Source organism: Labeo rohita, unplaced genomic scaffold (assembly GCF_022985175.1).
Source record: "Labeo rohita strain BAU-BD-2019 unplaced genomic scaffold, IGBB_LRoh.1.0 scaffold_90, whole genome shotgun sequence".
Lineage (NCBI taxonomy): Eukaryota > Metazoa > Chordata > Actinopteri > Cypriniformes > Cyprinidae > Labeo > Labeo rohita.
In genome coordinates this window covers 431,480-503,568 of record NW_026129854.1, presented here as the reverse complement: position 1 = coordinate 503,568, position 72,089 = coordinate 431,480, and the positions used below count along the sequence as shown (strand labels likewise).

The following is a 72,089-nucleotide window of genomic DNA, read 5'->3' as shown; positions in this document are numbered from 1 at the left end:
CACATCACATCAATTAATAAACTGTCTCGTTTCACATGAACTTCTGAATAGACAGTTTATTTTAATGTTAAATATTACTGAACGTCAAAATGTGTAAATAAAGCTCTTTAAAATGCTACTTTCTGTACAACTGTATGTGTCCAAAGTAATCACAGTAATGAAAAGTTCTACACAGGTCTGCTGTTTATTTGACCACTTTGTCCAAATGTCATGTAAGCAAATGTGTCACGTACAAAAGTATCGTTATTGGGAGAAGCCAGGCCTCATACGTTAACATTTTTTTAATCATTTGTTATATTTTCGTCATTACATTAGTTGTATTCGTTGTACAAAAATATTTACATATTATCCACACACTGTAAGGCAAACAACGCAAATAAGACCAACAATAACATAAATAACATAATAAACTGTTAATACTGCTGTTTGAAAATGATTAGGCCTACTATTTGTGCAAGCGTCCTATGAAGCATATAGTTTCCGTGAAGTAGCACGTAAGTCACAATCAGCTCGTGTTTGATCAAACTGTGAAGTGTTTGAGTTCGTCTGAGGTCTGTTTAGACGGAAATGCGCCGTATTAATATTGCAGTTTTGAAATGTTTTAACAAACTTACCGTAACCTGCGAAGACATTTTTATCTTGTATCTTCTAAAATGGCTTCCAGTCGACGTTGCTTTCAGTTTCACTGTAGACCGGTAAGTTCCGCGTCCGCGTGAACGTGGTGACGTAGAACTCTGGCTATCGACTACACACTGCACCGGAGCAGCATCTGCAGTGACACTTAAAATAAAATTAAGGAAACGGTTACTTTAAATAAACATGTAAATGAATGCATCAGTTTTTAAACTGGCAGACAAACTGATGTATATTAGAAAAATGTGGGACACATGAGTGCTAATGTGCCTATATTTCATTTTGAGCCTTACAGTATATTGTTGTTGTTGTTGTTGTTGCTATTATTATTATTATTATTATTATTACAATGTCTGTTGTCTCAGTTTTGGTCACTCTCATTAGAATCATAGCCTCTCTTTTATTATCACCAGAATAATCAACTTCATATCATCATCATCATCCCACTGGTCCTCTCATTGAACATTTATACTTATTTTCTTATTATTTTCATCTGTTATTGTATGTTTTTTCCCCTGTTTGATAATTCTGCATTCCTGTAGAGCTTGATACTAACAAAACATAAACATTTACATACAGCATACATAACTAATTACATGGATCTACCTGGATCAGAGAAACTATATCTAGATGGAGTTTGTGATTACAGCTCCCCTTTTAACACCATCGTCCCCTCATACCTCTTCGTAAGGTCAGACACATCCAGAAGGTCAGAAAGGTTGATTATTGCATTGGAGAAAGCTACTCTCCTGAATGTCACAAAAAAAGGAGATGTTCAAAACACACAGCTTGGTGATAAGGGCCCATCAGCATCTGACACCTGTCAGGATCAAGGTCTCTCACAGAGTGCTGAGGACTTTCTACACTGGGGTTTTGGAGAGTTTGCGCACAGGATTCAGTAGCACCATGGCTCAGAATTAAAAGGCCCCGTCCACAGTGATGAGCACTGCTGAGGTCATCAACCTTTTCACCAACATGGACACAAACACTTCTCAGTGCTCCCACCATCAACACTGATTATAATGAGAAATTTTTCTTGAGCATCAAATCAACATATTAGAATGATTTCTGAAGTATCATATGACACTGAAGACTGGAGTAATGATGCTGGAAAATCACAGGCATCACAGGAATAAAGTACATTTAAAAATAAATATTAAATTCTCTCTCTCTCTCTCTCTCTCTCTCTCTCTATATATATACAACTAATTACTAAATGTTGTATGAACTTGTAATTAAAATGTGTATTTCACAATTTCACAGTTTTTGCTGTATTTGTAGAGATTTCCAAAAACATTTAAAAAGTCCAAACTTTTGACCAGTGTCAGGCTTTGCCTCGCTGTTGGGCAGCTTGTCGTTTTGTCTGTGCCTTACGGTTGCTGTCTGTTTGTCTTAGACCTATAGGTGGAGCTGTAACCTTGCTGGGCGGGTTAATTGATGACCTGTTAAAAAGAGGCCTTCCTGTTGGCTCGGTGGGCTCTTTCTCCTGTTCGGGCCGTCTGTCTGTGCTGCAGGCTGCAGCCTGCAGTCTCGCTCCTCGCTCCTCGCTCCTCGCTCCTCGCTCCTCGCTCCTCGCTCTTACCTCCGCTCACCACACGTTTCATTTTACTGATGAACACTACACTTTTGGTTAACCATTACATTTACTGATACCTTTTTGTTTAGTTAATAAACATTCTTTGTTCAGTGTAGTAATCGGTGTGGTCTCCCTTTTATGTTACGATCACTGTACGAGCTAAGTGGTCTTAACACCAGTAGTGTAAGTCTTATTACATTCTCATGCCTTATGTATTTATTCAAGACAAGTGATTTTTTTTTTTCTTTTGGTAATATTAATTGACATTTTTCAAATGTACCAGCCAATTGTCTGATGAAAACATGTTCAGTACTCAAATTAACTTAGATAACTTAGCCTGATCACAGTATATCTCTGATGTGCAAAATGCCACTGATGCAAGTTCAACCAATTTTGCTGCATTAGATAAGATACTTAGGATTATTTATGTTGTTATGGCAATGGGGGAAACCCACTGAAAGCAAAAATCTGCTATATAATATTGTGTATTGCCAGCTTTTAACTGGTGTAAAAGTGTTAGGGCTGATGAATTTAATTTAATTTAATTTAATTTAATTCACCATACTTTGGTTTTGCAACCGTCATGAAACACCACAAGAAGAAGAAAAAGATGAGAAATCCGAAATACATATCCATATTAATTCCATATCGACAGTGGATTTCAGCAATGTACGTGCTGTAAATGTCGCAGTTGTAGTGCCTGCTGTAAATCTGTGATCTGACATTCACAACGATAAATGATGTGACGGATACAGGTGTCCAAACAAGGGTTACTCCAGGTAACGATTTAAATCTATATGATATAGTATTTAAAAGAAAGATGTTTATTAAAGAAGAGGGTAAAGACACGAGTTGTCCCAATGAAAGCACAGCGAAAAATGAAGATGCTGATGAACAAACAGGTTTGTCTTCATTTTTTATTCCTGTTTGTCTAAAATGTCTATAATATAATATAATATAATATAATTGTCTATAATGTTTAAACTCTAATATTTACATGATGTGTTTTGTCATCTGAAACTACAGGAGTTCCTCTCTTGAGTTGTATTTGTTCAGTAGTAAGAGCAAGACAGCTTTACCACATGAAAAATCAGGAAGCATTTGTTTTTTTTCCCCCTTTCATTTCATATTCCTCTCATATGATAAAGATGACAGAAGAAAGTGAAGAACTGAATGAAGTAGAGGAGAAACGCCTCATCATTTCATAATTACAGAAAGATCTTTCAGTGACTCACAGACTAAAAAGAAAAAGTCACGGAAAAGGACTCAGAGAACCTTCACCTGCCCTCGATGTGTGAAGACTTTCACATGTAAAGGAAACCTGTTGATTCACATTAGAATTCATGATGGAGAGAGTCCTTTCTCATGTCTCCAGTGTGGAAAGGGTTTCACTCTTTCGGATCTCTGAAAGCACATGAGAGAGTTCATACTGGAAACCATTTCAATGCCATTCCTGTGGGAAAAATTTCACCCAACCAGGATCTCTAAAGACTCATCAGAGAAAGCACTGCCCAGAGTTCTTTATTCAGACTGTGATTATTTCAGATGTTATTTAATTTCAGCACGAACAGATCAGTTACTGTGATTGCCAGCTGAATCGGAAATATCTGTGTGTGTTTTTTTTCCATATACCTGGAGGAAATTCCAGGCCGTGTCTTCAGACCTGTTGTTTTTTTCAGGGTCATGCGGTAATTTTCCTGTTCGATCTCTTTGAGTGAACAAGATAGAACTGTCAGAAAAAAATAAACCTCTAATGGTACAATGAACATTTGTGCACTTTCAGTGAAATGAAGGCTTGTATTTGAGAAATATACTGCTTTAAAGATTAGTTCACTTCTAAAAAAAAAACCTGATAATTTATTCACCCCCATGTCATCAAGATGTTCATGTCTTTCTTTCTTCACTCAAATAGAAATTAAGGTTTTTGAGGAAAACATTCCAGGATTTTTCTCCATATATTGGACTTTAGTAGCCACTGGGTTAAAGTTCCAAATTGCAGTTTCAATGCAGCTTCAAAGGGTGATCCCAGGTGAGGAATGATGGTCTTACCTAGCGAAACATTCACTCATTTTCTAAAAAATTTAAATTAATATATACTTTTTACCCACAAATGCTCATCTTGCACTAGACTGACCTCATGCATTACATTCTCCTGTTGGAAAGGTCACACGTGATGTAGGCGGAAGTACCGACCCAGTGTTTACAAAGCGAGCATGAAAACAAAGCTTTTTTACAAAAAAAAGTAAAACAATGATGTTGGACGATTTTGAAGTTGGAGGAGAAAATGAGATGGAGTTTTTCACCGTACCATACCTTTCTTAAACAAAGTACACAGACAAAGAACTAGCTACGTGTGACTTTTCCAATGTGATTACGCAATTTTTTATTTATTTTTTTTTTTTTTTTTTTTTTTAGAAACGACTGATCGTTTTTCTAGATAAGACCCTTATTCCCTTATGAGGGGGGTCATGGGTTTAATAATAGAGGAGCTTTACAGATTTCCTTTCATGGGCGGTTTGACTGGCTTACTACTTCACATTACCTGTAGTGATGATTTTTGAGTTTTTAACAACTTTAACATTGTGTATTATTGCTGTGAAATAACACAGCTTTTCTAGATGTTTTTCTTTTATGTTTGTGAGAAATATGTCTATTATTTTGTTCATGGCATTTTAAATTTTCTTAGTTCATCTATTGAAAGGTGATGCATGGAGAGCTAAAAAAAAAATTTCTTCCACAGAAATTAAGTGACTACTTTTTTATGAGGAGAGTGAATACAATGTGGTGTTTAACCATTAAAAATGCAGTGAAAATACTTGTAATAAGGTATTGTAGTGTACAGTAACCTGAATGTATGTGAAATTACTGGAAAAAAGTGGAGTAAAACCTTGTCCTGGATGTTTTATTGAGCAGAGAACAAGTTAAACTAGTTTTAATTAAATGAAGTCAAATCAGTCCTTGTGTGGATTACTAAAATTTCTGGATTTAATTGTTGACAATTCAACTCAAAACCCTGGTTTGTTCATTCTTTGAAGCTCATATTGGAGTTACTGTTGTAATAACAAAAAATGCCAGGAGCTATGCTGGCCCATCAAAACCGGCATCACATATATCACATATAACACCCCAGTATATCACAAATTGTATATTACATTCGCCTACTGCATTATTTCATCATTTAATTTATTAATTTTCACCATACTGTTTTGTCCTACTATTGAGTAGGAAGCAATTGTGCCGTAAATAATAATAATAATAATTAATAAATAAATACGAATAATAATAAATAAATAAATAAATGAAATATGTGGAATGTTTAGGTGGTCAAAGATTTTAAAAACCTGGGTTCATGTGGAAAACGGATGTTCAGCTAACTTATAATGGCATCAATATTAAGTTAATATTATAATTCTCCAAACGTAACTATTAATGCTGCTTTGTGTACGTATCCAATTGTACAGCTTTGCATGTTTATACACAATTTGTCAATATGAAAAACAATTTTTAATGTTACATTTGAGTATATTTTTAAACACGTTTTTTATTTATGTGTACATACGACAAGTGATTTATTACATTTTTTTAATTAATATATTAATTCATTCATTTAATTTATAAATGACACTCCCTGTCCTACACAAATTTTTACACAAATGGTACGCATTAAAATCATAATAGGCCTATGTGTCTTTTTTAGATGCTGCTTCCATCTGTAAAGGGCCAGTTATTATTCATTTGAGTATGAGTACTGCTGTTCATGGAGTTATGTCAGTTCTTTAGCTTGTGTCAGTATTTTTCAGCGTGGTAAGCCGTTTTCTGTGAATGTGCAAGACTTCCGGTTCATTAGCTGCTGTAGGGAAATAATGTGAAGAAGTGCTGTGAACAGTAAAACTGTTTGCAAACAAGTGTGAAAAAATACCTTGAAAGCGGATGAAATGGCTTCGTCCACACTTAGGTGGATATTCTGATATAATGCTGTCCAGATAGAGTACTGTACATGTTCTAATAGGATTTATTCTGGGTGAAAGCATATAGACAAACAGTAGGTGGCGGTGTGTGTCTGTGACGCTCCACCAGTAACTCCAAGACGAAGAAGAACATCCTACAGGAGTATCCAACATTCGAATGGAGCTTCAGTCCCAAAAATGCCGGGAGTATTTTCATCATTGTAACATGACAAAGTTCCGCTTTCAAACGAGCATGAATACGTCCATGTGAAGCGACTGAAATCTGTGCAAGATACTGCTGTAAAGATGGATTTTATTAAAGAGGAGAGTGAAGATATAGGTTATGAAGACGCATGCAGCATGAGCTGTCCAGATCAATGTACAACGAAAGCTGAAGATAATGAGGAACAAATAGGTTGGTGTTATTGACTGCTTAAAAAATGTAAAAAAATGTAAAACAAAGAAAAAAAAAAAAAAAAAAAAAAATATATATATATATATATATATATATATATTTTAATGTCACAAAACGTCAAGCTTTTAATCGTTTTATTTAGTGGCTGAAGTTATACAATCACAGGGACAGTATAATAACCATGGAACTAAATTATTAGTCATAAGAATAAATTATGTTTGGCCTACTTTTTCCACATTTCTTAATTGAAGTTGATGCATTTTTTAAATAATCTTAGATTGATTAAAACAAGAAAAGTGACAGATACTTTAAATATTATGCTGTATTTTTTAAATACTACTGATGCATAAGATTTTCTGTGATTATAATATTATTTTTCTCCTTTTATATTTATTTGTGTTTTATTTATTTATTTTTATTTAGTTTTGTTTGTGAAAATTTACATACAGATTTGAATGTAATTTTATTCCTGTTGAGGTTCTATATGACCTGTCTTTTCTATGTTTATTGTTTGATGCATAATATTAATAATAATAATAAACCTGAGCAGTGCTGGGGAGTAATTAGTTACATGTAACTGTGTCACGTAATTTATTTTCAAAATAAATGTAATCCATTATCATTACTGCTACTTAACAAAGGGGTTACTTTTACATCTGAAAATCTCTTGTACATTTACTATTTCTTGTTATATTTTTAAATCTGTATTTAACTTCAGAATGATCTCAAAGTAAAAAAAGATGTGCTTAAGTCTGTTTCTTTAAAATTCAGTTATTGTAATCTTAATTCAATTGATGAAGTATTTTGAAAGTGTTGAGTACTACTGTAGGGTTAACCCTGTGTGGTGGAAATATTTCAAAATGTGACCATGGACTACAAAACTAGTGTTATAGGTTAAATTGAGAGTTATACATAATTTGAAAGCTGAATGAATAAGCTTTCCGTTGATATATGGTTTGTTAGTACAACATTTGGCGAGATAAAGCCTTTTGAAAATCTGGAATCAGGGTGAAGAAAAAATCAAAATATTGAGAAAATCACCTTTAAGGTTGTCCAGATGAAGTTCTTAGCAATGCATATTACTAATCATGCAAATTACTAAGTTTTGATATATTTACGGTAGACAATTTACAAAATATCTTCATAAGAACATGATCTTTACTTAATGTCCTAATGATTTTTGACATAAAAGAAAATTTGATAATTTTGACCCACAATGTATTTTTGGTTATTGCTACAAACATACCCATGCTACTAAAGACTGGTTTTGTGGTCCAGGGTCACAAATGATTAACAGTTGAAAACATCTGTTAGAATTTTAGAAAAGCAATAAAAAAGTGTAATAAGTTACATTTATAAAGTAATTGAAATATTTACCCTACTGATTACATTTTAATTAGGGTAACTTGTAATCTGTTACCCATTACATTTACAAAGTAACCTTCCCAAGACTAAAATATAAATCATATAAACATATTTAGTCCCTGGTTTTTACTGTAAAAAAGAGAAAATTTTCTTTTGTTTCCACATAGTCCCTTTTAATATGAAATGATCTCAATTCTGTTCATTTTAGACCTGAAAGTGGTGAAAGTAGAAAGTGAGGAGCTGAATGAAGTGGAGAAGAAAGATCAGCATCAGACGCCTCATCTTTTCATACCTAGAGAACGATCTTTTAGTGACTTCCACACCGGAAATGATTCCTCACAAAACAAACCTCAAGCCAAAAAATCCTTCACCTTTCCTCAGGCTGGACAGAGTTTCACTCTTAACGGAAGCCTTTTGTGTCACATTAAAATTCCCACGAAGAAAAACCCTTTTACGTGTCACAACTGCGGAAAGAGTTTCACGCACAAAGGAAACTTTCTGAGCCACTTGAGAATTTACGATACAGAGCGACCGTTCACGTGTCCTCAATGTGGGAAGAGTTTCAGACACAAAGGAACCCTTTTGGGTCACATGAGAACTCACAACGGAGAGAGTCCTTACACGTGTCCTCAGTGTGGGAAGACATTCAAACAGCAAGGAAACCTGAAGAGACACATACGAATCCACACCGGAGAGAAACCCTTCACCTGCCTTCAGTGTGGAAAGACTTTCACGTGCAAAGGAGACCTCGGCGTGCACATGCGGATTCACACTGGAGAGAAGCCGTACGTGTGTGATCGCTGTGAGAAGAGTTTCAGGCATCTCGTTACTCTCAAACATCACCAGTCCTCTCACTCTGACGAAATCTTGTTTACCTGTGATCAGTGTGGTAAAAATTTTGCTTCAGCTCCAATCCTAAAAAGACACCTGAAATTTTCACACCAGCAAAGCAAGGCTGGTGCGAGATCTAAAGTGTGATTTGAGTGTGGGAAAGGCATTTTTAACACCAGCGACCTGGCACGCCACCTAACAATCCACAGAGGAGAAAAACCTTACAGAAACGTATGGTGTGGAAAAGGTTTCAATTGGCAAAAGACTTTGAAAGTACATGAGAGACTGCATACTTATGCATACTTAAAGGTTCATGAAACAGTATGTGACGTGTCAATGGACTATAGTACATCGATGACACGTTGGTGTCTTAGAATTATTCATGAGGCTGTGCGTTCTTATCCTATGAGAAGACGCTTCGCCTAATTATTCACGTGTGTTGATTTGCTATGACAGACGCTTCGCACTGTGAGATTGTGTACAATAACTGAGAGAAACGTTAATGGATCGAAGGAGACTGTTCGTTTTTGTTTACTTTGTAAGTAGAGCTCGGCACAAACACGATTCATTCATACTAGTATATATAACTGCAGACCGGAGATGTCCAAAATGGGGCGGGAACTCCAAAAGTGGGCAGAACCTCCAAAATGGGGCGGGGTCTCGTCACGCAAAGACTTTCCCCATTGGCTCTGGCTTCAGCCTATTGTTATTGACTTACATTTCAAAACTAAACTTTATAAATTAAACATTGTTTGTAGTTGATCTGCTATAGAAATATAATAGCTATGCTATATAAATAAATATGCTCAGTGAGAGAGCTTGTGGCCAGTGGTTAATGATATAAACGGGAATCACCCACGAGCTCTCCCGCAAGCCGCCCCAGTCAAGCGCAGGGGACAGGCTTTACTCTATCGCTTCGTTTTAAGCAACGGGGCGTCCCAGGGCTTGAAATTCGCAGGGTAGGAGGGGGTAGTGATGCTGGATGTAACTAAAAAGTTCAGATTTTCCGGTGAGGTCTGGTTGGCGAGTTACAGAATGGCCTGACGATCTTACATCGCATAATCTTATTAACTGTTTATCTGCCACGCTATTCAGCGCCAATCCCAACGTGCAGTCAAATTCACTGGTTAAGGTTAGGGTAAGGTGTGGGGTAGGTTTAGGGGTTCGCATTTGTTGTGATTGACAACCAATAAAACCTTTAGAATTAGCTGTGGGGCGGAGTTTACGTTTAAGTGGATTGGGGGAAATTGCGCATGCGTGTCATGTGCCTGTCTGTCAAAAGGAGGAAGCCACGCCCTATTTTGGAGTGCCCACCCTGTTTTGGAGTTCCTGCCCCCATTTGGAGATCTCCAGGCTAAAGTTATACACCCCTCCATTCACAGAGTGAGTGTAATAGTGGTTTTTACAGCTCCTTAAGGTAAGCAATCAAAAGGATTATAAATGCCACAAAAAAAGCCTTAAAAGTTAATAGAGATGCAATAGTGCATTCATATATATGTTTTCGATGCAGAGTGTAAATGCCTGTGCATTTATTTGTGTTGTTAACTCAATGGGAGCGAAATGAAACTGAACCCAAAGTTGACTCTCTCCCCTCTTGCCCCTCTGCTCCGCGCACCACGCCCACTTTTGCAGCATTTTTCAAAAGTGTGGTGAGAACTAATCAGTGCTGAAACAGGGGGTTTCATGACCCTTTAAGTGCATATTTATGCACTTCATGTGGGAAGAGTTTCACTCATTCAAGTGGCCTAAAGACTCACAGGAAAAAAACATTGTCCGGAGGTGTTGCAATGAGGGAAATGTGTGTAATTAACAATGCAAATGGTATGTCATTTGTGTATCTATTGGATATACAGTCAAAAGTTTACATAAACCTTTCAGAATATGCAAAATGTTAATTATTTTACCAAAATATCATACAAAATGCATGTTGTTTTTAGTACTGACCTGAATAAGACATTTCACATAAAAGATGTTTACATATAGTCCACAAGAAAAATAATAGTATAAAAGTTTACACACACTTGATTCTTAATACTGTGTTGTTATCTGAATGATCCACAGTGTTTTGTTTGTTTGTTCTTCAGAAAAATCCTTCAGGGCCCAAAAATTATTTTCATTTGCATTTTTATGTATTTTGAACCCTTTCCAACAATGACTGTATGACCAGTGTTGGGGGTAACGCATTACAAGTAACGCGAGTTCCGTAATATTATTACTTTTTCCAAGTAACTAGTAAAGTAATGCAAAAAAGTAACCCCAGTTACTTTCCCCCCCATTTATTGATTTAAAGCTCTCCTTTCTCCATGTTGAGAGAAATCGGGAGTAAGATGTTAATTCTAGAATAAATGTGAACATGCATTAATTCATCTCCCTCACAAAAAACATTCAGAAATTCAACTTCAAATATGTTAAATAATACAAATATCCTTTATGCATTTAATCCCATTTTATTAACCAATGTCTTTGCTGCTGACCTTCGATGATCCAATTCAGCCATACTAATAAGCAAAAATTTCTCAAGATAATCTAACATTTGTTTTCCTTTTTTTTGTATTGCTGAGGAGTTTTTTCTTCTGCGGTCTAATGTACAGACGTGAATTTACTTTTCTCAAAGCCTGAGGCTTTTGGTGCGAAAAGGCTTTTACATTTGCCAAAATAGAACTTTTTATATTAAAAACAAACAAGCAAGCCCTGCCCACATTTAAAAAGTAACACAAAAGTAAAGTACCACATTACTTTCCATAAAAAGTAATTAACATGGTTAGTTACTTTCTTAGGGAGTAACTCAATATTGTAATGCATTACTTTTAAAAGTAACTTTCCCACTTTCCCAAAGTCATTGTGTATGACTTTGAGATTCATCTTTTCACACCGAGTACAAATGAGGGACTCATGCAACTAAACCCGCCTGGCTCTTAATGCATCATTTTTCCTTCTGGAGCATCACTGAGTGTTTAAACCTTCTGTAATAGTTGCATATGAGTCCCTCAGTTGTCCTCAGTGTGAAACGATGGATCTCAAAGTCATACAGTCATTGCTGGAAAGGGTTTAAATACACAAATATGCTGAAAAAACCTAAGAATTTGTGGGACCTGGAGGATTTTTCTGAAGAACAGTGGGACAAATAAGGGACTCATGAACAACTAAAATCACTTATCACTAAAAAAAAAAAAATAAATAAATAAATAAAAATAAAATAATAATAAAAAATAATAATAATATTATAAATTAAACTATTATTTTTGATTGTGGGCTATATGTAAATGTCTTCTATGTGAAATATCTTATTCAGGTCAGTACAAAAAAACAAAACATGCATTTTGTATGATCCCTCTTATTTTGGTAAAATTAACATTTTGCAGATTCTGCAAGGTCTATGTAAACTTTTGACCTCAAGTGTATATCCTGATATTTTTCCACTCTCAAGTGGCCTAAATGAGTGATTAGACTTTACTAAAGGCATTTTGTCTTTTTGTCCACAATTTCCAAAAGGTCACCACAACTTCACTGATCTTGTTGTGTTTTTTTATATGAAAATATAAAATGTTACATTTTAGGCTGTTCTGCTTCAGTGGTCAAACAGTGTGAATTCCATCGTGAAGCTTCTGATTTAAGTGCAAGGTAAGATATAGGCTAGCTAAACATTTTATATAAGCACATAAACTGTTTTACAATAAATAAATAAATGAATAAATGACTTTTTTCCAGTTGGAACCAAGCGGGAGCATATTGCTATTCAATGTTGGGGTTAACGCATTTGCAAGTTATGAATTCAATTACTTTTTTTAAGTAACTGGTAGAGTGACACATTACTTATAAATTTCCAAGAAAATATCTGAGTTATTTATTGTCCCCATGTTAAGAGAAATCAGAAATAAATGTGAATTGTGTGGACGGTGTAAACATGATGTTTACTATAGTTTTAGACTAAATGTGATGATTTACTCATTTCACTTGTACAAAAACAGATTCAGTATTCCTTAAAATGAATAAAAACTGCAATGCAAACTCAGAAAATGGCACACACCTGCAAAAATTAAATATTAATGCAAATATCCTTGTATTTTATCCCATTTTATTCAAGTGTCTTCGATGATCTAATTCAACCATACTAATAAGCAAAAATTACTTTTGATGATGAGATTGAAGATTTATTTGTTGACTTTCCTCCTGTGTTCTGCTGTACATGTGTGAATTTACATTTCCTTTAGCCTGAAGCATAATCAGTTTACTTTTGGTGTGAAAGGGCTTTTACATTTTCCAAAAATAGTACTTTTTTTATATTAAAAAGCAAGCAAGCAAGCCTTACCCAGATTCAGGAAGTAATGCAAAGGTAACATCAAAGTAATGTAACGCATTACTTTCCATAGAAAGTAACTGAGTAACAGTTATTTTTTTTAGGAAGTAACACAGTATTGTAATGCATTACTTTTAAAAGTGACTTTCCACAACACTGTCTATATTAGTCTAAAATCTTACTTTTGTGTGAAACAGATACATCGTCACATTTTCTATATATAGGGGGAAAAAGAAAGCCTTAAAACAAGCTTTTCACAAAAATCACAACTTTATTGCACCAGTATATCTATATTTATGTATTTGCAATACTGAATGACTTCTCTTTTTCAGAAAAGGCATTAGGTACAGAACCATCAATTCAAATATGACAAAGACACTCGTGTGTTCTTTAGCTTTCAGGCTCTTTGAAAATAAGCTATCTCAAAGTTTCTAAGAGAATACAGACATCCTACAGAACGCATAGTGTCTGGGTCCTGAACAAGACTTCGGAGCAGTCTTCCAAACACACATCTATTGGTTAATAAAATTTCCCATGTACAATTCCACAAACCTTAAATACATTAGGCTTCCATTTAGCAATGTGCATTTTAACATGTTTTTAATAAGTATAATTTGCAATATGTTCTATTCATTTTTAAAAATTAAACCAAGGCAACTTTTCTAAAACCCAAGGATTCATGAAGAGATGGTCTTTTAACAACAAGAATGACTGGAGGGGGGCACAGAGAGCACAAGGTAGACTGTACAATGTCCTAAATAGGAAAGCTTCAACATTGGTTTACTCCTATGACGGCTCTTGAGTGGATAAGCATGTACATCATTTTGACCCGATGCATAATAGCACTGCTAACAGACATGGAACAGGGTGTTTACACCTCACAAAGATGAAGTTTGGACCAGCTTTTGTCGAGTTTTTCCCCGGACCGACCCCTTCGCAGGGCACCCGTGGGATTGCTGTAGTTGCATAGAGAGTAGAAAAGAGATACAGGATGCGACACGCTAAATCAAAGACAAGGGGATACTCCAATTATTAAATAATTCAGCCCTCCTGGCAAAAACACAGTGGTTTGTGTTAAGGCCTGTGTTTTTTTTTTACGTTTTAGCTCACATGGATGAAATGTATTGCATTGTTATATGCAGCGCCGTGCATAAAAGACCACGCCCTCTGACTGGAAATGGTGCCGTTTTAGGAAATACCCTTATAGAAACTGTCACAAGAATAATTTCCCTTTAAAAAATGAATGCATTTCCTATGTGACATAATCAAACTCTGCTAAGTTGCGTTGGAAGTGGAGGATGGGCTAGTATTCGAGCAGGCAAGACATGAAAATATACAATCACAAGCAGTAAATGTATTGCAATGTAAGACAGCAGGGCTGTGTGTCTGTGGCAAACTAAAAGGCAACACTACTTCCTCCAGCAGATGATCCTTTCAGGCAAATAACTGCCTAATAATATGAAAAACAAAAACAATTTAGCAAACAAAAGTTCCATAAAGGGAACAATGATATTTGTTGAGTCATTGGAGGGAGGGGCTTCATTTTCCCATTTTCTGCTCAATAAAAAGCCCCAGATCAGGTAGTATTCATCATTGGCCATTACAGCCCGAATGCTCGCCATACTGTGTAGTCTTGCCTAAATAAAACCGGCCCTGGTAAACAATTGTTCTTATTACGATAAGAATAATTCCAATCATTAAGGATTAACAGGGTGCAAACTCAACAGTTTGTCCTATTGATTATGATCCTAAGATCACAACGGCACCATCAGTGGTGTATATTTTGGATTTCAGATGGTGACTAAAGCCTCAGGAGATGAGCTCAGCCTCATCGCTTTATTTTCACAGTACTGCTGCGCTCTGGTGGACTTATGCTCTTCAGAAGAATCTCAGATCCGACTGCTGCTGATCCAATAAGGCAACTGGTCTGGTCAGGACACACCACTGGGATCCACATTCCAAAACTGCAATAAGACAGTGAAACATCTGGTTAGAAAAAGTCTCAATACTATAAAAAAGTCTGCTTATCGGTAAAGAATGTTTTAAACTTGGAAGTGTAAGATAAAATGAAATTATGGATGCGCTAATTCACTTTAACCTGATGGATACTTTTCTTCAAAAAAAGATACTTTGTGTTCACTACTCATATTTGAAAAGATGTTTGAATTATAAACCAGCTAAACCTGCACATTATTTTACTGATGGAGACTTTGAGCACAAATCTTTTCTTAACCTCTAAAACTGGTGTGATGACATCAAAGTGATGCACAAGACTTAACCGGTCACCAAAACATGATTGGCCAAGTTGAGAGGCCACTGGTTGAGCCATATTTTAAAGCGCAGATCATATGGGTTTTCAAAAAATATATTTTTTTCAGATTGTAACGTAGCTATACTTCAAATGTAAACAATCTGCAAAGGTGTCAATCAAAAAAGTGCATGATAAATAAAGATACTGTCTATCTAAAGAAAGAGTCAACTCTGAACTGCCTTAATGAGTCGTCATATTTTTTTATCTTTCTGCCTATTACCAAAATATGTCACTAAGTAACATTAGCACAACCCCTGTCCGCCCGCAAAACACTCTGACCTGCCCACAAACACTTCCGCTAGTTAGTATGTTTACATCATGTCAAGACGACACTGTGTTCTGCGCGGTGAAAGCAAGTTTGTTTTGTTTTCATTGCCGAAAGATGATGACGGCAATCCTATTTGTACTTTTGTAATTTGTTCATTTTCTTTACCTATTCAGTGGTTAATTTTTTCCCCATGATACCACTGCAATACAATTCGAACCTTTTGTTTTGTGCTCATCATTTTACTGAGGACTGCTTTTCTAATCTTGACGAGTTCAATGCAGGATTCGCTAAATCTTGCCCATGAAAGATAAGTCTGTACCTCCTTTATTTGGACCAACTGGCATCTCCGAACCACAACCGGTAATGTACATTTTCAATCAAGTGCTTAAAATGTCAAGGTTTTTGTGCTAATGTGTGATGTGCAGCTTAGTGCAGCTTTAGGTTTTCAGGTAAAGCACAATACTACTGTCTTACTGCAATAGTTCTGATAATTTGCTGTGGACCCACTTTTTCCTAAGAATGTGTCGATCTAGACCAGGGGTCACGAGATCCGGTCCTGGAGGGCCGGTGTCCCTGCAGAGTAGGGCTGTCAAAAGGTACCAGGTTCGGTACTTTCGGTACTGAAATTTTAAAAACGTCCATTTCCCGCTTACATTTGAGCGCTGTTGAGACGATTTTTAAACATCGCTGACTGGCCATAGTGTTCACACGCTCAACAGACATGACTGTGATTGGCCACATTGATAAGCGCTTCACACTCCTCACCGAGCGCTCACACATAAGCACGACGGGAGCGTTTGAAAGCCGCGTCTGTCAGCGGATCTGTCTATATGCAGATGTATTAGGGATCCGCTGACACACGTGGCTTTCAAACGCTCCCGTCGTTCTTGTGTGTTTAAGTGGCCAATCAGCGATGTTTAAAAATCGGCTCAACAGCGCTCAAATGTGGACGTTTTTAAAATTTTATTACCGAAAGTACCGAACCCGGTACCTTTTGACAACCCTACTGCAGAGTTTAGCTCCAACCCTAATCAAACACACCTGAACCTGCTAATGAAGGTCTTATTAGGTATACTTGAAACTTTACAGTTTCAGCTCAGAAGTTTACAGACCTTCAGCTCAGAACAGCTTAGAACAAATCGTTTCGATATCATTGCAAAATGATTTTAATATTAAATGTATATTCTGAGAAAATGACAATGTTTTCTGACCTTAGATGCATTTAAAACTCTTGTAGGGGATGCAAACACCATATTAGGACACTTTAAAATACCACATGACCTGCTCTTTAACTAAGCGTATTGCAAATGTTTATTAGAAAAAAATACAGTTAAAAAAAAACATTTAAAAAAAGGTCAATTTAAGTGGAATATGTGTCAAATTTTAGTCTGATTTTAACATAACACATAATTGTTTAGTACTTCTGTAACCTGGTGTAGAAAAAAAAAATTCTTGTTTGATTGTGGTTAAAAAAAAAAAAAAAAAAGGTGTGCCTAAATACCTTTCAATGACGAAACCCCAGACTGCTCCTCCTGCCTCCTGGCGTGACTGACCACATGTTACGATGCTCTTGGATCTTTTGGAAGACATTTCCATTTCTCCTCTTCTCCTTTTTGTATTTTTTCATTTTCTTTACCTATGCAAGAGGAAAGAAATTAAATTACTTGGTATATAACATTACAATACTCATGATATATAGTAGCCAACATTTGAAATGGACCAAAACTTTTCAAAGTTGCCCTAAAACCTAAACAATATCCATTCTTGTCTTACAACAACTTTCGTTAACTTTCTTGATCCACTTCAAATTTTGACTACTGTATATTAAGAAATCAGTAGAAAAAGAAAACACAGCTGATATTACTTTATTCTAGTGCTGGCAAAATTAGCGAATTTTCAGTTTAATGCAGTTAACACAGGGGTGGCGCTACAGTGGGCCACCCACTCTCAAATGCAGCTTCTGTCTCTTTTTTTTCCTTAAGTGCATTTGTTCAGTCACAGAATGTCTTTACAACCACATCAAATGGGAGACTTTTCAGACACAAACTACAAACTTCACTTAAGCGCCAACCCTAGCGCTAGAAAGGTACAGGTGACGAGAGAGCTTCAGCAGTCAGATGAGATTTTGTCAGGCCATATGCCTTTTGTTTTCCTGTCCTGTCAGCCATTATGCTGTGCTCATAGTGCGCACAAATGTTTATTATTTTAGCATGCAAGCATGCATGCATGTCAGATCCACGTCACTTTCAGCAGTGGCAGCTCTTAAAGTAATAGCAGCCAAATAAGCTAATAACCCAGCTGCTGTGATGTCTGTTTATCAAAGAAAAAAGAGGAAATCAATAACTTTTGTAGCTTTAAGAATTCATCTATATTTAATTTTAGTGTCTGATAACGTTATTTAATTTCTGTATATTTCCTACTTCCTAAAGGGCACAGGTATATTTTAAATTGAGATGTATACATCAGCTGGATAAATAAGCTTTCCATTGATGTATGGTTTGTTAGGATAGGACAATATTTGGCCGAGATACAACTATTTGAAAATTTGTAATCTCAGGGTGCAAAATATTGAAATATTATATAAAAATCACCTTTAAAGTTGTCCAAATGAAGTTCTTAGCAATGCATATTACTGATTAAAAATCAGAAGTTGAAGTTTTTACATATTTATGGTAGGAAATTTATAAAAAATCTTCACAGAACATGATCTTTACTTAATATCCTAATGATATTAATAAATTACAGTTGTTATTATTTTTTTTTTAAGTCTAATAAATGTTAAAATGTATAGCTCTCACTTATACTGTAATGTTGAATGGCTATAGTCAATGGTTAAATAATAATGGAAAAAAAAAAAAATCCTAGAAACATCAGTAATTATTAGTGATACTCACCTTCAGTCATGAAAAATATTTAACAAATATTAAAAATCTACCGTCTTGATGTTGTTTCTACATTAATTTGAAGACTGAATGTGAAATTATTGCAACATAAAAGTATATTTAAAAACTTTGATGTCAGGTGGGACTAATTGCACAACTAATTTTTATTTTTTTTAATCGATTGACAGCACTACTTTATTCATAAATACAGTATCACAGGCAGTGTGCTGTGCACATACTGCAGTATAGCACAAACAGCACACCATTTTGAATTACTAGTAGACTAAATAGCAACCACAGTAATATTCAGAAAGTATTGCCTGAAAAATATAGACAAGTCAAAGTTATAGTCCTCACTTTTCCACTGTCAAAATCCCTGTCCCACTCGTCAATGACAGTCTCGTTTTTGGCATAGCGTGCATCCTCTATGGCATCTCTGCTAATGGCCGACGGATCTCCTTCCCAACTGAGGACTGTTGAAGGAAATTGAAACACTTAATATTTCAGGTCACGGTAAGATTTCAATCATTTGTGTGGTTGAGAATTTCTAGAGCTTTTGAAGTCATTTGGTTAATCTTAATTCACTTTTCCTCTGATTCACAAACAAAGTAACTGTAAAATTTTAGATGTAAGAATTCAACTACCAATTGTTTTCTGTTTTTCCTTCAATCATTTTTCCCCAGTATCGTTCTGAACACAAGAAATGCCATTTAAATGAATCACAACAGAAATGTAATTTGTCTATTTTAATTTGAAAACCCTATAGAAATTACTTCTAACTTCATTTTCATTTCTGTAATTCTCAGGAAAACTGAGAGGTTTTGTACACAAGGTACGGTTGACTTAACAACTCACTCTCAGTTCCATAAGCTTTATCTGAGGAGTTCTTGAGGAGCTCCTCGACTATGTCACAGCTTTTCTTGCCGTCCCAGCCCATAGGAGCAGAGCAAGTTCCTTTCCTCGATGCACCTCCTGCTTCTTGATGGTTCTGGCCACGCTTGAAGCCATCCTGAACCTGGCTGTCCCAAACGATCAATGCAGCTGTAACAGAAGATCCCAGACGTTAACACACTGAGAATCCACCTGGAAAAACGTGTTATGGTTTGTAGCTCATTTGAAGTCTAGTATGGTTTACAATTGATATGAACAAGTGAGCAGCTGATAAAAACGTCAAACTCACAAATATAAACCCATCAAGGGAAAAACGCCTAACTTTTAGATACCTATCAAAACTAATTGCTTAATCAGTATGTACTAGCGGCGAAGTTCAAATTTTTTTCAATACTAAACCTTTGAAAAAAAACTGTGTACCTGTGCTTGATTTACTAGGTTTCTGCTTGCCCGTATCGACTCCATTGGTCTCTTGAAGCTCCACATGAAGTTTTTCCTTATCCCTCGGTCTCTCCTCTTCTTCTCTGAAGGCTTTGTGTTTTTTCTTTTTCTTTTTCTTCTTGGTCTCTGCTAGGTATTCTGTCTTTGCATTTTCAACCTCTTTTACACCAGCACTAGAAGACAAGAATAAGCCATTTCCAGTATGTTGAAGTGAATGAAGTTGCACAGTAACATTATGCATTTAAAGGAGAAGTTCACTCCGGGAATGAAAATTTCCTCATGATTTCCTCACCCCAATCTCATTCAATTCATGTCTTTCTTTCTTCAGTCGAAAAAAGAAATGAAGGTTTTTGAGGAAAACATTCCAGGATTTTTCTCCATATAGTGGACTTCAATGGTGGCCAATGGGTTGAAGGTCTAAATTGCAGTTTCAATGCAGCTTCAAAGGGCTCTACATGATCCAAGCCGAGAAATAATGGTCATATCTAGCAAAATGATCTGCCATTTTCTAAGAAAACCTAAAAATTTAGACACTTTAACCACAAATGCAACCCTCAACTGGGATCGTGTAGAGCCCTTTAAAGCTGCTTTGAAACTGCATTTTGGACCTTCAGCCCGTTAGCCACCATTGAAGTCCACTATGTGGAGAAAAATCTTGAAATGTTTTGAAACTTAATTTCTTTGTGACCGAATCTTGGATGACATTGGGGCGAGTAAATTATCAGGAAATTTGAATTCTGGAAGAATTACTCCACCCCAAAATGAAAATTTTGTCATTAATCACTTACCCCCATGTCGTTCCAAATCCATAAACGCTTTGTTCGTCTTTGGAACACAATTTAAGATATTTTGGATGAAACCGGGACGCTTTTGACTGTCCCAATGACTGCCAGGTAAATACCACTGTCAAGGCCCAGAAAGGTATGAAAGACATCATCAAAATTGTCCATGAGCCATCAGTGGTTCAATCTAGGGCTGGACGATATGGCAAAAATTTATATCACGATATATTTCTTAATTTCGGTCGATACGATATAATTCCGATATCGATACGGACAATATTAAAAAGCCTCAGGAAAAAACTGCCGAGGACACACACAATGGATGTCTGTACCTACAAATATCTGCAAACTGAATTTGCAAAGTCTATAATACCTCCAGGCTCCTCCTATTAAAATTATATAATTTTTTTTTTTTTTAATAAAAACAGTACAAAAAAAATAAGGTTCACATTTTATTTGTATTTAGCCTTTACAAACAAGAAATGTGAAATAAACTATCAAATAAATAAAGCTCTCAGACTCAGCTTATTAACAATAATATATTTCCATTTAAACTAGAACAGGCTGAAAATTCATATAAATTCATATAAACAAACAAACTGCTTCAGCCAGGATAAAGAAACAAAAATAATACAATAAAATAAATAAAGAGTGAGCAACAACAAAAACACATTGCTCTGGCCGGAACATTGTTGAGTGTTGATTAGGGATGCTCATTTTACCGACAGAAAGAATTTTGACCGATTAATACAATCAGTTAAACGGTTTAAAAGGTCTTTTGTTTTTTTTTTCAGTAATTCAGTAATCAAAATATTTTAAAACGTTTTCTGGATGGTTAAAATAAAACGAAATTGCATTTTTGAGAGAAAAAAGATAAATCGCGTAGGCCTATAACGTTAAGTCGCATTTTATTATTACATTCAGAAAGACCTGGTGTCAACGCGAAATATTTACAATACACTAGGCTACAATAGGCTAGGCTATTTTAGTTCCCCTCACTCCACAAAAAAATCCTTTCAATTTAACAGTATTTAGAAAAGAACAAGAATGAAAAATATAAGAAGCTCGGCGACAAGCCAAAACAAAACCATTTCGGCCAGGGGTCACCAGATCCAGTCCTGGAGGGCCGGTGTCCCTGCAGAGTTTAGCTCCAGCCATAATCAAACACACCTGAACCAGCTAATCAAGGTCTTACTAGGTATACTTGAAACTCCCAAGCAGGTGTGTTGAGGAAAGTTGGAGGTAAACTCTGCAGGACACTGGCCCTCCAGGAACAAGTTTGGTGACCCCCGATTTAGGCTAAAGCGAAAACTAACATTGGGTCTCTCATACGACACAAATCCAAGTGTCTCCGTATTCAAGATGTATTTGAATGCTAAAATATTATTTATTATGTAAACCTGGTTTTGTACTTCTCGCATTACAGTATCCACATAAAAAATGTTTGGCATAATATCACGGCAGTACGTTGATAACGATTAAGCAGTGTGATTTTTTTTTTTTTTCCCCCATATGTTGGGCTGATTGTGTGTGCGCGTGCGGCGCTGGCGCAATCACTTGATTTTTTTTCCTTCTAACAGGGGAAACGACTCTTTACAGATAATCGAAACTGTAAACGGTTTGCTGTTTGTAAAATAAAGAAAAACAGGATGCCGCTTTCAGCCGTCTTCCTTTCGTGCAGCACAAAAATGAACGAAAACTCTGCATACTAGCTACTTGTTGCACTTTTTTAGTTTGTTTGTTTTAAAAAAAGATTTATCTTATAGGCCTATTCATTCATTATATATATATATATATATATAGCCTAGCTTTATGATGTTTTTCTCCATTCGCAGAAGCTGCAGGTGATGCGATGTGTCCATGTGAATCCTCATGTTCTGTTGTTTGCTGCTTTTTGCGCATGTAAAATTAATCCCGGAAAACAAATGTTGGTATTTTAACGGGTCACAGACACTTATCCTTTCTAAAATAATTAAATTCTAATTTAAAATAATCTTGTCAGTTAATGGTTAATAATCGGTTAACAAGCGTCGGCTGTCGGTTAGGAAAAATAACCGAAATGAACATCCCTAGTGTTGATGACACTCTATGACAGGCTCTAGAGGTTTCTGGCAAGAAATATTATTCTGGTAAGAAATATAATTTCTGGTCAGGGGTACTCATTTTGTAGCTAAAACTTTCCGCGACGGAGCTTAACCAACTACTGCTGAGCGCTGGCAGCGTGTCTGTGATGTACGTCATCACGCAATTCTGTTCTGCTCTTTCTGACGGCTGAGCACTGAACGTCTTTCAGTGACAAATGCTAATGTATAAAATTATATATATATGCAAATGTATATCGAAATATCGGAAATGGGTTTAAAAATCGTATCACCGTTATTGAAAAAAATTCTATCGCGATATATACTGATATCGAATTATTGTCCAGCCCTAGTTCAATCTGAATTTTATGAAGCGACGAGGATACTATTTGTACGGAAAGATAATAAAAATAACGACTTTATTCAACAATTCGTCTCATCTGTGTCACCGTAGCACCATTTTGGAGAGTATCCACTGAACGCAAACTGCGTATGCTGTTCTTCTACGTCTTGTACGTCTTGTATGTTTATTGACGCTTTGATTTGAACGAAAACAGCATATCCGCGTGGGGTGGCTGACAGTCTCCCAGTCCCTGGGACATTCAAAAGCATCCCAGTTTTCATCCAAAATATCTTAAATTGTGTTCCGAAGATGAATGAAGCTTTTACTGGTTTGGAACGACATGGGGGTAAGTGACTAATGAAAAAAAAAAAAAAAAAAAAAAAAATCATTTTGGGATGGAGTATCTCTTTAAAAGATATGCAGCAACCATTGCTTCAAGTACACAACCCTAGTGTACATGTAAAAATGCATTATATTAGATTTCAGTAATCAGCTTACCACTTTGAAGCCGTGGCTCCATTGCTAAGCACTTCTAGCTGCTCTTTGAGTTTGTGCTTCTTTTTCTTCTTCGGGACGGGGTCGGTCTCTGGCTGGGCAATCGGAGGCACTGACTGAAGTTTGGTCTCCTGATTCTCTGCTTTAGAGGACTCAAACTGCTTTTCTTTGGCTTCTGACATGACGCTCCAAGTTTCTCCAAGACACCAGTCCTCATCCTGACGGGGCTCGAGATGGGACTGCACACACTCTCTCTGTCCCTCAAGACCATTTGCCTCTTGTTCCCTTTTCCTCTTCTTCTTTTTCTTCTTCTTTCTGTTTTCAGTACTTGGCATTGGTTCTTCTGGGGGTGAGGCTTTAGGGGCGTCCTGCTCTACTTCCGAATGTCGTCGTTTTAGTTTCTTTTTCTTCTTTTTTAGAGTGGGACTGGCGAGCACCTGGGGTAATCCTGTAGTTGAGGCTGACGGGTTTTGGCTCTGGATTGGTCTGGGCAGCTGGGGTTTAATGCCATTGGTCTGTGGAGAGAGAGCATGAGCGGGCGACTCCGGAGTGGAGGAGGGCCGTTTAAGGGGACTTGAAAATTTAGGATGGTGAGTTGAAAGTGGAGATTGCAGGTTGAGCGAATGAGTTGAAAATCTGTGCAAAAAACAGAAATATTTTTATTATTAGGAGTAGAGTAGAGATAAAGTTTCACACCAAGTCGATAGTAGTAAACGGGGTAATAGTAAAATGAGAATGGATATAATAAAATACATCTCTCTTCAGTCGCGGTACTGCAATATAGAAATTGCAGTCCGCTTAAATATCAGGTTGCAACAGTTTTTAAGTGTGATGTTAAAGAGTGTCAATATGTACTACCACTGCACTGAATTTACCCTTATTCGCAAATGTTTATTAAACCACAGAACAATAATTCATATAGATTTGGAACACAAGGGTAAGAAAATAATGACAATTTTCATTTTTGTGTGAACTATTCCTTATAAAATATTTAACTTCTGTACTTAGTGTAATTTAGATCAAACATCACACTTTAGTTCTAATTCTCACTATTAACTAACTATTAACTATGGCTATTCTCACTATTAGCAGGCTTCTAATTTGCTACTTATGAATAGTTAGTAAAATAGCTATTAAGTTTAGGTACTGGGTAGGGTTAAGGGATCTAAAGTCAGCACTATTTAAATTAAAGTTAACTATTTTCTAAATGCATGTTATTGATCTTACTGTGAACGATTCATCCATGCATGTTATTTATTTTTTTTCTTTTCATAATTTAAATCAAAACATCATACTACTCATATTCTTTTACTCTCTAATGTATGTCACAATATGGTAGAAAACATCTGTTGCTACTTTTGTTTCATTATGAATTCAATGCATGTCAGTAGGAGTTTTTCAGACTTTCATCTTAAAGTCAGCATGAAATGGAAATTACGGCCTACTTTTCTTCTCCAGTGTGATGTACAGCCAAGTGATATGGCAGAACTTTTATTTTTTGGTAAATTATCCCTGTGATCTTTTGGATTTAAGATTACTGTGATGTGCATGAATACACTAAATCCTAACTGAAATGGAACAAATAGTAAGCAATTAGGAACACTCTTTTCAAGACAAGAAAAAGCTTTAAGGCATACATAAGAAGACCTTGTCCACACTAATATATTTCTGTTTGAGAAAACACATCTTTTCCTCTCTGTTTTGGCATTCTGTTCACACAACGGCACTTTAGTGCCACATTTATATATAATAATATAAAAAAAAAAAAAAAAAGATTTTAGATTACGAGATTAACGTCGAAATATTTTGAGAATGAAGTAAAAATTACAAGCATTGGCATCTAATTTGAATATGTGGGATTAGCAGAAATCATACAATGTGTCATTCATTGTTTGTAGTGTGCCAGCCACCCATTAATAGCAATAAGCTTTGTGCTTTTTATACTTTTATTCTTAAAATATTTTGACTTTTTTCTTGTAATTTTGACTAAAATTGACAAATTTCAATTTCTTCTCAAAATATAATGATTTTAATCTCATAAAATGATAAAAAAATGTGTGTGTGTATATATATATATATATATATTTATTTATTTATTTATTTATTTATTTTTTAATTTATTTAGGCTTTTGAAAACAATGACGCATGTTTAGTCATGTGATGCATGTTATACCAATAGATATCAAAGTTTATACTGGTATTGTACCTGTTATGTGCCATTCACTTTCACACTATTTCTACAAATGTTACTTTGTACACTCTTCATACTACAATCCTGCAAAGATGACAAAAAAACTACTTCTGTTTCAGGAAAAAAACCCATGAGGGCAGTTGTGTTTTATATCAAAAATGGTGAGAAATTTCATGAAAATGTCTGTCTGTCCTGTCTGTACCATCTCAGTAAGCTATGAGGTTTTACAAACGCACAGTAAGGCGAATTTAACATTTTCCAACGTTGCAGTGTGGATGAGAAGCTTTTGGAAAACGGATAGTGAGCGTTTTAAAAACAAAAGTGCTGTTTTCAAATGAATCCAAATTAATGCAGATGCCTAAATCAGGTTTCTCCAGTCTTTCTCCTGGAGAGCTAATATCCTGCAAAGCTCAGCATTTAGAAGACTCAATTCTAAACATGCAATGTCTGAACATGCAATGCAGCAATGACACAATACTCCAACAAACAAATATTACGATCAATGCGTTACAATACTGAATCAACTATATTTATAATCAGCATTTCTTTCACAACTTGTCACTATGAATTCTGGGGTTTTCTTGTCAGTGAAAGATACAATCTTTGCTGTCTTAAAAATTGGCAAAATATTTTACCAGCTTTTGCAACAGCCTATGCTGCATTAAAACAAAGCTCACTAGGTTTTCTACAAGGGAATATGTGGGATGTGCACAGCCAAAAGCTGTTGTGCTGAGTGTCATGACAACAGCAAAGCAGCTCTAATGCAGCAAATTATTTACACAGAACCAAAGCCTAAACTTAAGTTTAATATTAATACGTTTTGTCAGGTAAAAGAACAAGATACAGAATTACAACAGTATTTAGTACACCTACTTATAAGTTACTTACGATTAGTAGAATGTCTATAGTGGATTATCAAAATAAAATGTTATGGAGGGTTTATACTTGCGTCACGATTTGGTCAGTTACCCAGATGCCATATTGGCGGATATTCGGATGTAAACAGCAGCATGGATTGCACGGTTAATATACTACTGAATACATTGTTCTGTTAATTTATGCTGTCTAAACCATGGACAAAATGTGTGGAAGTTGCTAAATCATATAGAGAAGGACTTAGCAAGCAAAAGGGCGGAATATTTTGACAAACTAAAGTTATTAGGAGGCCTAAAGTTTTTAGCCTAATATTTCACCTACCTGACTGGAAATGATAAGAACAAATACTAATGTTGTCAAGATTCAGGAAATCCTGGTTCAGTTTGGCCAACCACAAATGCCTTTTGTTCCTCAGACAGTTTTTTGCACTCTTCTCCTTGATTTTTTTTTTTTTTTTAAATAACTTTTGGTAGTCTGTAGTACTACAAATGTTTTTACCAGTCTGACCGATTAGTACAGCCCAAAACATGACAATAACTGACCATTTTCAGCAGCAATAATCAGCAAGTTTCATTTGGTTCAGTAGCATTGTTTACATTCTGTGCCGCCAATATGGACGACTGATGACGCCCCGTCAAAACACTCCACATGTTCCACTAGAATTGACTGGACTGTGAAAAGCACATCTATTTTTACATCCAAAATGTAAAGTCAAAATTAAACTGAATCTGAAATGCCTCTAACTTCAGAGCGAGGGAGTACCTGTGGTGCGGGTGGGTTGAGGCCCGGCTGAGAAGGTGTGTGGGATCACTGGACAGATGATGAGATGAAGGGGGCGGAGCCTCAGTGCTGCTGCTCAGGCTCTGCCGGGGACTGGCCTGCAGTTATTGACATAAATAAAAACTTTGTGGTCTAAAAAAAATATAAAATAAAAAAAAACCATAGCCATGAAACGTGACAATGACAAAGGGACCCATATGGGGAAGAAATCATCAAGACCAAACCAAAAAAAAAAAAAAAAAAAAAAAAAAAAAAGAAAGAAAAAAGTAGGAAGGGGGAAGGAAAAAAAGAAAGTGTAGCAGAGAAGAATTAGAAGTTGTTAGAAATAAAAAAGTAAAAAAAATAAAAGAAATTTCTTAAAAAGGACAGCAGTGTAGACTGCGAACTGACAAAACAGACATGAGCTGAAAGAAGTAAACGTATTATTATTATCATCATTACTACATGCTTATTATTGGCCGGTGTGAGCAAAATGTCAACGTTCCATTTTAAAAGAAAGTCTTTTTTAACACCAGTCCGTCGACGAGGAATGAAGTGGACAAACATGGGAAGGCAAACACACAAAGAGTTTTGAAAACCACCAGCAGATGAAACAAGGGTGGATGGAGCCGGTAAGACTGACCTTTTTGGCGGACAGGGCGAGGCGTTTGGCGGGCGGCGGGGACATGGTGCTGACGGGCTCTGATGAGACGTTGGTGAGGGCCTGGGGTTTGAGTTTCACCACCTTCTGCTCCTCTGAGTTCACACGCTCTGTGCTCTTAGCTGGGGATGCTGGACTGTTCACACTAGACACGTCACCAACAGGCGCGCTCCTTGTGCCAATGGACTCCTGAGAGAAAACACAAAAGACATTTGAGATCAAACTAGGGCTGGATGATATGGCCATTTTTTTTTCTTAATAAATGAGTAGCTACTAGGGCTGGGTGATAAATCAACAATAATTATCATAATATAATTTTCCCTCGATATAAGAATATGAAGAGTTAATAACGATAATAAATGTTCAATATGATGTTTATGCGCCAAAAGCGCATAACAGCGCTGCTCACTTGAGCCACGCCACACGGACCGTTTATTTGCCCAGGTCAAAGTTCAAACAGATCCAGTGTGAAGCACTTTAAATCAGCAAGTAATTTGTGTTCTTTGCCAAATTCAACTAGTTTAAAGCTAGATTAAACCGCGCTGACAAACAGGAAACACTGTGCAATGATTCAGTCAGAAGGCATCCCAATCTACAAATTGCCATCATTTACCATGGATTTACTATAGTAACACTAACTGCCTTATGGTATTATCAGAAATGTGGGTATTTGTTTCAAATGTTATAATATTGTTAATGTAGATATGAATTAAATGTATTAAAGGCGAAATGCAATATAATTGCAGTATTTTTTGATTAAGCTATAGCATGTGTGCATTTATACTAAATGTATTTAGACTACTGTTTTTCATACAAATAGCTAAAAGCCAAAAATGAAATTTCACCAAATAAACCTGAGGCTGCTACATTTTTTACAGATGTTACTGATTTTAATAATAAACAAAACTGACACCTGCATCCTAACTCAAGCTGCTGTCAAATGTCAAAGAAACAAAAATGTAATAGTATTATTAATATTATCAGGCAACACAAACGTGCAGAAACTAAAAAATAAATTTTTCAATTAAGAGATTTATTTTGTTAAGGAAAATGAACGGTGTTGCTTCTACAACTTTCACTTTGGGCAAAAATCCGGCTTTAAACTCAAAATAAATAAAAATTTGACATTTGTCATGATAATTATCAATATTGACTAATATGGAGAAAAAAAAAAAAAAAAAAAAAAAAAAAAGTTATCGTGCTAAATTTTTTGGTTATAACACCCAGCCCTAGTAGCTACCTTTTAATTTTGAGCCCCATTAAATCTATTTTATTTTTCCCTAAATTCTGTGTTTTCCATTTTATTTTTTCTCTATTCTGTGTTTTATGATCAAAAACTGCTCAGTTAAATGAAGAAACTTTAACAATTTAATCTCTTAAAATGAAATCAAATGCACAACAAAGGATTCCATTTTTTCTTTGGTTATATGACATTCCTTAAAAAGTAGTATTTATAATATTATTTTTAAGTACACTGTAGCATAGAAGAGTAATATATTTCGGTAACACTTCACAATAAGGTTCATTAGTTAACATTAGTTAACTACTTCAGACCTAAGAATGAACAATAGTTCTACAGCAGTTATTAATCTTAGTTAATATTACTTTCAACCTTTACTAATGTATAAAAAGTTTTGTTCGCAGTTAATGCACTGTGAACTAACATGAAAAAAAAAAAATGAACAACTGTACAATATTTATTCATCTTTGTTAATAAAAATAATGAATGTATTGTTCATTCATGTTAGTTAATACATCAATGAATATTAACAAATTACACATTATTGTAAAGTGTTACCTATATTTCTGTCAATTTCTTCAAGTTAAACCAAATTTTTATGGTGGTGGTTTGTACTGTGCATTTGATGGTATTTTTTTTTTCAAACAAAAGGCTAAAAAGCTTGTGAAGTGACTCTCAGAGCATCTCTGGAGATAAAGTTTAAGTCCTCAAATATTAAGGCAGCAGATGCTGAAAATACAGTAAGCTTCATAATATTTACTGCAATATGATATTGTTCATCACCCAGCCCCACATCAAACTGCACTTAAAAGTCATTGTACTTTATTAATGTGAATATTCAAGGAATATGCAGTGTTAACTAAGGCGATAGTCAAAACCAGAAAAGTTTTCCCATTGCGTTTTAAAAAGTTTCACGTAAACAAGTTTTTAAAACGATTCTCGTTTACACATATTGCCAAAAACAATGTATTATGCATGCCAGGCCAGTAGCTGGCGTGCTGTTTGTTTGCGCTTGCTTTTAAAATCAACACATACTGTGCATGTGTACATACCTAACACATACTACACACGTGCATGATGTCACCATTTTCAAAGATTCCTGTATTGGGTGTCTACACGGAAACAGTAACGTGGCTTTTTCAAAAACTTGAGCTTTGAAACCCATTTGCAAAGTTATGTGTTTTCAGCCCCCAAAATGCTGTTGCTGTGTAAACGAACAGGCAAAACAGATAAAAAAGTCCTGTTTTCGGCTGAAAACATTGTAAATGGCCCCTAAATAAGAGGAAACCTCTTTAGACCTGAATTTGGAGTTCAGAAATAAACAGTTTCTGTTTAAACAAATATACCATGTCATCATCAACTAAAAGTCTTGTATGACTTCACTTTTCTTGACAAAATCCTTCACCTAAACAGCATATACAAGTCTACAGGGACTTACTTTAGACTCAGAGGAGGTGTCTGCTGAGGAGGTGTCAGACAGGGATTTGAGTGAGGTAGATGATGGCAGGCCTCGGCCCTCGCTGTTGCTCCTCTTGTCGGTGTCGGGTTTAGGGAGGCCGTTGGATGGAGCAGGAGTGCTGCTGCGGGACTGAGGCTGAGGTATGGGCTTCTTCACTTTCTTAAAGGGCTCCTCGATCAGTGTGGGTCCACTGGGTGGCTTGGGTGGGGCATGGGAGTTCCCCGTACCATTAGACATCTTCGGCGATTGGACCCCTGAACAGTTCCTAGCTACTGGAATACCGAGACCTCCATCCACAGACTGGATTTTTCTCAGCTGAGCTGGATCAAGCTTCTGAAGAAGGAAAAATAACAGATTTTTTTTAAATGTAAAGGTACCCAACAAATGAAAAGAAGCCACCCATATCTATGACCATATGACTATGATGCATTTTCTAAAATATGAACCTGAAGTGTGCTGTGACTTATATTCCAAAGTGACTGTGTTGCAGGAGAGAGACAGATGAGGCCATAAATTTGGATTAAGCCATATGTCAGATTTGTATTGTTCTGAGAGCTGGTCATGTCTCGTGTTTTGTTTATTATTTATAATTCAACCTTTAATGTAAATCTGTATGATTTGTTCAGTAAAAATAAGCAGCAATTCCTTTGTTTTTATTCATATCATATCTCCAGATCACGTCAGACGTTCTTACCTTTGTAACCTGTGGTGAAGACAAAGGTCCATTGAGTGTGCTCTTCTTCAGCTGCTCCGGTGTCATATTAGTTCTCCCAGAGTGCACTATGTTCTGCTTTGTATTTGAAGCATCTGTGTTTTTCTTTTCAGGGATCCTACCACAGAAAATAAGTAATTTTGTAAAAATGAGGCATCTCTACTGGCTACTGCAATATGAAGAGTAGATGAAAGAGCATGAATAATACCTCAGGTAAAAGAGGACATAGGCCTGCTGATTAAGGACAACCTTGATGTTACTGGAATGCACCATGGAGTCGTTCATCTGGTACCACTGTCCATTACTGGCCTATGAAAGGACATGCGTCACAATCACAATGTTTTTGCTTTAACTGGGGACTTCTGGACTATCCAAAGGTTTTATGCTCATATTAAAATACCAATGTAATCTGAGGTCATTTTAGTAAAGATAGTAGCAGTTTGGAGATGCAGTATCTACAATGAGCTGTTCTAATTTGCACTGGTATGGAAGGAGGAAGAACGTTAAATTATTGGCAGTAAGTTTTTATGTCTTTGGCATTTTATGCCTAAGGGGGTGGGATCGGGAAAGGTCTACCAGCTGGGATTCGAACTCGGGATGCCGCAACAGCACTATATGTCAGCACGCTAACCACGAGGCTATAGGCGACTTGCTGCGCTTTTCAAACCGAAGTGCACACATTGAGGCGATCAGCTCATGATCCAGTGTTTTCTGTGCCTCAGAATGGCCCCGTTCACAGTGAATGAATGCAGTTAACTTGTTTATTGCATGGGCTGTGAGTTTAGCGCGCATTTGGGAACTCGACAGCCACCAGTTAGGCTTTATTTTTGTGGCAGATGATTACAGCATTTTACTAGATTTGTAGTAAAACACATTATTGTGAGCCTGTTTTCACTGAAGCTGGAGTTTTCCTTTCAAAATAAGTGCTCTACTGCCATTTCGGTGAAAATAAAAGCTTAAGTGCAGTATGAATTGCTGACAGCTAGTGGTTTAAATTTAGTCCAAATTCAAAATATCTCTTTCAAGTGCAGATATTAGGAAAGAAGCAATGTAATTTCTAGGGCTGCCCCCTAATAGTCAACTAACAATTAGTCAAACAAAAATTTATTAGTTTTACTGATTTATTTATTTTAAATTCACACGAAGTAGCAAAGTCACACAGCCACGGACAGATCGTTGATGGCTGATCTATGTGGTAATACAGTACATCGCGTAGGACATCCAAATGCACATCTATCATTCATCAACCTCAAATATGGCTTTTCATCTGAAATATGTAAGTAGTAGCAACTTTACATGGCCACTGAATCTAATGTTAACTTAGAACTGCACTATTGAAGTCTCTGTGTGGAAGTGAATAGCAGCATGCGCCAGTGCAGACTTGCTCTTAAAATACCTGTAAAAAATCTGTAAAGACCCTACGTTTATTTGTGTGCACTTGGAATAACAACAAAGCATTGTGTTTTTGTAAAATAATGAAAGCAAACAGGATGAGCTTTCCGCCAGGCTCTGTGAACTTGAGTGCAAAACTTTGAAACTCTGTGCCTCACAGACACGAAAAATATATCTGTAGAATGTCTACCTTCAAATTAACCAATTTAAATGGAAACAATACTCTGACTATGAAATCCACATGAAACATGCAAACAGGTGCATCACTACTGCAGAGATGACGAGTCAGTGTCTCCGACTTCATGTCTTAAGCCAACAACAAAAAAAAGCACTTATCAATAAATTATTAATCTTAATGTAGTCTCCTTGCTGGTTTTCCCTGACACATTCATAATTATTATATCTGCCAGCGCACTGTAGCAAGCTTTATGTATGCGCTTGAGCACTTACTAGGCTAATTAAAGGCTTATTATTATGATTTAAATGGTTTATTAATAAACATGCAACTAATAGTCAACTAATGCTTAAAATGAACAACTACCAGCTGACCAGAAAAATCTTTATTCAAGGGCATCCCAAGTAATTTCCCCACTTTAGTGTAAAGAAAAAATAATATACCTATGAAACATTAATTTTCATTTAAATTGTTTTACAATGTATGGCTATTACTCTCGTGGTTTTTATTATTATTATTGTTTGGCTTCCTAAAACACCAGTGTGAATGTAATTTAGACTAAGACAGCACACCACAAATAAAAAGAGGGTTGAGTCCCCTTTAAAGTTCAGGTACAAGTCAATTTACTGACTTTCTGACTTAAGTTTTCTTAGTGAAGAATATGGGTTGGAGGTCTTATTTTAAATTTCATTTGTCTTTTTTTTTTAATATTGCAATAAATGTTGTATCATGGACGTCCCATTGCGATATTATTGTATCATAAGATTTTGATATCACATACCTAATTATTATACAAAAGACTTGCTCACTGCTGCGACTGGCCAATCAGAATAAAGTGTTACAGAGAGTAATAATCAAAATAGCAAAAGAACTCTGGTTTTCATGCTTTTTGGGACATGTACCAGCAGAAGTACCATGGTAAACCAAGGGAATACACTTTATCACTAAAACATGGTACCACCACAGTACTTGTAAGAAATTATCCAATCAGATCCCAATTAGCTAAACATTGTTTAACTTGGGCATATACTACAGACATTACAATTAACTGCTTTTAAAAACAAAATGCACCTGAAATGTATAAATAAATGGGTTTTGTTTAAAACCCATGGTGTTGGCGCTCACCTTGACGTAGCAGTAGTAGTGTCCAGCATGGCAGCTGTACCCAGAATGCACAAGGACAGCATAGAGGCCATACATCACTGGATCGCCCGTGCTCTGGGACATGTACGGACGAATGTTCAGGAACTCTGGGTAGCCAACGTCCTTTAAAAAAAAAAAACAAAACAAAACAAAAAAACACATCAATCAATAGGTTGATCACAGAATAAAAGCCTGTTTGCATGTCAGTGGTGTGTATGAGCTGATACCTTGGTAATTTTTCCTCCACTGAAGTTGGCGAAACGTTTAAGTGACAGTGTCAGCACATTTGACGTTCTGTGAACTGTGAACTTCTTAGTCGCTGGAACTTTCTTTTTGCATCTAAAGCAAGAAAAGAATATGATGAACAGCTGTGATTCTGAAGATGCGAATGTGGTATGAGTGCTTCTGGGTGGTTGTTTAATGGATCAAGAACTTGACTGGATGAGTAAGTTTTGACGATACTGTATAAACTTGTAAGAAAGAGCCTCGGTTATGGATGTACAACTCACTTGGCACACATGTAGGCATTCTCGCCACTCAAAACATCAGACTTGACAAATAGTTCCAGAGCACGAACGATGTTAGCCGCTTGCTGAAATGGAAAGAGAGAGACTTAATGTTATTCAGAGCAGATTTCAGTCTGGGACAAAAGACATCCATCATCCTGACGTGACTGAACCACAGGCCTTTGAAAAACGAATTCAGAATCTCACCCGAATCTCCAGGGCGATGTCCAGGTATGGGTCATACGTATCCGACACGCTTTTACAAATAGAGCACTTCACTGCAAAAACAGAGAACAGAGAATATAAAGATACAGATCCATACATCATATGCTACCATTCAAAGTTTGGGTCAGTCAGATTTTTATTGCAAAAATGTGCACTTTTATTTAGAAAGAATGCATTAAATTTAACCACCACCAACAACAACAAAAAAGAGATATTCATGATGGCATAAACAATTTATATTTCAAATAAATACTGTTCTTTTGTAAATAGGATTATTTTGGTAAACAAAGTTCAAAAGAACAGCGTTTATTTGAAATATAAATAGTTTATCCTATATTTTATATTTACTATTTTAAAATATATTAAAATAGAAATTTGTTATTTTAAATCTCTCAAAATATTACTGCTTTTATTGCATTTCTGATCAAATAAAAGCAGCCTTTAAAAAAAAAAATAAATAAAAGAAAAAAAAAAAAATATATATATATTATATGGTGTATCTTTCTATTATCTATCTATCTATTAAATATGTAAACCTGGACCAAAATCATTAGGATATTAATTAAAGATTAAAGAATTAAAGGTTTGTACATTTCCAACCATAAATATATCAAATCTTAATTTTTAATTAGTAATATGCACTGTTAAAAACCTTTTTTTTTTTTTTTTAAATATGTTTGTAATATTTTGATTATATTTTGTGCACCCTCAAATTCCAGATTTTTAAATAGTTGTATTTCATCAAGTATTGTCCTATAACAAACCATACATCAATTGAAAGCTTATTTATTCAGCTTTCAGATGATGTATAAATCTCAAAAAATAAACCCTTATGACTGGTTTTGTGGTCCAGGGTCACATATAGATATCACCTCTCAATCATAATCAAAATTAACAAAACAATGATAAAAACACATATTCAAAACGTTTAATGCTTAATTTTCTAGAGCCAGTGAATCAACCCACTTTTATTAGGTAACATACTCTTGGATCTCAAGGCATCACAATTATATTTGAAATTGATGTAATGTCTTTGCTTACCTCTAGACCTCAGATAACCCCCAAAAATCTGGTGGACCAACGTGGTGGCCTGTGTCTGTCTGTCTAGTCTGTGAACAGAAGGACTCATCATTCCTCTGATCCATTAAAACAAAATCTTGGGGTTTCTGCAGCAAGTTAGTTATGGTTATGGTCTTACTTGGGATATCCATTCAAACAAGCTTTCTGCATGGCATCAATGGTGTAACGCAGAAACTCGTGCGCATCCTCTTGACTCCCAAACCGAAAATGGCGAGCAATTTCTAAAGGATATGAAAAAAAGCCAAAGGTTATTTTAGAGGATAATTGAGGAAAGGAAAAGAGAAATAGAAAACTGAAGTGAAAATGATCAAAAACGACACTCCCGAGAGTATCTGGAACACAATCTCATGACTCAACACTTAGTCACAGGCTACCACAGTAGTCATCAGCAGAACTTCCTATAACCAGTAAGTCACCTCTTAGCTTAAAGCCATTTGGCAGTGCCGCACATTTGCTTGAACAAACTTGGTTTAGCTAATAGAAGTAGGTCTTACTTTTGAGATCTCGGATGAACGATACAGGCTTGATGGCGTTGCCTGTGTTGGCAAAGGCTTGGATGATATGATTTTGCATTACACAAATCATGCAGAATCCAGATTGGTGACCTAAAGGAGACAAAAGTGAGATTTTACATCAGCATTCATAAGAAACTCACAAACCAACTACCTCTATGAAGTTAACATGTTTTAAACCAAGCATACTCTAAAACAGCGGTTCTCAACCAGGGGCCTGAGACGCAAACTTAGAAAACTTCAAGTATGCTTAGCCAAAATAGTTCAAAATCATGACATACAGTGCCTTGCAAAAGTTTTCATACCCCCTTTTTTAACGTTTTATGTTGCAGTCTTAGAGTTTTAAATAATTTTTTTCCACATCAATTTTCTCTTCATACACTGTAATGAAAAAGCACTTCACAATTTTTTTTAAAAGTACAACACTGAAAATAAGTACATCGCATAAGTATTCATACTTCTAACTCAGTACTTGATTGAAGCACCTTTACAGCCTCAAGTCTTTTTGGTTATGATGCGACAAGCTTTGCACATCTGTATTTGGCAATTATCTGCCATTCTTCTCCTCACCTCTTCACCTCTAAAACTCTGTCAGCTTTGATCAGGGCAGGCAGCCACTTTCAGGTATCTTCAAGAATATTTAATTGCGTTCAAGCCAAGACTCAAGGACATTCACAGAGTGGTCTATAAGCCAGTCTTGCTGTGTACTTAGGGTCACTGTCCCGTTGGAAGATGAACCTTCTGCCCAGTCTGAGGTTCTGAATGCTCTAGACTGGGTTTTCATTAAAGTTCTCTCTATATTTTGGTGCATTGAGCGTTCTTTCTCCTCTGACAAGTCCCTCAGTCCCTGCCGCTGAAAAAGAGCCCCACAGCATGAGGCTGCTATCAGCACACTTTACTGTTGAGATGGTACTCTTAAGGTGATGAGCAGTGTCAGGTTTCCTCCAAACATGATACCTGGAATTCAGGTTCATCAGACCAGAGAATCTTGTTTCTCACACTCTGAGGGTCCTTTAGGTGTTTTTTTTTTTTTTGGAAATTCCAAGCGTGTTTTTATGCGTCTTCACTGAGGAGAGGTTTGAGTTTCGCAAGATTGGTGGAGTGTTGTTTGTCCTTCTGCAGGTTTCTTCTATCTGAGAGTGACCATCAGCTTCTTGGTCAGCACTCTAGCCAAGACCCTTTTCCATCAATTGCTCAGTTTGGCCAGGAGGTCAGCTCTAGGAAGAGTCCTAGTTGTTTCAAGCATCTTCCATATAAATAATGGAGGCTACACGCTTCTGTGAACCTTCAACGCAGCAGAATTTTTTAAACTCTTCCCCAGAACTGTGCCTTGACGCAAGCCTGTTTCTGAGCTGTATAGGCAGTTATTTTATCCTAAGGGCTTGGTTTTTGCTCTCATATGCATTTTCAGCTGTTAGACCTTTTCTGAGAGGTGTATGCCTTTACAAATCATACTCACTCAAACGAATTTGCCACAGTTTAACTCCACTAGAAGTGTAGTAACATCTATAAGCAACAGGAGTGCTCCTGGGCTAAATTCCAAGTGTCCCAGAAAAGGGTATGAATACTTACGCAATGGAATCATTTCAGTTTTTTATTTCTAATAAATTTGCAAAGTTATTACAAACCTGTTTTGTGCTTTGTCATTATGGTGTATGGAGTGTAGGCTGATGTGGAAAAAAGTAAATTAAATCAGTTTAACATAAAGCTGCAACATAAAATGTGAAAAAAAATAATACTTTCTCAAGGCACTGTAATGTCTTGGTTTAATTTGTTCTTTCAACAACTGTCATCTTTATTTAAGACCCAGAGTTCCCACAAGTCTCTGGAAACCAGGTTACTGTATGTGAGAGGATTTAAGGATGTGATTTCCAGACACGGAAATGTCATCTTGATTCTAGAATAAATGTGAATGTTTCTAGTTATGTAAATGTATGAGTTTTTTTTTATTATTGTTTATTAATCATTCTAAAATGCCTACATTTTGGCCTCAGGGTCAAAAAGATTGAGAACCACTGCTCTAAACAAGAACTTGAACGCAATTTGCATGCTACGTTTCACCACATTAACCCATTAACTGTTGGCTTTTAACACGCTGTTCAAGCATTCGCATCTGAGTATGTTTCTGGCCTAACGAGATTTAGTGAAGCTCTTTGCTTACAGGATCGGCTGTGCTCCTTTGAGAGCAGGTAGCTGGCCAATGGTGGGGTGTAGGTGAGACACTGCACAGTGGAGTTGAGGAAGCAGGTGTTGCCCAGGTTGTGGAGGCCGGCTCCAACCCGATACACCCGTTCCCACTTCATGGACAGCTTGTTCCCAGGGAAGAGCATCTTCTGCGGTGCAGGGATCCCATCGCTTTGCCCCACGCTCAGGCTTTCTGAGACTGTCGGAAAAGACAAGACCAGTTTATTAAGAGAGAAATACTTATTACTTGCATTTTAAATCGTATAAAGACTAAATATCAAAACTATGTGCACATGGGATTTGGTTCATAATTAAGGTGTGACAGCATTTAACATTGTCCTGCAAATTTTTAAAGACTAAATCCAGTCATTTCAATAGGAATACACTTGATCGGCAATTTAATGCAACCAACAACCAAAGGTAATTTCACCAAATTACAAATTGAAGGTTATAAATGAAATTACAAATGAAGGCGTGTTAGCCTGAGTTTGTGAAAACTGGCCTGATTTTACTAACAAAAACAAAAAAGTACTGTTAAATATTACTACTGTTTTAGCACTATCTATTGTTTTTGTTTGTTTTTTAACACCATGCCAGCTATTTTAATGGTGAAAACTACACTTGAGTTATTAAAATTTCTGACAAAAACGAAACATTTAATTTTTAAGGATAATCTATCTTAAATATGAATTAACTTCATTAGAAGATTTTTTTTTCAAGGGTATCAAATGAATAAAACTAGTTTTCCAGAGGAGCACAACATTCTCAGCCTGAATCTAATGACATAAAAACTCTTGATTGTTAATTTTAATGACATTTATGAAAATACAAATCCTTATTGACAATTATAAACTCAAAAAAAAAAAGTTAATGAAAAACATCCCTGAGAAATGTACTGCAACAGTGGGCTTCAGGTCTGTAAGCCTCAAGACGTGCTGGTGATCTTACTTTGTCTCTTAATCTGAGCAGGTTCAGTCGGTCTCTGTGCCGATGCTCCGTCGTTCTTGGGATTCAGGATCACATATTTCGTCTTGAGGGTCTCCAGCTGGTAGCTGAAGCCTTTGCTGGCAGGTTCAAACTCGATTTTCTGTAAAAGCACTTTCTTAGCGTTTGAAGCCAACAACTTGTTCAGGTCGCCCTCATCGCTGGAGTCCTTGCGGCCCGGCTTCAGGGCCTCTTTGAGCTTGTCAACTATCGGCATTATGTGTCACTGATGAAGAAAAACAAAGATTAAAGAACAATGATTAGTTAGCCAGAAGTTTCAGTATTACTTGTAATAAACCAATGATTTCCAATTCCTCAGAGCAAGTATAACATCCATCCACAGCAACAAATGGGACATATCTAACCAGCTCGTTGACAAGTAACCTATTCTAGAATAACAGCTTCAAGTTTACACCAACTTATCATGAAACTGGCAAACCGAGCAAGCCACAATTTGATAAACATGAGCTTGTACAGCTGCTCAAACCAATCAAGACACCAGGAACAACACAAAGCACCATTCAGTCAAAAACCACAAGGCTGCATTAGCAGTGCTTTCACAAGCCTTGACTAAAGCTACATGAAATGTAACATCTAAGCACTGCGTCTGAACTAAATCCAATAGGTGAACAGTTAGAACGTGGCAGTTGTGATGTTGCATAACAGATACAGCACTGCTACTAGGGAAAAGTGCACACCTATCATATATTGCTGTGACTGCGTTTGAGGAAAAACTGAATTTGATGCAACAGAAACAAACAGAGCATCCAAATGGTTTAGAATGTATCTTGCATCAATGCATGCATTGCATAATAATCACAGCAATAAATGCACTACAGCAGATTAAATACAATTATATACATACACACATTTATTCTTTTTTCAATTACTTTAAAATTTATTTTATAAAAATAATTATAAAAACCACCACACTGTTTAAATCGCTCCGATACTGGCATTTTTCGTCAGATCGGGGTAATCCGATACTATGCGTATACTACGCTGTTATTGTTGAGCCCCATAAAAACAACAAACACATCATTAAGCACTATAAAGTTTCCGTGCACTATATTTCAAGAGCTAACATGTACTGACAAAAAAAACTGTTAATTCACAGGACTCCAGTCTATCAATTCACATCATGTGAAGAGAAAAGCTGCGCATTTGTAAGAAACAAATACGTCATAAAAGAATTAATTTACTCCCAAAATGAAACTTTCCTAATAATTTACTCACCCCCATGTCATCCAAGATGTTCTGGCCTTTCTTTCTTAAGTTGGTTTTTAAGGAAAACATTCCAGGACTTTTCTTTATATAATGAACTTCAATGGTAGCCATGGGTTGAAGGTCCAAATTGCAGTTTCAATGCAGCCTCAAAGGGCTCTACATGATCCCAGCCAAGAAATAAGGGTCTTATCTAGCAAAACCATCTGTCATTTTCCCAGAAAACTGCAAAAATATATACTTTTTAACCACAAATGCTGATCTTACAGTAGCTCGACCTCACACATTACATAATCACGCACGTGCGACGTAGGTGCACCGCCTCAGTGCTTTCAAAGCAAATGTTACAAAAGAGTAAAACAATGACGTTGGACAGTTTTGAAGTTGGAGGTGAACATGACATGTTTTTCGCCCTACCCTACCTTTTTGAACTGAAATGCCAAGCTGAAAACGCTAAGCGTGTCGCAGAACTAGTGCAAGACAAGCATTTGTGGTTAAAAATATACAGTTTTTTTTTTTTTTTTAATAAGAAAATGACCAATCATTTCGCTAGATAAGACCTTTATTTCTCAGCTGGAATTGTGTAGAGCCCTTTGAAGCTGCACTGAAACTGCAATTTGGACTTTCAACCCATTGGCCACCACTGAAGTCCACTATATGGAGCAAAATCCTGGAATGTTTTCCTATAAAAAAAAAACAAAAAACGTAATTTCTACATAATTTCTTTGCAGCTGAAGAGCGATCATTCTAGAAGTGAACTTTAAGATGTTTAAACTTCAAACCACTGCTTCTGGCCAAAATATGAGTCAATAAGTCATAAACGTTTCCTCCCTGTTGCTCTCGAACATCAAAATCCATCAACATATTTGTTCAGAACTGTTTTGACTAAATGGTGCCAGGTCTGTGCATATTTCTTTCCTGATACAGACGAGATGACTTTCACTAGAGAAGGCAGTTTTATAGATAGCAGATCTGTATTTTAGCCAGAAGCAACGGTCTGAAGTTAAAACATCTTAATGATGAATTTGTTTCTTACAAACATGCATAAAGTATTAACTGTTGGACTGAAGTGGTGTGGATTACTGTGATGATTTTTTTTTTTTTTTTTTTAAATCAGCTGATTGTACCAATTTACCACAGAGGATCCATTGATGAGAAAGCGATGTCTCCAAATGTGACCCTGGACCACAAAACTAGTCATAAGTGTCAATTTTTTGACAATGAGATTTATACATCATCTGAAAGCTGAATTAGCTTTCCACTTGTGGTATGTTAAAATAGGACAGTATTTGAAAAATCTGGTGTCTGAGGGTGAAAAAAATCATCTAAATATTTAGAAAATTGCCTTTAAAGTTGTCCAAATGAAGTTCTTAGCAATGTGTATTACTAATCAAACATGTATTTTTTTATTTTTATTTTTTTTAAGTTTTGATACATTTATGGTAGGAAATTTACAAAATATTTTTATGGAACATAATCTTTACTTAATATCCTAATGATTTTTGGCATTAAAAAAAAAAATAATAATAATTCTGACCTATACAATGTATGTTTTGGCTATTGCTACAAATACATCCGTGCTACTTATGACTGGTTTTGTGGTCCAGGGTCAGAAATCAGTTATGAAGAAGAAACAAACTCATCTTAGATTACCTGAGGATGAGTAATTTTTTTTTTTTAGCAAACTTTCATTTTTTTTTTTTTCGTTCTTTTTGAATTAAGAACAAAGATATTAAAATTAGAACTGACATAAAACAGCTCCTAGCCTCAAAATATCAATCATAACCCAGTTCTTTTAGAAATAATCACAAAGCATCTCTTCTAGGTGGCTGTAATTCCTTATGCAGACATAAGTCTTATCAGATCTTCAGGACATAAAATATATGATGCACCCGTTGGTGCATTCAGGACACAGAAGAACAGTAAGGCTGAGTTTGGTCCTGCATGGGCTTACTCATCAGGTCTACTGCTGACGTACAGAGCAGAGGAGCAGCAAGCAGGCTGCACATGCATCAAAGCCACAAGGGCAGACTAACCTTCATGTGCGCTTGCGATTAATGGTGACACAGCCCTGCACGAGCTGCGGTCAGCCAAAAGCAGTGATGTAACAACCTGCGCCTGTGTGCAGCGTGTGTGCATTAAGACATTATTTCTCACGGGCATCTCTTCACTGCCAATACTACATGCAAATATTCAACAGCAGACGGTAAAATTAACTGTACTGAGATTCTATTAATGTTATCCACATTTACTTAACTGTGCTCAAGGAAACTACAGTGAAACCTCAAGGATAAATATTACGTTTTAATGCTAGAATGATTTATAACTTAGTATAATAAATACAACATGACTAACATACAAATGAATAATTAACAAGCATATGTCAAAATCAAGAGATGAGGAGAATCAATACAATTAATTTTTAATAACGAAGCTTGTAAATCATTTGACGGTTAAACACACAAACACAAAACACACTCCAGACCAGGAACGCTTCTAGCCTTTCCTCAGTAGGTCTCCCTTCAAAACTTCATATTTTGATACCATTATATGGACATACTTGTCCTTCCCTGCAGCAGAGAGTCATTTACCATCTGTAAGCACAATAAAGAGCCACTTCATTGCTGACAACTGATAGCAGGCATTTGCAAGCTTATGGATATAAGCTCTCATAAAGTATGCTGTTACTACTTCAGTGCAAGAAACCACCACTAAAATTAAAAAATTAAATATCTAAATCATTTAAAATGAAACCAGGTACAAATTAAGACCTTTTTGCAATCCTGTATGACCATTTAGATCAAAAGCATAAATAATCTGGCATTGCTAGTTCGGACTATACAGTCCGACATATATATATATATATATATATATATATATATATATATATATATATATATATATGTGTATATGATGTTAATGACCATATTTAATCAGTCACATGACGACTGATTAAATATGGTCACGAACACCTCCATATTTTTCTGGGGCACAGTGGTATTTCACTGGGGGTCGTGCCCCAGTAAAGAGTGTCCAAACTCCATTAAAAGGATAGCTCGCCTAAAACATTAAAATCCTGTCATTAATTACTCACCCTCATGTCGTTCCAAACTGGTAAGACCTTCGTTCATCTTCAGAAAACAAATTAAGATATTTCTGATGAAATCTGAGAACTTTCTGACCCTGCATAGGCAGCAACGCAACTGAAATATTCCCAGGCCCAGAAACATAGTGGGACATCGATAAAACAGTCCATGTGACATCAGCGGTTCAACTGTAATTTTACAAAGCTACACTTTTTGTGCCCAAAGAAAACAAAAACAACAACTTTATTCAACAAATTTTCTCTCCAAGTCACCCTGTATCTCCATTATGGTGCGTTGCCATCTATGCAGGGTCAGAATGCTCTGGGATTTCATCAAAAATATCTTAATTTGTGTTCTGAAGATGAACAAACGTCTTATTGGTTTGGAACGACATGAGGGTGAGTAATTAATGAACACAATAAATTATCATTTACACCCACTGATCCATAACAGACAACTTATTTAATTTAATAATGTATTCGTGACCCTAGACCACAAAACTAGTCTTTAGTAACACGGATATATTTGTAGCAATAATCCAAAAATACACTGTATGGGTCAAAATTATAATTTGTTCTTTTATGCCAAAAATCATAAGGATATTAAGTAAAGATCATGTTACATGTTTCCAACTGCAAAAATATATAAAACTTAATTTTTGATTAGTAATATGCATTGCTAAGAACTTCATTTGGACAACTTTAAAGGTGATTTTCTCAATATTTTGATCTGCAGATTGCAGATTTTCAAATAGTTGTATCTCAGCCAAATATCTTCCTGTCCTAACAAACCATAAATCAATGGAAATTTATTCAGCTTTCAGTTGATGTATAAATCTCAATTTCAAAAACACTTACCCTTATGACTGATTTTGTGGTCTAGGGTCACAGAATTTAGAAACTATGAAAGCAAGAACACACTATATAGTACAAAACTGCCCATTTGTGTCATTTTGAAAGCCTACGTGAAAAAGAGCGTGGTATTCTTACTGAGCCGTACTTACTAGTAAACTTAAAACTTGAAAACACTACTTTACCGCCATTAGCTATCCATATACATCAATGGTACAGTATCACGCTGACGTAATGGCTAAACTGTATTTCCGGCTAAAACACGTGTCCAAAGGGGACTCATGTCATATGGCACTTAACTAGTAATACTAACCACTATTACGTTTTAGCTGTCGGGTTTCCAGCTTCTACTTTATTAAATGTGCTTACCGTTTCTCTGTGTGTTCAGGTTACAAATGATCAAATGGTGTTTCAGCAACTTCCACAGCGGAATGGCCATTACATGCACGTGCAGCACGCGCCAACCGAAGCCTCAGTGTGCTCTAGATAGGCAGCTGGTTTTTAAGACACGGCCTTAAAAACGTATCATCTACCATAATGCCGTACAATATCCACACGTTTATAAAACGCAAAGTTCAATAATAAAAACTACAAATGATAAAAACCCACTTCACCCTTCTGTGTAAACTAGCTCGGGTGGAGGCCGTCAGCAAATGACATCTGACAGGTTATTTACAGTATTTCTATTAGCTTCACAGTGCACTTATTAGAGATTATTACGATGCAGCTCTTAGAAATTCAGTGCATTTGGAAACCTCTGCTGATCAAGGACATCATGATCAATAACTCTGTTACTTAGCTTTCGGTTGTTTACCACAAGACTGCACTATTACTGTCAATGTAAGTTACAGACAGTGTTTTGCGCTGTTAGTGCCAGAATACGCGACGCAGTCGCTGGTTTAGATCCCATATGAGCTGCTAGTCACACTAGGTACAAGCTAACAAGCTACTTTAGCGTAAACAGTGGCATTTTCATCGACAGCCCCCGCCGTTTCTGCAAAATCGAGTATTCGTTTGTAAAACGTAGCGACGATGATTGCGGCCAGCTGGATGTTTACAGCAGATATAAGAGACTTGACTTCCTGAGCTGAGCCGCCTCACAAAGCGAACGTGGCGTTCATATTGCTGCAATGTGCTCTTAACCCTCATACAGGCGTTTTCTAAAGAACTAAAGCAAATTCGTCCATCATTCGCCTCTTAACGCATGCGAATAACATTACATACGTACCCATCCGTGAATGATCGCGAATCGTTTGATCTGTTTTGATGTTAAGACTATATTCCGCTACGAAGCCTTCATTTTGTTACGTTCTCTCCCCCATGCTGCATTATAAAAGGGCGTGTACACGCGTGATTGACGTGACGGAGCGGCCAATCACTATTGAGCACGGCTCTGACGACACACTTCATTCATAGCTGTAGTGTCCAATCAGAGAACGGAAGTCGATTGCCGTCTAACTTTTAACATGGACCCTTTCAATTCATGCGTTGTTTACACGCGGAATATGCGGACGGAGGGCTGCCTTGCACTGTGTTGGCACAGATTTATAAACTGGGCTCCGTGGACACCGATTGAGTCGCTAGATGGCGCTGGTAAATAGTGGATTGACAAGGTTATAAAAAAACGTTATGCAGATTCTTTTCGGGATTATGTATCTAAATACTGTATACTATACGATGTACAACGTAGATACAAAAACACACAAATTAATAAGGTCATTTTTTTCTTGTACAATGACAATATGTGACCCTGCACTACAAAAACAGTCAGAAGGGTGGATTTATATACATCACCTGAAAGCTGAATAAATAAGTTTTTCATTGATGTGTGGTTTATTATGTAATAAGGAAATATGACAATATTTGGCCGAGATATAACTATTTGAAAATCTGGAATCTGAGGGTGGAAAAAATAAATAAATAAATAAATTGAGAAAATCACTTTTAAAGTTGTCCAGATTAAGTTCTTAGCAATGCATAATACTAATCAAAAATTAAGTTTTGATATATTTACAGTAGGAAAGTTACAAAATATCTTAATGGAACATGATCTTTACTTAAAATCCTAATGATTTTTGGCATTAAAGAAAATTGGACAATTTTGACACATACAATGTATTGCTGGCTATTGCTACTAAATATATAAAATATGCTACTTAAGACTGGTTTTGTGGTCCAGGGTCTCTCTCTCTCACACACACATACACACACACACACACATATGTGTACTTGTTTTTGCTACATTGTGGGGACCAAATGTTCCCACAAGGATAGTAAAACCTGAAATGTAAAAATGTGTCCCCACAATGTCAAAAAAAAAAAAAAAAAAAAATTCAAAATAGTAAATGATGTTTATCTGAAAGTGTAACAATGCAAACGTTTTCTATAAGGGGTAGGTTTAGGGTTAGGGGTTAGACAATATTGTTTAGTCAGTATAAAAGCAATAGAAGTCTACTGAAAGTCCCCACATTCACAAAAACAAACGTGTGTGTGTGTATACTTGTTTTTGCTACATTGTGGGGACCAATGTCCCCACAAGGTTAGTAAAACCTGAATTTTTTTTAGCGGTCCCCACAATGTTAAAAAATTATTAAAAATAGTAAATGATGTCTATCTGAAAATGTAACAATGCAAACATGTTTTTTCTAAGGGGTGGGTTTAGGGTTAGGGTTGGGTTAGGGGATAGACGATATCGTTTTGTCAGTATAAAATCTATAGAAGTCTATGGAAAGTCCCCACAATTCACAAAAACAAACGTGTGTGTGTGTGTGTGTGTGTGTGTGGATATTAGGGCTGTCAAACGATTAACCGTGATTAATCGCATCCAAAATAAAAGTTTTTGTTTACATGTGTGTATACTGTGTATATTTAGTGTGTATATGTAAATACACACACATACAGTAAATATTTCGAAAATATTATGTATTTACATGTATATATTTAAATTTATATTCATATAATTGAGATATATCATTTTAATATATAAACATAACATATTTTATGTTATATATATATATATATATATATTAGTGCTGTCAAACGATTAATTGCGATTAATCAAAATAAAAGTTTTTGTTTATATATATATATATATGATTTGATTTATGATTTTCCTTACACAGTATAAATTTTATTGCATAGTTGGTTTATATTTTAAAAGAGTCATTCACAATCGCAAGGGGACCAACATATGAAGGGGTCTTTGAAAAAAAAAATTATTAAAAACACCATGACATGGCTTATTTTATGCTATGAATTATGTTTTTCTTTAGGGCAATTACAAAGGAATGAATGAACTAAGGAATAAGTTATAGACAGTATAGTGATCCTAAAGATGCTTCCTAAAAATGGATAAAACTGCAAAGTATCATAAGAGAAAAACAACAACAGTACCACTAGGGGTCGCAATGCGCGCTGTGATTCTGTGATAAGTTGGAACATTATGCAAAATAGTGACTTAAATATTTATGATAATACCCGTAAACAATCTTTTCTTTAAAAGCTCTTTAAATGAAACATCATCAAAAACAAACACGAGAATACAATTGTGTATATTACTGAAGAGATAATGAAAAAATATGAACTGTTTAGTGGACATTTCTGCTCCTTTATTCATGAATATCATAACAGTTATAACAGTAAGTATCAATAAGCTTTAAAAGGCATGCAAAGGCTCAACAAATCTCTCAACAAGTCTTCCCAAGTGGTTCCAGCACTGGAAATCTTACACTACTTCAAAAAAGTTGTCAGAGGACTAAGGGAAAGAACATAAATGTACAAAAAGTTTCATGGGGAAAACAATTTCTACAACATTTCTAAGCCTTACTAGACATAATGCAGATTGCCGTGAAGAATGCAGAGTCATAAAATGATAGCATTCACAAATTTAACCACTTCAACTTACATAAAACAGAAAAACACCGCATATATTTTCTGGACACATTCAAAGCGGAATCATTTTGATATAAATTAGAAAATCCTGTATATATTACAAAATACATAAATTATTGCCAGATCTATGTATGTTGCTATATGCACAGTACAGTATAGAATTTACATCGTACTGACCATTTACATTCCCTACACACCCATGAACTCAATTCATTTGCTACCAAGCAAAGGTCTGGACACACTTACTGATTCTGACTATTATTCCTCCATTTTAAAATAAGACTTAAGTCAAAATTATGAAATAACACAAAAGACGTCTGTTTGTGTGTGTGTAAAAAATAATTTAATTTAAGCAGAGAAACACAACTTTAGTCAAGTGCGTCCAAAGATTTGACTGTGTATCTGAAATAAAAAAAGAGCTTTTTTTTTTCTTTATGATGGTAATTTCTCCGTAATTGTGACATGAAATAGTCTGTCTGCAAAGCCTTTTAATCATCTGTCCCATAACCTTTATAACACAATTACTTCAGTCTGCTTTGCATTGCAAGAATAAAAATGACAACATAAAAGATCAAGAACATTTTACTCAAGCTGTGCTTGAGGAACTGAAAAACAATGTTGTAACCTTGTAACCAATTTCCTCTTTATTGGAGAACAAAAATATAACAGAAACACTTGGGTTCTCAAAGTGCTTAAGAGAAACTTCTGCCTGTCATAAAGATAATTTAACACTAGAGGTAAGATTGACTCGATATATTAACATGGAACCAAATGTATGCATCCTGTCATGCCACAGAAATTTCTTCATCACAATTCACCCTAAAATCAAAAGAAAAGTTTAGACTGTGCATTATATTTCCAGTATAATTCTCACCCCAACATAGCGTGTTCAGATGTTTTACTTTATAGTTTGTTTGTAATTCTAGAGAGTATATATCCACAATACCATAACAAAAGTATCTGGAGGACAGGCATGTTTATATCCTTTTAAGCTTTATTTTCTTTATGCAAAATATTCATTATCTTTTTTAAATTCATTCATCTATACAAAAATATTACCATCTACTCTATATCTTTTTCTTTTGAATTTGGGGTGATCCGAACATGTCCTTGACAGGTTTCATGAGCTCTAGAATGCATTTGCAGAATTAAGTTGTGAGTTTAAGATAAGGTAAGCTGTGTTGTGGGGGATTTTCTGAATGAGCGATCAAGCTGAGGACTTGCTTAGGGGTCCTCAATGTCCATGAAATCTTTTTTAGGTGGGGCAGATCCACGGTACCAGGCACAGCTGCTGTCACTCCTCTTAACGCAGGTGTAATGCTGAGCCTGTGTGCCCTGAACTGTTCCTTCCAGCACCCAGTCAGTCCAAAGACACTCTGTGGGGTCGTTAATGGAACAGGGAATCATGGAACACTGGACAACCTGCACAGAGACAAGAGGAGAAGAGCTGTGAGAACATGAAGACAGAAGCACGACTAGATAGATAGATAGATAGATAGATAGATAGACAGCAATACCTTGCAATCACAGCCCATCTGGTAGCGCTCACCCAAGCTTTTCTTCTGTGTCATACTCACTGTCTCCCAAGACTCAATGTAGTCGCAAAGATTTATACGCAATGTGCCGTTTGAATCCAGATTACCTGTGGAGATTAATGAAATGGTGTTGGTATAAAGATGCTGCAGATTCTACAGGAAATAGTCACTGTAAAAAACTATTTGTTGAGTCAAATTAAAATAATTTGTAACCTGGCTGCCTTAAAATTTTAAGTTCAGTCAACTCAAAAAAAGTTTATTCAACTTGAAATGTTAAATTTTACTAAGTGACAACTTAGATATTTGAGTTGAATCAACTTAAAATTTTAAGGCAGCTGGGTTACTTACCCATCTGTTAAGTTTAGCAAACACAAATATCTAAGTTGTTACTTACTGCAACTTAACATTTCAAGTTGAATAAACTTATTTTAGTTGACTGAGCTTAAAAGTTTAAGGCAGCAAGGTAACAAATTATTTTAAGCTGACTCAACAAATTGTGTTTTTTATTTTTTTACAGTGTATTTCCTGAATACTGTTCTCCACAATATGTTAATTCACTCTTACCTGTAATCAGGTATTCCTTTTTGCCATTGCTCTCAAATTTGACTCCGCACAAAGCTGAAGAGGGGCCGGTGAAAATGGTGTCAATCTCTCCATCAGGTCCCTTAAACATCTAGTAAAGAAAATGGCATGAAGAAGTCAATAAACAGAGTTTTGGGTTTCACTTTTGGTATCATTGACAACAAAATTGATCACACATTCATTTTGGCAACCCAGGCTCATTAGAAAAATAAGCCTGTGGCGAAATGATATTAGATTGTTTATGTTAAACATCTTGTGATGTTTTCAAAGTGAAATGTCCAGTTAGTGGTGGCTAAAAGAGTGTTTAGTTTTACCCAAAACTGATGAACGCGAATCTAGCAATGTTTTTTCACTGTAAAAATGCTGCCTTCATTTTTTAAGTTAAGTCAACATGAAATGTTAGGTTGTACTACGTGAAAATGTGGATATTTGAGTTGAGTAAACTTTTGAGTTGAGCAGCATGAACTTGCTTTTTAAAACTGAAACAACTTTTTTTTTTACAGTGTTTACAATGGTTGTTGTATGTATCACAGCAGTTTCAATATAAAACGTTGTGTTAGTGTTAGTTAAATCCTATACTTAACCTAACTGATAGTGTTAATAAAAGCAAACAAATTTGCTCAAGCAACCATACTATTTAGCTTTTTTCTACAAGATGTTTTATTGTGACTTGTGTTCATACCATTCGCCTTAACCGAAAACTGTCCGTCACTGACAGAATTTTTTTTATCAGTGATGGAAAACTCTGAAAGCCGTCCATCACTTTGACAGATTACACTGAGGGTGATCTATTGTAAACTGTAATCTCCACACCTGTCCAGTTGGTGGCGAGCGTGCTCCAGTGTGGCAGCAGAGCACTGGATCCAGAACAAAAATGAAACTGTCACGAATGTTGTGCTATGCATTTGATTACGCACAGCCGAGTAGCCTACCCACTTTAGCTACAGCGATCTATCATGCCACATTAAAGAGCACCCAAACGGTATTTATTGCTTGAATTTCCTAATGAAATGGACACAGTTTGAAATCTGAGACTTGGTTTCATATTAAAAGTAGCAAAGCACAGAGATTAGTCTATTGCAATTTATTGGATGGGAGGCACACTCTGTACTGTTTATTTTGTTATTTTGTACTGTTGTTTTACGCCCGTCTGTCAAAGTGACGGACAATGTTAAAGTCTAACACAACCACCGGTTCATACCAAAGCGCTTTGCATCGCAATTGCAATGCTGTACCAGGTAAGCTTTCGAGCAAGTTTACTATGCCAAAAAAGCCATACACATGGAGCTGATTATACAAACATTAAAATGTATTACTTTACAAATTTTGTTTTGAAGTTATAACATAGTAATGTACAAGGAACTGTGCAAAAATAAGTCTTTAATAATAAATGATCTGCTCCTGTACTCCTAATTTGTTTGAAAACGAATGTAAGTTGTTGATGTGTTACTGCCGCTACACTCTTAAAAATAAAGGTGCTTTAAAAGGTTCTTCACAGCGATGCCATAGAACCATTTTTGGTTCCACAAGAACCATTCAGTCAAAGGTTCTTTGAAGAACCATCTATTTTTCTTAAGCTTTTTATAATCTGAAGAACCTTCTTTCGTCACAAAGAACCTGTTGTGACACAGAAAGGTTCTTCAGATGTTAAAGGTTCTTTATAGAACCATTTAGACAAAAAAAGTTTCTTCTATGGCATTGTGAATCACCTCTATTTTTAGGAGTGTACCCTGTTAAAAACAATATGCTCGCTAAGTATATTTTGAAGAATGACTGCTGGTTTAAGATGGTTTAAGCTGGTCTTTAGCTGATCCTAAGCAACTAGCTCCTGCTTAGCACCAGCTTAGGACCAGCACTTGACCAGCTTAAACCAGCTCAAACCGGCATTCATGCTTCAAAATGTTATTCATGTCATATTTACAAGTCTGACATAATGCCAACACAGCACTAGAGTTTTGAGTTTGTCTTCATTAATTTATGAAATCAGTGTAGGATGGGTGGATAACAACAAAACAAATATTCTCCACTAACCTTTATCTGTTTGACATCATATCGGATCATTTTGATTGGATTGCCGTAGGCATCATTTCCGGTGACCACCTCCTTCTGTCCAACTACTTTGGCTCTGATGACTGGAAAGACAAGGAAAGAAAACCCCATTCAAACATAAACCATTTAACTTGAAATGTAAACCATTTAACCTGAAAGTTGAAATAAGATGACCTATCTAGCTGCTGTTATTCTGCTCTATACTACAGGTGCTGAGTGTTGTGTGTATAGAGACACATGAGTATTTGATTAGCGGAGGGCAGTGCGAGGAATGTGCTCCCAGCCTGATATTCAGGAAGCCAGTCAGCAGTCTGACTCTTAGCAGGCAGCTTGCCCCCTGCTCGCCCTGCTGCTTTTATCTCCACCCTCACACTGCCTGCTCCCCATAGAGCTGCTGACATACAAATACCAAATGCTCAGTCCAAATTCATCTCTCCATTAATAAGCAAATTCAGGATTGCATGCTTTTCCAAATGATTTTTCCTTACTCTGCATTGCTAAGGTGGTTACTGGAGCATTGCTGGGCGGTTCACAGTGTTCTGTGCCTTGCTAAGACATTGCTGTGTGTTAAAAAGCCGATAGCATGCTGCTATGCAGTTGCTCTGATGTTTTGAAGGGGTTCTAGAGCAGTGTCATGTGGTTTCTATAGTGTTAAGGTTAATCATTTCAAGTAACTCAAGTTACACAATCAGATTACTTCTCCGATTTTACAACAAAAAATTGACTTGATTTCCTGTTTACTGATTTGCAAGCGCTCTTGTTTTCATGTTGAGAGGAACGGGAAGTAAGTGCAGAGGCGCTGTGTCCATTGTGTAACCATGATGGTTATTGTAATTCTAGATTACATGTAACATGCACAGGGTTGCGGGTAACACATTACAAGTAACTTGAGTTACGTAATCAGATTCATTTTTTTCAAGTAACTAGCATTACTTTTTAATGTACAATAAAATATCTGAGTTACTTTTTTCAAATAAGTAACAACAGTTACATTGTTTCAAATGTATTTTCTGACAGCTCTCCTGTCCACATGTTGAAAGGTGTTGTGTGCACTGTGTAAACATGATGCTTACTGTAGTTCTAGACTAAATATGCTAAATATGAACATGCCTGAGGCTTATTCATTTGACTTTTGGTGTAAAGGACTTTTACATTTGCCAAAAATATAACTTTTATATATTACAAACATGCAAGCGAGCCCAGCCCAGATGAGATAAAGTTACAGAAAAGTAACGTAACACATTACTCGCCATAAAAAGTAACTAAGTAATCCAATAAGTTACTTTTTTAAGGGAGTAACTCAATATTATAATGCATTACTTTTAAAAGTAACTTTCCCCAACACTGAACACGCATTTACGCAAACATGAATGTCCAGTGTCCATAAATGTCCTTCGATGTCCAATCCAATTCAACTATACGAATAAGCAAAAATGACTAGTTCAACATCATTTGTTTTTTGTTTGTTTTTTTTAATTGTTGAAATAAGAGTGTTACAGTTGTTAATTTGTTTTTTGTTAGCAACACCAGCCCAGTTGAGAATCACTTTCCATAAAAAGTAATGCAATTAGTTACTTTTGTAAGGGAGTAATGTAATATTGTAATCCATTACTTTTAAAAGTAACTTTCCCCAACATTGTGTTTCTAGGACCTGTCAAAAGACTTTACTCCTCAAATTCTGGTCTGTAAAAGTATCTCTTTTAACATAAATTCATGTCATTTTTAAAATTACAAAAACAAATCTATTTATAAAAAATTTCCCATGAGCTGCTTTATTTGTGCTATCTATCAAGAGTTTGTGTTATATATACAGTGTGGGACAATAACTAAAGTTTAATACATATCATTTTTAGAATAAATCAGAATTTATATATTACTGTTTTTTGCTTATGGAACACTAATATATACTACAGTACTGTTCAGAAGTTTTGGGTCAGTTAGATTTGAATAAATTACTATATTTATTCATCTGGATGCATCAAATTGGTCAAAAGTGACATGAAAGACATTTGTAAATGTTTCAAAATATGTCTATTTCAAACTATCTCTGTTCTTTTGAACCATGTGGACTTCCACAGAAACAAGAAGCTGCACAACTGATAATAATAAGATGATAATAATTTTTCTTGGGCAGCAAATCAGCATACTACAATGATTTCTGAGAGATCCACATTTTAGAGTGAGAACTCCTTCAAAAACATTAATCGGTCTTACTGACCCAAAACTTTTAAATGGTAGTGTATAGGAATAAGAGAGATAAAACTTCCCTATAAAACACCTCCCGACCTATATTGGAGTTTTCAGAGAGCCCATACATACCGTCCGCACATTCAGGCCCAAACACAGAGCGTCTTTTCTATTGGCCACACACTCAGAATGCCAAATACACCCACAGGATCCCAGTCTCAAGTCAGGCATGCCTCTCTCATCAGTAACTACACACACAGGGTTTATGCTGGTTTAATCACAGCCTCCCTTTTCCACACATTCATTCCACACCGAGGCGGAAGATACACACACAGTGTGGGTGCTGTTTTCAGCTCCAGGTATGTGAGGGGAAACGGGAGCCCTCCACATGATTCATTTACGGGTTCCGAAGGTCACGTGGAATACCGTACACATGTACAGGGGAATCTACAAGTCAGCTCTAAACAACTACTGCGGGAAGAGTTTAAACAGCACGTTTAACAACTGACAACTTTTCCCCTGAGGGTCATTGTGCGTGGTGTCATTATATGTTTGACACTGTTATTAAACTAAATTGAATCAACACTGAACAGACTTGAGCTGAATAATGACACCACTGTCTCCTGTAGAGCTGCTTTACAGCTGAACTTGTTTCATAATGAACTTTACAACATTGAGACTAATTTGAATCAACGTTAAACTAAACCGAGCTGAATAATGTCACTATTGTCTTCTGTGTTTTATAAATAAACATGACTTGACTCAAAAAGGTTGAATCTGGTTAGGGTCTTGTGGGAGTTTCAAACAGCCAGCATCACGGTGCCGCATACATTGAATGAGATTGGCAATTCCTGTGGTGGGCACCAGATGTTGTTTTCAGCAAATCACTAAACGCAAAGGTGGGTGTGCGGTGATTCGGATACACCATGACTGCGACTGACTCCAGTAACCCAAGTCTCACCATCCCAAGTCATGTAATGACCGTCTAACTAACGTCAAAGGCCAACCACAGTATGTTGCTAGCATGTGGCAATGCTTTCTCAATTTTTGAAGTTGTAATCAGTCTGTTGAAAGAGGTTTTAATCAGAGGGCCACTACAAACAATGGAAAACGCATAGGTCATGTAATGGCAGGGTACTGAAGAGACACTGAAGGTCAAAGTGTCACCGCCAGATCAGAGGCAGGTTACACAGCGTGACACAGCGCAGCTAAAATTAGGCCTGAGATTCTTCTCTTTTCATTTCAGTGTTATTATATTTCCAAGTGTGATGTACTCTAACACATATCTGCACAGATATCAAACTGCTTTATGTGATGACTATTAATGGAATAATGCAAATATAAAGAGTAGGATGTGTGTTAAGAATTAGCAGAACTTGTTATTAATGGGTGTATGTCTTAAAGACAATGTGAAGGCTAGTCTTGTGTTAATTTACTGTTGCCAAGTAACGTCACACCTCAATGTACTGTTATATAGAATTGAACAGGTGTGTTGAATTGTTTTATAATGACTTATGATGTGACTCATCCAATCAGCGTTTAACACCATAACCGCCTTTCTACAATGTTTAGCGTTTAACGTCAGAACTGTGGAATAATGTTATTTGATTGCATTGAGTCTTTTGTTTTTATCTCAGCTATTACATAATATAAGACTCGTCAGTAATTTGTTATGAATAGTCTTATCCTTTAGAATCTAAAAAATGTTGACCCAATGCTGGGTGAAATATGGACAAACCCAGCGGTTGGGCTAAATATTTAACCCAACCCTCTGGGTAGTTTTATTGAACTCAGCTATTGCTTAAAATGAACCCAAAATATGTTAGAAATTAGCATTTATTATATGTTCAATAAATGAACATTTATTAATGCTTTAGTAATTATTAGTAATAATAGTAAACCCTATATTTAATGGCTTATTAATAAATGTTCACCTTTTGATTATTACTAATACCTTTAGTAATTATGTGTCAGATTTGATCATTTAAGTTCATTAACTGAAGGTTCGTTTTAAGCCAACCATACAGTCATTTTTAAACAATAGTTGAGTTGAATAAAACTACCCAGAAGGTTGGGTTGAACATTTTTCGCCCAGAGCTTCGTTGTTTTGAACCCAGTTATTTTTTGTTGTTGTTTAGGGTGTAACTCCAAAAAAATAAAGAAAATATTTAAATAAGATATAAAGTACCTTTCATATCTATGGTATTTAATTCATTGGACTATCTAGAAACATTAATACACACACACACAAAGAACTATATTGTGATTTTACACCGTTAACAACAACAACATGAACGTACTATAGAGTTAGGGTTTGGTTTAGGGTTAGTTGCTTGTAATTATAGATAATTTACCGTTTCTGTTATAGTAGGTATGTGTAATGAGTCGCAAGGACTCTGTAAAAAAGAAAGTGTTACAGTAATAAATTCGAATATTACAATTAGAGTGAACTGAATTAAAAATACTACACGGTTTTCAAGATGGAAAACATGTCAGGCACTTTTGTGCCCTTTTGAGAGCCCTGTTATATTAATAACAGCATAAACATTTTTAACATTCTGACCCCAGAGGTATTAGAATTCATATCAGCTGTTCTGTCTATCCAATTAATAGCTGATATTTATTGAGAATTTTCTGCCTTTAAAAAACAAGGCCTTTCCACAGGATGTGGAATATAGTAAAGGCACAATGAATCTATTCTTATAACATCCCAGCAGAAAGTCACTTACTTAAATTGGTTTATGCATGGTTTCCTTTGGTGTTTGAAATATGAAATACTATTGACTGCAGTCTGAATAAAAAAGTAATATAGGCTACTCTATAAAATCATCACTTAGAAGTTTGTATTTCATTTGTATTAAACATTTATGTTTCTGTATAAAAGAAGCTGTCAGATGCTGTCTTGTAGCATCATATAAACGGGGTTTTGGATATGAAATAGTTAAAAGCATGGAATCTTACCGACATCCGCATTGCAATACGCCTGCTGAGGATGTTCAGGAGAGCAGCTGCAGGCTTCGGCAAACTCTGCGGCTCCGCACAGCACTAACAGCAGCAGAGGAACACAGCGAGAGCGGCTCATCTTCATTGGAGCGAGGAACGGAGTCTTCACGAGTAATGCGGAGAGAAACAGACGAGTGGATTTCCTAAAATCAAGTTGCTTCCGAAGACAGGCTGCCTTTGAGACACTGACTTCAAAAAAGGACCAGACAAAAACCTGACAAGAGAGAAAGTGCTAACCTGATGAGAATGTACGGAATGTCAGGACAGTGTTTGCTCCGTCTGAATGGCCCTGCTTTTATACGCATCTGAGCTCCTCCCACCTTTTTCAGAGATTTTTTGCCTTAGATTTTTTTGATGATTTAGTCATCATGCCCTCATTGTTTAGGCAATTTATTGATATTTTGTCTCTGTTTTTACGTTACCAGACTAAAATATGAGTAATATTGTGAATTAATGATATTGCAGAGACAGAATTGGGCAATGCTGAGCCTCTGACGTTTAGTACTCCTTGACCTCACAATGACCACTGACTTCCCATTATTAAACAGTTACTAATGTCTAGCATAATTACTGATCGCATCCCCTTATTATCTTAATAATTAATATAGTTATGTATTATTAATATATGTGCATAAAAAGGGACACTAGAAATAACAACCCCAGCATGCAACAATTTAATAAACAATTGCCTACACAGTTGAATAAGACATTTTAATGTAACTTGTCGTTAGTCTATAAATCTACGATTCATATATTTATTTATTTATTAATCATTCTTAAATTTTATGCTTTATTCACAAAACGAGATTAATATCTTCCCCTTGTTTGACGTGCGCTCGCATGATTGACGTTGGCGCTTCAGGTCACAAAGTTCATTTGATCATGGCGCAAAAGAGAGTTTCAGATTTTGTGTTTATCCATCAGAATTTCCCATACTTCCCGTATTAGGGTCAACCTATGTTACAATCGCTAGCTATTTCATTATATCTTTTATTTAACATCGTGAAAAAATGTGCTCCGTATTTTTGTCATTTTTTATTCTGTTGATTTATGATTAATTTATCATTTTTAAGATGTGGTTTGGTGCCCTTCAAAGTAGCTGAACGATATTTCCCATGTCTCTGTGCTTGAAATGTTAAAATGTTAAAAAAAAAAAAAAAAGTCCTTCAATGTGTATACTGTTGTATACAGTAAGATTTGTAATCTTTTTTAAAAGTCTTTTCTGCTCATCAAGGCTGTGTTTATTTGATTAAAAATACAGAAAAACTGTAATACTGTGAAATATTATTAAAATGCAAAATTGTGGTTTTGCATTTGAATATACTTTACAATAGAATTTATTCCTGTGTAATAAAACATAAAAAGAATATAAAAATGTATAAAAAGAAAACGTTAAAAAGAACAGCATTTATTTAAAATAGAAATATTTTGTACGCTATCGATCAAAGTTAGAAATTTCTTTCTTTTTTTCTTTCTTTCTTTGAAAGAAATGAATTACTTTTATTCAGAAAGGATGTCTTAAATGGATAAGTGATAGTAAAGACTTGGAGTGTTCAAAAATAATTTCTATTTTGAGTAAATGCTGCTCTTTGTAACTTTTATTAACTTTATAAATTAGCATATTAGAATGATTTCTAAAGGATCATGTGACACTGAAATAAATTCACAAAAATAAATTTTATTTTAAGGTATATTAAAATATTTAAATAAAATATTATTTTAAATTGCAATAATATTTCAAAATGTTACTTTTTTCTGTATTTTTGATTACATAAATGGAGCTTTGATGAACAGCAAAGATTTCTAAAAAAAAAAAAAAAAAAAAAAAAAAAAAAAAAAAATTACAAATGTTCCAAACCTTTGAACGGCAGTGTAAGCAGTTAATTTTAAAGTTAATTTAATGTAATGAGAGAAATAATGCACTCATTTGGACATGGGACAACAGAATGCTGTCTGTCAGGGCTGCATTGTTATTTTACTGTTATTTCTATATGTTAAGACAAATAAGGAACTCAGAACAGCTGAAAGACGATGAAGGAAGTCCATCTTGCATAATTCCCTGTTGAAATTACAAGCAGCAGTGCTGCCTCAGAATCAGGGAAACACTTCTGCACTTGCTGGTCAGTACTCGGTCCTACACCCACTCCTTCCTTTCTCTCTCTCCTCGAGACTTTCTTCAGTGATGCATGCCTTAGCAGTCACCACTAAAACAGGGGAAATATTACAAAATCAGACAATGCTGCACGCTTTACCATTTAAAGCTATGTCTGGCTCTACTTTCATTTAGAGAGGGAGACCCTCTTAGTCCTAATATGAGCTAGGCCATTTGTTGCTTGTAATAAAGGGGAATTTTCAAAGTAATCAAGTAATTCTGTGTCATTTTCCCTTAAATCTAATTAAAAACAAAATGTGAGTTAAACAATCCCTTTCCTCATAATGTGTTATTGTGGTTCACCCTTCATTTATTAGTTTGAGAAGCCATGGTGTCTTTCATGACTTGTACGTCATAACAAATGTCTGTAAAGGGTTCCAGTGAACAGAATGTTAGTTTTTATGATTTGGTGGCTGCTCAGTTACACTGTAGTGTGGCAAAATGGTCATTGCTCATTGTAGATATTTTGCCTGGAATACCAGATTTACAATCATACACTTTATGTAAATTACATTTTTACATTTTCTGAATATATATATAAAAAAAATGCTAAATTTTCCTCCACAATGCTAGGGTGATGTGGTTTGCTTCCAGGATGTTATTACACAGTGGCTAGGGAAATACTAGGTGGTTGCCCACTACCAAGTCACTATTATATTTGGTCTCTTGATATAAATAATATTATATAAATGTGTCTATGGGATTTTATATAACAGTAAACATTACAGTAACAACGTTTTGCGATTTCTGAGCCAGTACAGTTAAGCAAGTGAAATTCATTGTCAGTTATGGTAATTAAAGTGGATAGCTGTTGAAGATTATATGTTGAAAACATGGTATTTGCTAAGTGACAAGCTGTTTCCCCACAAAAGCAGTTCTATCATGATAGCCATCAGAGAGTTTTGCGTGGCAATAACAGGAAATACTGCTGCTGCACATATAACATATATGAAACAACCCCCATATATTACATACGTGAAATTGCCCCGTAGCAGATCTATACAGGTGGAGCTGTGGAAGGAGGAGGGTTTCTGAAGCACGCTGCAACTGCTACAGCAAGCATTAGCCAAGTAAGCAAGCTCATTGGCTGCTGATGCGAAATCAGCTGCGCCATGTGAATTATGATGTAATTATATCAGATTGAGTTAGACCTATCGTCTTGCACCATCTAGAATTTCATGACAGAACTTGCGGTGGCCACAGAGCTTGGCCCACCATGATCACCAGCATGTCCAGTGATGAGGGCCGCTAGTCCTGTGCTTTCAGCATCTTCCCTTCCTGTGGTTCCCCCACCAGAACCAGTTCACAACATGGCTGCCGGACCAGAGCCCTGCATCCAGTATTCCTGATCATTGTGTTGGCTGGCTTCCAAGTTGATGACCCACCACTGATGTTAGTATGGGTGGCCATCATCCCTCAGTTCACTCCAGATGCTCCCGAGGCAGCATCCACTCCAGGTCATCCAGTGGCGTCCACTCCAGATGCACCCGAGGCAGCATCTACTCCAGGTCATTGTCTGCCTGTCCTGTCTCGACCACTGAAGCCATCCTTGACCTTCCTGCCTGTCCTGTCTTGACCACAGTGATCACCGGTGAACCTTCTGCTTGCCCTGTCACGGCAACGGAGGCATCCCTAAATCCCTTGTCTGTCCCACTCCACAGTTCGTCTCCGCTGTTTCTGGATCCTCAGCCTGTCCTTACACAACCACGGAGGTCATCCCTGTACTCTCTGTCTGCCTTGTTATGACCACAGAGGTCATCCCTGAACTCTGTCCCTGCCTTGACATGACCATGGAGGTTGTCCCTAAACTGTCTGCTGGTCCTGTTATGGCAACAGAGGCCATTGTTAACCTCTCTGTGCTCTCTATTACAGTTCTGCCTGCTTCTCAGTGGAGGTCTTCAGCTCCATTGGCTCTGCCCTGGTGGTCTTCTGCTCCAGCATGGAAGTCTTCAGCTCCGTCAGCTCTGCCCTGGTGGTCTTCTGCTTCACCATGAAGGTCTTCAGCTCCATCAGCTCTGCCCTGGTGGTTATCTGCTTCACCATGGGGATCTCTGGTCCTGTCTGCTTTGCTGTTATGGTCTTCAGCTCCATCGCCTTGGCCCTGGTGGTCTTCTGCCCCGTCTTTGGGACCTCCAGTCTTGTCTGCTCTGCCATGGGGGTCTTCTGCTCCACCCTGACCTTCTGATCTGCCAGCTCCGCCCTGGCTTCCTGTTCCACCAGTTCAGTCCTGGCTTCCTGCATCATCCTGGCCACCTGTCCATGTGCCACCTTGGTTTCCTGCTCTGCCCTTGTGTCCAGTTCTTCTTCCTCTCCATGGACCTAAACTGCCACTTCGCCCGCAGTCCGCGTCCACTCTGATTCCCTCCTGGACTTCTCTGACCATATTAGGATTGTCTGGAAGCTGCTCCTTAGGAAGGAGTTATGTCACAAACACCAGCTGGAGTCCTCCTGATGCCCACCAGAGGGCACTCCTTTCCCAGACTACTGCCACTTTATCAAGGACTTCCATAATCCTCGGCCCGATCTCGTCAGCTCTCATTGTTTGCACCTGTGTCTCATTAGCCTAGTTGGCTCACCTGGAAGGCAAGCCTGGCACCATTAGCCAATAAAGCATAATGGCTAATGCAAACACTTCCGGTTTTGGCAGTACATGGGAAAGGAGACCAGAGGCCATTTTTTTTAATGGATCTCAATAGAGGAGAGGCTTCACTACTTTTTAGAGGAAACCGTTTATCATTTAATGAATTGACAGCCTATCTGCTACTCTTTAACATGTTTTACACTAAACAATACTTTTTGATTTAACTATTTTTAGAGTTTACCATGAAACAAATGCCATTTTATAAGAGAAGTCACTGACTTTTTGCGACAGATGGGATTCAGCTTACAGCACTTCTCATTCATTCCTATGATATCCGTAAACGGCCACTGAATGTCGTTCAACTCTAACTGAAATTCAATGACATCAAGGCTTTAATCTGATTGGTTATTAAGGCGTAATTGATCCAAGCTAGCTGTTACGCTTTCTTCAATAGTAAGTAATGCAGACCCTCTCATCTCCCTATAGTAAGACAATCTCTGACTGGTTCTCTCTGTCATTCATTGCTAAGTCTTGCAATTGTCAGTACTGCATTTCCAAGCCTAGTATCCTGATTCGCCTGAGTCTTGGTCTTGTTACTTTTCCTGTACTCTGGATTTCTTAGTTGCCTCAGCCCTTAACTCTGCTGTTGTTTTTGGATTGTCTGTTTTTTATGACCTTTCCTTGTTTTTAGATTGTTTGAGGATTTCTCTTTTAATAAATACTGTGTTTGGATCCTCAGCCTTCATGTTTCGGTGCAGTTCAAGTAACTTTAAGTAATATTTTGTTTTATGTCTAAAGAAAATATGTTGATTAAGTATGACATATATATATATATATAAATTTCAGTGTGTCATTCATGTTCATCACATAAACGTGGGATTAGTTATTATAGGGTTGTTCAGATCCTTCATCCTAGGCATGAGTAATAGTAATAATGATAGTGCACTTGGTTTTATAAAATACTTCTAACCATAATCTCCACATGTCATGTTGGAATAAACACCACAAACCTACGTAAACCACTGTACTGAGGCCAATACAGACTTCTAAAGACACCCATACACAAAGGTTTTAGGGGTAAATGCCTATAGACTGTGGCATGTGGGGGCGTAAAGCATAATAGGTTCAAGCTGACCACTTATCCTTCCACTGAAGCTGCCCACATCTGGTTTGCTTCCCACAAAGACTACAAAAGACCTTACTGGTTATATCAAGTCAGAGCTCAAGTCATTCCGGCTGCTCATATAAATAGTGTAGATACACTGTAAAATATGTATGCTAGGGAGAGTATTTCATATGACTCACCGGAAAGAAAATAAGTGAAAGGGCTGTACAGCCAATAGGAGAGTAATGAGTAATGCGTGGAATATGAGCAGGTTTACTGTATGTGTCAGGATCAACATGCCTTACGTCACTGTTTGCCACTGTCCATCTGCCCTCTGTAATCTTCATCAGAAGTTTCCACTATTACTTAATCCCTTCTGTCTTACGCATGCGAAATATACTTTGTTTTGTAAACTATTATTTTTTTGTTCCAGCTAAGCAACTGGTATTTAGGTCTAAAAAGTACCCCTTGAGATTTTAACTTGGGTGGCATTAACATGATCCATTTTTGTGCATTTATTTACACAAAACAGCATTTTGGGAGTCTGAAAATGCAAACTTTTTCGAACGGGTTTCGAAGTGCAAATTTTTTTTCTGTTTGTGTAAACTATAAAAATGCAACTTTGTGGAAATGGTTAGGTAATAATCAGTATTACCTGATCCTGTAGTGTTTCTTTACAAATGCTATGGACTAGCATGCATAATACAGCATTTTTATTTGTTTTCATCTATTCTTGCGAATGAGGATCATTTGGACAATGCTGTCGTCTGTATGCAAAAAACACAAAGGGAAAATGTTCTTTTTTTCACATTTGCATTTCTCTGACGTTGGTCAATTGTTTAACATGACACTGGTTAAACAAATAAAATATTTAATCTTTTTAGTAAGTGTTTAATTTTGTTTGTTTTTATTTTTATATTTATTTTAATTTGACATTTTTACATTCAAATCAATCGTATCACTTCAGAAGACTTGGATTAATTCACTGGAGTTGTTTAGATTCCTCTTATTTTTGGAGCCACAAACATATGGACCTTTTGATTTTCACTGTATGAACAAAAATGGATGCAAAACAGCTCAAAATTCTTCTTTTGTGCTACACAGAAGAAAATCGTAAATTATGGCAAAATCATGAGAGAATAAAAAATTTTGGTTAAACTTCATCTTTAATCTAGACAAGGATGATTTTTTTTTTTTTTGAGTAATACATAGTTCCTATACTTGTGTTATTTCAGTTTCATTTTTTTATTCTAAAAGGGAAACAGTATTAATGAGTGTTTTGTTTGAATGCTGATATAATGGAATAACGTAAGAATGATACATTTGAAAAAAATGTACAGCTCACAGTCTGACAGATTACATCTGGTTTAATGAATAAACTGTGAAATAATAGAATAAACAGTGACTTCTGTAGAATCCCCTTGTATGGTAGATATCATTCTTACTCGACCCCTGAGAAAAGTGTGGGCTTAAAAGAAACGAGGGTGTGGAGCTGGACATGGCAATTAAAAGCATGAGGGGAAATGACACACTCGAGATGAAATGAGCAGAAATCCTCATGGCACGCCACAGCCTGAGGAGAAAAACAGAGATGTCTACATCAGAGGACAGCGTTACGCCCCTTACCCAAACAGCTCATCTCTGTCTGGAAGGAACAGGGTTTTTTTCTTCAAGGTCCTCACCTGACTGCAGGGCTCTGGGATTCCAGGATCTAATCCATTCCAGGAATTATAAATGAAGAGGTACTTACTGCTACATGATTTACCACTACATAACATTATTTAAAGATCAGCTCTAATCTGAATAAATAAACAAGGCAAATGGTGGCTGTTTTGAGAGTAACTTTCATTTTGTACTGTATAAGATGTTACTATTTCGTATCTCACATTTTTTAAACATTATGAAAAACTATGATTCAGCAACATTACAGAAAACCTGAAGCTTTATGTAGGAGCCACGAAACATGAAGTGATTCTAACTTCTCTTGTAACGTATTATAGTGAACTTTTGAACCAAATGTAGGAAATACCAATGAAATACTATTGCATCATTTCTAAGAAGAAACTCACTGGACCACTATAATGAACCAACAGCAATGATGTGGAAAGATGCATCTGGCTAACATGGACAATATTGTTAGACTTAAATTTTACATTGTGAAAATTAATTTAGTTTAATCCAATAGAAAATTTGGTAACTTTTTAGTATAGGGAACAGTTCTTACTATTAACTAGTTGCTTATTAGCATAACATATTGGCTGTTTACTAGTATTTATAAAGCACAATATGATCATATTCTACATCCCTAATCCTACCCAATGCCTAAACTTAACCACTGTCATGAATCTGGTCGGTGACCTGCGGTCCGCTCACCGCCAGATGTCGCTCTGGTCCTGTCATCATGCACTGACCGTTGTTTTGCATCCCGGACTACATATCCCACTATCCACCACGCTGATTGCGCCATACACCTGTGGCCAATCAGCGGCCCTATTTAAGCCCCGGACTTTCACTCGTTAGTCACCGAGTATTGTGCAGTGTTTTGTGAAGAACTGTGTCAGTTGCGTTTAGCGCTCTCCTAGTGCTAGCAGTGTGTCATAGTTGTCCCTAGTTTCCTAGTTCCTAGTTCCGTGTTCCCTTGTTCCTAGTTTCCTGAGTTCCTAGCTTCCTGAGTTTAGTTTTCTCGCCTGGCCATCTCGTTTCGTCTGTCTCGCCGCCTGCCTTTCTGGACTCTCGCTCGTTGTAATGATTACTCTTCTGTCTCACGTCATGGATTATGTTCGCCATTGATCTACCCACGCCTGCCTCACAGACTACTCTTGTGCCTCGTCTCAACATACCTGTTTGCTGTTCTTCTGACCCTGCCTGCCTGATCATGTATTTGTCTTGTCGTTTCAATAAAAGCTCGCATATGGATCCCCTCGCCTCTCGTCTCCCTCTCCACATGACAGAATACTCGGACACTAACGAGTGAAAGTCCAGGGCTTAAATAGGGCCGCTGATTGGCCAAAGGTGTATGGCGCAATCAGTGTGGTGGATAGTGGGATATGTAGTCCGGGATGCAAAACAACGGTCAGTGCATGATGACAGGACCATAGTGACATCTCGCGGTGAGCGGACCTCAGGTCACCGACCAGATTCATGACATAACTCGGTCACACAAGGATCCAGCAGCTTTACCCCCCGGACATTCGACAGGTATGGACTCAGATCGCATTCTTTTTAGAATAAGACAAGGACCACGCACTCTTGAACAATACACCCGAGAATTCCTGGCCATTGCTAATTATTCCACCCTTCTGGACTGTATTATTATTGAGATTTTCTGTGATGGAGTAAATCAGCCGTTAATGAGGAGACGAGAGGCGAGGGGATCCATATGCAAGCTTTTATTGAAACGACAAGACAAATACATGGTCAGGCAGGCAGGGTCAGAAGGACAGCAAACAGGTATGTTGAGACGAGGCACAAGAGTAGTCTGTGAGGCAGGCGTGGGTAGATCAACGGCGAACATAATCTATGACGTGAGACAGAAGAGTAATCCTTACAACGAGCGAGAGTCCAGAAAGGCAGGCGGTGAGACAGACGAAACGAGATGGCCAGGCGAGAAAACTAAACTCAGGAAACTAGGAACTCAGGAAACTAGGAACTCAGGAAACTAGGGAACACGGAACTAGGAAACTAGGACTACGACTATGACACAGTGCTAGCACTGGGAGAGCGCTAAACGCAACTGACACAGTTCTCCACAAAACACTCCACAATACTCGGTGACTAGCGAGTGAAAGTCCGGGGCTTAAATAGGGCCGCTGATTGGCCACAGGTGTATGGCGCAATCAGCGTGGTGGATAGTGGGATATCTAGTCCGGGATGCAAAACAACGGTCAGTGCATGATGACAGGACCAGAGCGACATTTGGCGGTGAGCGGACCGCAGGTCACCAACCAGATTCATGACAACAACTACCGAACTAACTACTAATAAGCAGCAAATTAATAGTTTACTAAGGCAAAAGTCATAGTTAATGGTCAGTAACAGTTCAGTATCCAATCGTTTAAAGTATCCTAAAGCACTGAGGTGCCTCAGGGTTCAGTTATTGGCCCGATCCTCTTCTAATTATTCATACATTTTTATACCACTTGTAACGATAGGTGAGAGACGAGAGGCGAGCGTATCCATCTGCGAGCTTTTATTAATGGGACGAGAAAAAAACATGGTCGAACAGGCAGGGTCAAAACAGTAGCAAACAGGTATGTCAAAGGCAAGACGTAGGGATTAATCCGAGAAACGAGCAAGAGTCCAGTGGGCAGGCGGCGAGACAGTCAAGACGAGAAGGCCAGGCGAGAAAGCTAAACACAGGGAACTTGGAAACTAGGGAACTAGGAACAATAACGATGAAAATAGCAACAACAATACAAAACACAATACTCCGTGGATTGCAGGGGGAAAGACCGGGGCTTTTATAGCGCTGCTGATTGGTCACAGGTGCTGACCCAATCAGCGTGCTGAATGACGGGGAATGTAATCCGGGGTGTGGTGCAACAGTCTGAGTGTTATAACTGGGTGAGAGCGACATCTGGTGGTGAGCGGACCGCAGGTCACCGACCTGATTCGTAACACCACTGCTGCAGCTCTATACCTGTCATTCCAGCTTAACAACACCTTAACAAATCTATCTATCCTATATTTTGAATGGCGCATTAGAGAAATATTATTTTTGTCAGAGATATATATTTTAAAATATAAAATCTTGGTCTGCAATAAGAAACAATAAAAACTGTGTATAAAAGATTTTTGAAATGAGCAAAATAAATGATGAACATTTCCAAGTTTTAATCTTTTAACACATTAAAAAAAATGTGAAAGTGTACAGTGAGTTTAACGTCCAATTGTCAACAGGTTGTTTCATTCTCCAAATGAAGAACAAATTGCTGTTATATCCAGATACCAATAGTGCCCTCACCAAGGAAAGGACAGAATTGTGCAACTGATGTGAGTGTGGTTTTATCATGTCATTGATGTGAGACATGTAGCAGTATTTCAAGAGCCTGGCGAGACACGGAACAAGTTCTAACACAATAACTAGTTACTTAATGTGTTTCTCAGACCAACCTCATCAAAACAACATTAGTCACTGTAATGGTAACACTTTTGTTTTTTAAACTCTTAACAAAAGCTCCTTTGAATATAAACATGTACTCATTTTTCCTCTAAAATGTGTCATGGTGCACTCATGAGTTATCTACATCTTAATGCTTCACGCCTTTTAATTACTTTTTAACTATTTGGTCTGCTACAGGAAATCTGCTTGCTTAGTCACTAGACTGCAAAAATACAAGAACAGCTGCTCATTTGTAAAATTAGAGTAGTTCAGACTTTTGTTTTTTTCTATCTGACATGTTTACAAGACTTGTATAGGTGTTTTTTTGATCAAATCGAAAATGTTTCCGAGAACTTCCCGAGTTTTACCATGGAACATTTGACGCTATTCAAAAGCTATTGTCAAATGTGTTATGCAAGAGAGGTTTCATCAAATCTATTCAGTTTGCTTACTAGAATTTTTTAGGTATATCTGAATGCAAAAGTCACAACAAATTACAATGGAGTCTGGAATTCTTAAACCAGTAGGAAAAATACTTTGTTTTGGATAATGTACGGGTGACTATAGAAAATATGAAGTGTTTTCTTATTTAGAAAGAATCCAGATGGATATTCCATTTAAAGTCTGTGCATCCCCGTGGATTAAGATTTGTCTCTCATTTCTGATGTCTTGATATTTTTAATTTTTTAAATATTCTTCTTCTTTTTTATAGAATTTCCATTTGTATAAACAAGATTATTATACAGAGAAATATTATGTAACTTACAGTGTTATGAAAAGTTGCATTTAAGCGCATCATAATTTTTTGTTATTCCCTTGCGTTAGTTATATTTTGTGGAAAGTAAAGTGTTACGATACTTTTGCATTACTCTTTTTCATCTAAGCTGAGTTTGCGTGATTGTTTTTAATATATATGTATACATATATATATATATAATTGTCAAATTTAAAAGTCCTTTCAAACTAAAAGTAAAATGAAGGAAATGCAAATACATGTCTGTACAGTAGAGGGCGCAGCTCAAACAAACCAGATGTGCTCACATTCTGGACACAGGAGAAGAAAGTTCAATGCTTTTCAGCAAAATTAATAATAATATTAATAATAATAATAATAATAATCATTTTTGTTCATTAGTATAATTGGGTCATTGTAGGTCAGCAGCAAAGACATTGGTTAATAAAATGGTATTAAATACATAAAGTACATTTGTGTTAACCCGCATTTAATAATTGCAGGTTTGTGTCATATTCTGAGTTTGCATTTCACAGTTTTTTTTATTTATTTCAAAGAATACTGAATCTGTCTTTGTGAAAGTAAATGCATTTTCACATTAAGACTAGAACTACAGTAAGAATCATGTTTACACAGTGTAGGTTAAATATTACATATATTTCTCTATAAATCGAATCAGGTGCTATTTTCTATGGTGAACCTGATGAAGATGTGAATAGAAAATATCTTGTCTTTGCACTGAGCGTCTGTGCAAACTTTTTTGGCGTCTGTTTAAAATTATTGTAATTTGTGTGTGTGTGTGTGTGTGTATAATTTCAGTAGCAAACTTGTTGGACTCTTTTTTATTTATTTATTTTTATACTTTGTCATTTTACTTAGTATATGACACAAAATTATTAAAAAAAAAAAAAAAAAAAAAAAAAAAAAAAAAAAAGCTTTGTATCATCCCGAACTTGTATAGGATGGTTTTAGAATTATTATTATTATTTTTTATAATGCAAATATGTGCATAAAAATAATGGTGATTGAGCTTAATCAGATTTACTGTTTTACCAGCCTATCCCCGGGGTTCACAGACAAGGCTTAAGCCTAGTCCCAGACTAAAATGTAAGTCTGAGCTGTTTCAACGGAAAGAAACTTGCACTGATTGATCTTGAAATATGTCAGCCCCCTTTGTTTTGTTTCAAGATGCACACCAGTAATGTTTTTACAGTTTTTACAGTAAGGCATTTTTATTTAAAAATTACTCTAATGTCCTAATTGAACTATGGCCTAATTAGACCTAGTCTAAAGCTGTCTGTAAAACCAGCCCTATGACCTCTGACCAACTTACCAATAGGAGGAAAAAATAATAATAAAAATAAAATAAAATAAAAAATGCAAAATAAATTATGAAAATGTTTTTGCTTGTTTGTTTGTTTTTTTTTTATTATTATTTGTATCATTTTTAAGTGCATGTTTAAACAGACAAAAATAGTTAATGTCTAACATTCTGATCATTACATGAAATAAACAAAATGATTAAAACCCTTCACTGATTATTATATTGATCTTAAACTGACATTGAACATTACAAAGGAATATTAATCATGATTTTAGTTTGACTGAATTGAATAAACAGACCTAAACTTTACCACCAGTAGAAAATCACATGATGTTAACAGCATGCATTCAGATATACTCTGGACGCACTACAAATCTAAAACTGTAGTCATCAGGACAGGGGTTTGGCAGAACCATACTGTTATTTGAAACTACCGCCATGTCGTTTTTGAAATCCTGGACATGAAAGATATTGTTTTCATTCTTACAGGTAAGAATCAACCTGTTGCTGTAGCGAATGATGCTAGCGTAATTATTCTGATTGCCATATCCGTAAAACCTTGCAACAGGAAAAGTTGTACATGAAATACCATAGTTAGAGCATTCCTGAGCACTAAAAAACAGCTGGGCTTGCCACGGCACCGTTTGTTCTCTGTAAAGAGCACTAGGGTGTGCTGGTGTGGAGAAGGATTGGATTCTGTTGTTTAGACCATAGTAGTAATTATGGTATTGGTAATTGACTGTTGTGTCATTAATAAATATATTCCACTCATCTCCAGTGTAGATTCTGGGAAGATACTCATGGCTCATGTTATCCATTTGATTCCTGATCTTAGAGAAGGGCAGAACATTGAACTGAAAACCTCTCAGCAGACCAGTTAGGTACAGTTTCTCATGATTTTGACGGAGAACCTTTGAGGAAACCTGTATTTCATACAGTTTATCCACTGGGATCAAGAGGAAGCGGATTTGATTCAGGAGACTGGCCTGTTGATCTGAATTAATCTCATCACCTTTGCCTTGAATCCA

General features: G+C 36.4%; 5 protein-coding genes across 7 annotated transcripts in view; 1 reads left to right on the top strand and 4 right to left on the bottom strand.

Moving 5' to 3' along the window:
• Positions 1-678, bottom strand: part of LOC127162338 (NACHT, LRR and PYD domains-containing protein 3-like) — a 25,894-nt gene extending 25,216 nt beyond the window's left edge. Inside the window, exon 1 of the mRNA XM_051105129.1 lies at positions 615-678. The gene's annotated coding sequence lies outside the window, so the exon portion shown is untranslated. The remainder of the gene's footprint in view (positions 1-614) is intronic.
• Positions 679-6,330: 5,652 nt separating this feature from the next.
• LOC127162341 (gastrula zinc finger protein XlCGF8.2DB-like) lies at positions 6,331-10,628 on the top strand. The gene is made up of 2 exons (XM_051105132.1): positions 6,331-6,571; positions 8,145-10,628. Exons 1-2 carry the CDS (start codon positions 6,463-6,465, stop codon positions 8,912-8,914), a joined length of 879 nt encoding a protein of 292 aa, XP_050961089.1. The 5' UTR covers positions 6,331-6,462; the 3' UTR covers positions 8,915-10,628.
• A 3,060-nt stretch (positions 10,629-13,688) lies between these two features.
• usp36 (ubiquitin specific peptidase 36) lies at positions 13,689-46,182 on the bottom strand. 2 transcript variants are annotated; one of them, XM_051105128.1, is made up of 21 exons: positions 46,047-46,182; positions 39,622-39,883; positions 38,651-38,872; positions 36,472-36,582; positions 36,096-36,198; positions 35,939-36,006; positions 34,880-34,950; positions 34,676-34,758; positions 34,394-34,505; positions 34,149-34,289; positions 31,665-31,765; positions 31,439-31,574; positions 30,724-31,077; positions 28,028-28,234; positions 27,388-27,503; positions 23,562-24,194; positions 19,837-20,030; positions 19,381-19,566; positions 18,883-18,998; positions 17,145-17,279; positions 13,689-15,028 (listed from the first exon to the last, which is right to left on the bottom strand). In XM_051105128.1, the coding sequence occupies exons 2-20, from the start codon at positions 39,872-39,874 to the stop codon at positions 17,148-17,150; spliced, it is 3,339 nt and encodes a 1,112-aa protein (XP_050961085.1). In that variant the 5' UTR covers positions 39,875-39,883; positions 46,047-46,182; the 3' UTR covers positions 13,689-15,028; positions 17,145-17,147. The 2 variants fall into 2 exon arrangements, 1 of the variants encoding a protein (XP_050961085.1); XR_007827317.1 differs by lacking the exon at positions 13,689-15,028 and adding an exon at positions 19,170-19,215.
• A 2,847-nt stretch (positions 46,183-49,029) lies between these two features.
• On the bottom strand, positions 49,030-58,355 carry timp2b (TIMP metallopeptidase inhibitor 2b). Its single transcript, XM_051105133.1, has 5 exons — positions 58,024-58,355; positions 52,858-52,958; positions 50,809-50,917; positions 50,227-50,351; positions 49,030-50,131 (listed from the first exon to the last, which is right to left on the bottom strand). Exons 1-5 carry the CDS (start codon positions 58,148-58,150, stop codon positions 49,934-49,936), a joined length of 660 nt encoding a protein of 219 aa, XP_050961090.1. The 5' UTR covers positions 58,151-58,355; the 3' UTR covers positions 49,030-49,933.
• Positions 58,356-71,149: 12,794 nt separating this feature from the next.
• The window catches only part of lgals3bp.3 (galectin 3 binding protein, tandem duplicate 3), a 10,455-nt gene continuing 9,515 nt past the window's right edge, over positions 71,150-72,089 (bottom strand). For both annotated transcript variants that reach the window (XM_051105147.1, XM_051105148.1), the window contains one exon: positions 71,150-72,089. This exon is cut by the window's right edge and continues 352 nt beyond it. In XM_051105147.1, the coding sequence (XP_050961104.1) occupies positions 71,409-72,089 (681 nt within the window). In that variant the 3' untranslated portion in view covers positions 71,150-71,408.

What these genes read in the sequence shown, in the direction of transcription:
- usp36 (XM_051105128.1), bottom strand. Translation starts at nt 39,874, where the DNA reads ATGCCGATAGTTGACAAGCTCAAAGAGGCCCTGAAGCCGGGCCGCAAG. An exon ending in GGGTTATCTGAGGTCTAGAG is followed by an intron (nt 34,951 to 35,938) that starts GTAAGCAAAGAC and finishes CTGTTTTTGCAG; the next exon opens with TGAAGTGCTCTATTTGTAAA. An exon ending in TCGCCCTGTCCGCCAAAAAG is followed by an intron (nt 27,504 to 28,027) that starts GTCAGTCTTACC and finishes CAATAACTGCAG; the next exon opens with GCCAGTCCCCGGCAGAGCCT.
- timp2b (XM_051105133.1), bottom strand. Translation starts at nt 58,150, where the DNA reads ATGAAGATGAGCCGCTCTCGCTGTGTTCCTCTGCTGCTGTTAGTGCTG. An exon ending in GTATTGCAATGCGGATGTCG is followed by an intron (nt 52,959 to 58,023) that starts GTAAGATTCCAT and finishes TTGTCTTTCCAG; the next exon opens with TCATCAGAGCCAAAGTAGTT. An exon ending in AAAGGAATACCTGATTACAG is followed by an intron (nt 50,352 to 50,808) that starts GTAAGAGTGAAT and finishes TAATCTCCACAG; the next exon opens with GTAATCTGGATTCAAACGGC.
- LOC127162341 (XM_051105132.1), top strand. Translation starts at nt 6,463, where the DNA reads ATGGATTTTATTAAAGAGGAGAGTGAAGATATAGGTTATGAAGACGCA. An exon ending in AGATAATGAGGAACAAATAG is followed by an intron (nt 6,572 to 8,144) that starts GTTGGTGTTATT and finishes TGTTCATTTTAG; the next exon opens with ACCTGAAAGTGGTGAAAGTA.